Raw genomic sequence first — 72,089 nt, 5'->3', positions numbered from 1 at the left:
GCTGTACACAGCTTGGATGGTTCCCTGTTTCCCCCTCCTGAGATGGCAGACAGTTTTCCAGAAGTGCTTTGGCGCAGCTCAAAATTCCTTCTCCATGGCCTCGCCAAACTCCTCCCACACCCGCTGCTTTGCCTCTGCCACAGCTGCGGCCGCTGCGCTTCCGGCCCTTCGGTTCCCCAAAACTGCCTCAGGAGTCCCCCGGGACAACATGTCCCTAAAGGACTCCTTCTTCAGTCGGACGGCTTCCCTGAGCACCGGTGTCCACCACGGTGTCTGAGGATTAGCCCCCTTGAGGCACCTAAGAACCTACGGCCACAGGACACAGCTGCAGCTTCAACAACGGAGGCTTTGAACATCGTCCATTCAGGTTCGATATCCCCAGCCTCCACAGGGATGCTAGAGAAGCTCCTTTGGAGGTGGGAGTTGAAGGCTTCTTGACAGCGGCCTCCCCCAGATGTTCCCAGCTTACCTGCACTACTCGTTTGGGCTTACCAGGTCTGTCCACCGATCGGGGGGTTCAGATCGGGGAGGCCATTCCTTCCAATCACGCCTCTCCAGGTATATCCATCATTGCCGACTTGCACGTTGAAGTCTCCCAGTAAGACCTCCCAGCCAGGACCTCCTAGAAGGCTGCGTACTCTGAACTGCTGTTTGGTGCTTATGCACAGACAACAGTCAGAGTTTTCCCCCCAACCCTTAGGCGTAGGGAGGCGAACCTCTCCTCCACCGGGAGGGGGGAGGATGAAGTGCCACGATGCTCTGTGCCCGGCCGGGCCCCATGGCAGACCTGGCAACCAGGCACTCACTCTCGGGCCCTCTGTCCGGGCCTGGCTCCCAGGGCCCTGGGCTTCCTCCGGGCAGGGTTTGACACATTCGCAAAAAAAGTTGCATTTTTGCAAGAGTTTCGCTTTCAGTTACGTTCTTACTTTTACTAAAGATACTTAAAATAACTGCCTCATAAAAATTTTGATGGTACAATGTCATGTCATAGGGTGAACAGAGTCTGCTCTATGTAACTTAAGCCAGAGGGAAGGATCCCAGCCTTGCATACATGTTTATGTCAACATACAAGTTTTCAACATATAACATGATGTCATGATGTCATGTGTTCTGTGTGTAGTTAGCACCCACATTACATCCGACAAATTGTTAGAGACCTGGTATTTGTATTGACAACAATGGTGTTGCACTCTGTGTGGAGCCGAGATGAGAGATGAGATTTTAAAAAGTTGAGAAAGGCACTGGTGATGTAGCTGAGTAGGGGGATACTGCACTAAATGGATAAAATCAAAGACACAGCGACAGGTTCAAAAGGCTTTCCCTTTCTTTTTCTGTTTCTTGCCTTGTGAACTTCATGCGCTTTGCTTAGCTGAACAGCCAATCAGAGTGATTTCGCTCACTGATGGGCTTTGGACCCGATCGGATCAATAGGCTCAATCATCCGAAAAGCTGCCAAGAAGGGCTGATTTGTGCCAACAGTGCAGGACACACTGCAAACGCTAGAGCCACAGGCACTCATCAACAACTGATGGCTTACCAGTAGCCAGGTGTTTCAGGGCCCTATCACCTAATACTTGCCAACAAATCACATTCTGTCAACAGCTGTGCTTTGTGTTTAGTGCTTAACAGCAGTCAGTAGTATGCTAACATGATAAAATAAAATGCTATGCATAGTGAACATTACAGTATACCATACAGCTGCATGGCAAATTTGTCATTGCTTGTTAGCATGCTCATGTTTGCATTGACCTTGAAGCAGCCATACTCAGAGCAGTGAGCATGACATTAAAATGATACTCCAGCATTTTTGTATTGCATTTTGATCAAGTAAAAGGACTCAAGTGAGACAGATTATTTGAGACAATTTGGAAAACTGAAGCTGGAAAATCAAGACATGTTGACATGTGGGGACGCTTTTGAATTCCCCATAGTGCAAGCAGTATCATCTTTTTTATTAGGTCCTCTGTGCCTGGGACGCACCCATGTCTTTCAGACTCCACACCTCTAGTTCGTGAGAGGCCCCCTGTTAAAAATATATCTCATTAAATCTCAAGCACAAGAAAAAATAATCCTGGTGACATCATCTGGGTTAATTTCTCGGACTTGACTGAGCTCCTACGGAGCCACAGGAAACATTACACAGCTACATCTTAAAATGTTCTTCACATGGTCTTGATCATTTCTGTTCTCTTTGATGCAGAAGTATATCCATAGCCTTATTTGTGTGTCTGTGGAACTTACCTGCACATAATCAACACTGTCCCCCAGTGCTTTAAAGGCCGTGTACATCACCTCTCTTTTCCCTCCCCATTCCTGCATGATACAGGAGTAGCGGCAGCTCCTGACTAGCCGAGCCACTCGTGCTGCCTCCTCCATGTGAACCGTGCTCCTCCCACCACCTCCGACACCCCCTCCTCCACACCCATCGCTGTGAAAGTTTCCCTTCCAAACCATACTGCCAGCCTGGTCAGCCCCGCCCATCACCTCCTGAAAAACATCCATCATGTAGCGGTCCTCGGGCCGATTCCCATCCACCACCAGCACCACCCGCAGGCCAGGGAAGGAGATTCGACGGATGCTGCGCAGGCACTTCCTCAGGTAGTCTGGGTCCTCCTGGTAGGCTGCAATACACAGGGCCACTGAACGACGGAGGTGCTGAGGCTGGGCGGGGCTTCTCATCCGTCGATGCTCCAGGAAAGCAAAGAGGCTCTGGAGGAAGAGGTGGAGGGAGAGGAAGGCGCCATAGAGACCAAAAGAGAGGTGGTGCTGCTCGGTGTGGATGAACTGGTAGCCTTTATAATAGTGAAGCACAGTGGAAACAAAGGCACCGTCATTGCCTATCACTCTTATCATACACTTGGTTCATTTGATGTGTATATCATTGAAATTCACAAAATGAACCTGTGACATAGGCCAGCAGGATGGTGAAGAGGACCACCACAGCAAACAGGGTGGTGACCACGATGTTCAGCGCATTCCTGCAGCGAGAGGGCATCTGGAGGTGGAGAGAAACACAGGAGTGGGAGTGATGGCGCTGGCTTCATTTGAACCCAGGTTTCCACAGGGGGGTCACTAAGAATTTATTTTTTCAAGAACTGAAATGTGTCAAAAAATACAAATGACAACATGACCAAACATATCATTAGCTCATTTTAATTCACAAATGAAACATTGAATTAAAAAAAATAGTAAAATTGTTTAACTTCTACGAAGAGCACTATTTGAACCACATTAGTTCTATCAGAGGATAAAGTCACCCAGTCACTACTCACTAGTTCACAACTAGTTTCACAGAGAGAGAGAGAGAGAGAGAGAGAGAGAGAGAGAGAGAGAGATAGAGAAGAAGCTCAGCCAGGATCACAAAGACGTCACTCCCAGTTTGAAGGTCAGGAGACTTCACGTTGCGTTTCCAGGTAGCTAAGTTAGGAGGAGCTCGGTTTCATGCAACCGCTGCCATAAGGGTGAATCTTAGAGAAACGTTTTTCACTTTGTTTGAGCTAAGCTTCAGTTCCCTCCTCGCTGGATGAGACAGAGGCTGTTGTTGTTTTACTTCTGTTTTTGTTGGAATATTCATCATTATTATTTTGGATCCATAGAGGAACACTGCACAACCCAGTCGTTCCTCGCCGCCTGCAGAAGAAAGAGATTATCTTCAGAAGGAGACGGAAACCCCAAGGTCCGGTCCTTCATCAGATCGATTCGCAGTGTCATCGCTGCCTGCCTTCTCAGCTTTTAGGACACTAAAGCTGACCCTGCGCTCGGCCCAAAACAAGTGGGAGTTTTGAGTCAGACAGGACATGCTAGTCACAACGAGCGACCTAAGCAAGAGGCTTTTGTTTGGGCAGAGACAGATAGTATATAGCGTAGTTTTTTTTGTTGTGCTTACGTCGTTGTGAAAGGGCCACCGAGTCGGATTTATGGTTTACTGTTCTGTGTGCTAACTGTGTTAATACGCTCAATACGAGCTCACTCAGGCGAATCCACTCAGTCTTGCCGCAGTGTGTGTCATCACAATACATTGTATTTCAGCTCATCCAGCGGACACACACACACACACACACACACACACACACACACACACACACACAATCTCCACCTCCACCCATTTAAAAGTTTGGCTTACTTATGTTTTTTTTTTTTATGTGACTAGTTGTTGAAAGCAACTGTTGTTTATAGAAGTAGGTGGTTTATGTTCTCGAGAAATCTAAAATAAACACTGTTGATTTTAACCGAGCAGTATCTGTGATTATTTTGCACAATCCAGTATTATAATAACAGCTGGTTGATATGGTCAGTGCTCAGATTCACAGCTTCCCTCTTCCATCTAATTATTGATATTTTCATAATATTGGCAATTCGAATAATTTCAGGCTTTGAGACTAAAGGTAAATCATTTGATTATTCATCCCTGATTTCAGGCTGGTGTCCTGTGTTCATTAATGAATCATAAGCCCTTTTTTGATAGAAAAGGCGGCACATTTGCTCCGAGGTAAGGGCAGCAATGTAGTGTTGTGTTGGTCACGAACGCGTCATTCGAACAAACAAATCTTTTCAGTGAATGATTCACGAACCTACGGCACACAGAGAACTGACGCTGAGGACGTGATTCTCGTTCACGTACTGTGCTGACAGTGGCACTATGTCACTCACCCAGGGCAGAGGAGATGATTCATGTTCAGTAACCGTACTGCTAAAATTAGCGCTGTGTTGCTAACATCCGTGTAGCATCATCTTAAGTGATTTTACTGCACAGTAAAAGTCACTCATGTTCGAAAACGTGAGTCATGTTCATGCTGATTCAGTAACAGCGTGAACTGTGATTATTGATTATTAATCAAATTATTATTATTAATTAATACAATTAATTTTAAATATATATATATATATATATATATATATATATATATATATATATATATATATATATAGATATATATATATGCACTTTAATGTCCAGTGGGAAAAAACTTTTCCATTAAGATTTGTACACTTATATTCTTTTAACTTGACTATACGAGACATAATTGATTTTCCTAATGATCAGCTGATACCGAACCAAACCGAAAAACGTGACCACAAAACTGTGATGTGAAGCCACCCGTGGATTTTGTGAACTGTTCCACCCCTAACATGTACCTTACTGCACTGCACAGAATGATACCTGGCTCAGATTTAAGGAGTACTCAGTAACTTTACATGAGAAAACCTACAACTGAACACCATCTGCTGTCTGTTCTGCTCTCTCTCATCTTCCTCTACCTTGCTGTTCCCCTCTCTCAGCCCCTCTGGCACTCCCTTCCCTCTCTCTAGGTTAATAACTGTAATTAAAGGCCAGCGGGTTTGGCCAGTGCTCAGGACCAGTCAAAATGGAGGAACAATTCTGTCCTTTCATTCATGAAATTACCTCCTGCCCCCACTCACCCCACCTGGCTAGGCCCACACAGCAGACACAGAGTGATATCTATGTTATTACATTAAATTACATATTTGGCTCTGTGGTACAGTCTCTCACTGGTACAGACAGATTTGTCTTCCTCTCTGAGTGGATGTACAGATTTACATCCCAGCACTGAATCCCTCTTTCTACACAGATCTACACTCTACACGGAAGCAGGCTCTGGGAGACTGCTGACAGAAAGGGGAAATTTGTAAATAGAGGTTTTGGAACACATACAAAACACTCTAAGAGAGAACTTTTCACTGACTGTCTAATACCTCCAAAATCTCTAATCTCTCCTTTTCTATTTTGTATTTCTTATCCCAGTTCTGATTGTCTTGTCTGATTATACTTCTTACAATGCTTGCAGTTCATTCTGCTGTTGCACTTATTCTGGATAATACTGGATTCTGGATATTCTGGATAAGAGCTCCAGTAAAATGATGATGAAAAACAAATCACATGGAATAAGATACAGTGTATCATATTTTTCAAGAGGTTTGTAAAGAAACTGAAATTGATTGAACATGTCCTTTTATGATTTAATAATAATATTCTGCTGCAACAGCTCACTTCAATTTAGTGGCCCTCTGAGAGGAAGTCAGACAGAAACCAGCTGGAAGTTTCCAGGAAACATTTGAAAGAAACTGCCAATGTATGTACCAACAACTTATTGAAAATAGCAGAATATTATAATTAAATCATATTGGGGTGATTTTCAGAATATGTTTAGGTAATCATTAATGTATTTTGGGTGTAATTTCAAAGAAATTTCAAATTTGATATTAGGCAGGCTATAATTACCACCTTATTACCATGAAATGTGTGGACTCAAGGGATAGGCTGACCACAGAATTGTAATTGAATGAATTGATCCAGTTTTACATGCCCAGGTTTTAAGATATCTGACTTTGAGATCTCTGCTTCGGTCTCAGTACATTAGAGGTGAATGGAATTTTATTTGTGTTGCTCAAAACCTGAAAAAAGTGTATTTAAAAAATGTAAAACCTCTCCTCAAAAGAAAATGTCCATTTTACCCAAATAATCAAGACAATTTACTGTCAGTGGTAGGGACTAATTCTTTTTTGAAATACTGATACCACAAAGTCATATTTAAATAATTTAAATAATTTCCCAGTCTGGGATAATCAAAGTAATTCTATTCTATTCTAAAATAATTCTATTCTGTATAGAGTCGTTTGTGTAAGTCCTTTTGGGACAGTTATTTTTGCTACTGAGGGCCACAGCTTCAACTCAATATCTGATTCATGTTGGATTATAGATGCAGGCCAAGTAAGTGGGGTCTGAACGCCCCGGGGCCACACGCTAGATAACAAGGTGCACTAACATGGACTGCTTGATTGGAGGGCCACAGTCACCAGGGGGGGTTGTTGGCAGGCTGGGATTAGTAAAGGTTGTTGGGGGGGTTACTGGTTACTGGCTATCCTGACTGTGAGACAGATCGAAGGTAAAAGGAAAAAGTACAAAGTCACTTTATAATCTTCACTGTGAATACAGTCCTTCATATATAGGCAGAAATGTGGTAAAATAAAAGTCTACAGTCCTCACATAAGTAAAACCTTGTTGACTTGGTGACTGACAAATCCTGCACAGTATGCCCCTACTCTTACTCTAATGTTTCATGAACTGAATAGGCTGGGAATCCAGGTGAGGAGGTGTGGAGATGCTAGTGAATGATGATTTTGGCCTTGTGACAGGGACTTTTCCCAGCTCAGAGAAGGAAGAAGGAAGGGGTATGGGAAGTATGGTGGCAAAAAGAGTGTTGGAGCAAGAGAAAGAGGACATGGAGTAGTACTGGATGGTAACATGTATGCAATACCTCCTCATTCACCTCCTTATATGTTTCAAGCTGAGCCTGATGTGTATCGCTAGTTTCATATGTGGAGCTGTGTGTGTGTGTGTGTGTGTGTGTGTGTGTGTGTACCTGAGACATAGGGGTATGTGACGTTAGTGTGCCAAGTGTTTGGGTGATGTCAGTGTCATGCGACAGAGTTACCACAAAGTGGAGTGCGTGTAAGTTGTGGTTTGGATGAGCTGCAGCCACAGCAAGGAGAAGCTACGTACTGTGCCCTGTTATAAATCCTGCAGAGCTGAAAATAAAGAGCCGTCCTCTAACTCAGTCGCAGTCCTGGGATTTGATTGTGTTCTACTGCATCAAACCGGAGGCCCCTTACCAGGGACATGCACATGATTATGGAGGGGCAGGGGCTCAAAGTCAGAAAAGGGTGGTATTTTTTTCAGGCCTTCATAACACAATAAGTAGATTAATTAATGTAAAATTAATAAATAAAGTGCTTATAGAAAACTAACTACTAATCATAATACTGAGGTTAGGAAGACATGCAAACACTGGTTTATTATTTGGCTATTTATTGGAGGGCAAGTGCAAACTCGAAATACAGACTTAACATGTAAACATGTGACAAAACCAAGAACTAACTGACCAAGAACTAACTGTGACTGCTACTGTGAATGTTGGCAGGAACAGCAATGTTTACAACAGCAAAGTCACAGTAAACTCAATATCTGGCAGAAGTTGAAGATTTGTGGCAAGATAAACAGCGACACAGATGCTGTCCGATCATCATTAACAAGCAGTTAGCTTAACAAGCACAAATGGGTGCTTTTCTGAAAGATGACTCATATTTAAGCTCATTGAATAAGTGGAAGGCGACTTGTTAGCCCCCACAAGAAAGTTCTGTTAATGGATTTATAACTCACTAAGGTTCAAGTCGCTCCACTGTCACGTCTCATCTATGAGCGTGGTGGAGTTCTCATGAGAAAACGGCCTCTCTCTCTCAGCTGCAGACTTTAAAACCATAATTCTGCAATGAAAGACAACAGAAGCCCTGCAGAGTTAAGTGGAACTGCAGAGTTAATGGGAAGTCTCTGTGGGCCTGTCACTACAAGCAGTGCCTTTAATTACAATCAAATAACTTTACTGCTTTTTGTTGTAGTTCATTTAACCTACTTATATTGAAAACATACACTAATTTGTAAACATTTGCACAAAAGACATGATTAGAATCTTGAATGTTTGGGTTCCACTTCACATTTTTTTTAAGGAAATGTACTGTTCTCCAATAACTGGTTGCAGTCTAGGTAATGAATGGCAGGAAAGTTTTGATCCAAACATGTTAACTTATTACTACTTAGTAGTATTCTGTGCACATGTCTGTATACAGGTGTAATTTTTGAAAAGTTTATACACTCTCTATAGAAGTGTACTCAGTTTGAAGGCAGCACTGGAGACATGTCGAAGGGACTGAGAAGAAAAGGAACAGGCATGAAAATGGAGTTGGTGACACCAAAGAAGGGAACTATCATATGTGCATCCAGGTGAACAGACGAGGTCACAGCAGGCTCTGCATGTTTATTAGGACTGGAAGTAAAAACCTGAATATGTGATGAATTCCAACAAAATCCTCTTTTGCACAAATCATACATATTGATATGTTGATATTGATATTTACAGAGACATGTGTAAGGAGTGTCTATTACAGGAATACCGTTCAAAATAAACTTAGCTAAACACTCTTTTAACATGTGATTAAGAGTTGGCTACCTTCAAACCTGTCATTAATCTTAATATGCATCATACGTTCTATTTATGGCTATGCAATTATCTCTCAGTCTATTTTATCCAGACCAAAAATGTCAACAGTCACTAGCCGTGAAGCTAGATCTCATATTCATACTCAGAGGACAATTCCTTTCCATTTTTCACACTTCTTTTCATCATCTATAGCACCACCCTCGGCTTACTACTGGATAAGAGTACAGGACCAGAATTATCACCAGCATTTTGCATATTTCGTCCTAACCTTATATATTGGGTTTAACGAATAAAGCCATGGTTAGGGGCAGTTGATAAGGTTCTGGCCTTGTCAGAATAGCCCTATTCAGACAGAGGACTTGCCTTTACACCACCTTTGTTTGTTCACACTGAACCAAGCAGCACCTGATAAAAGATTCTACACGCCGTGAAACCGAAACAGCCGTGACATTACACATCATGACAGTGAGATATGAGAACATCTATCAGCCGACTGTTTATAATCTTATGGATGCTGTTATAATGTGTTGTGATTGAGATCCATCCATCCATCCATCCATCATCTGTACACATTATATGTACGCCGCTTAATCCTCTGCAGGGTCGCGGGGTGATTGAGATCCTGACCCACAAAACATCCTGGAACTTCACAAAGTTAAGTTTTTGGCAGGCTGTTTTCTGGGGGAAAGTTCACTTAAGTCTCGGTCAGTAGGGCTCACTGATCTTTTTCAATTCAAGTTGCCAGAGACAGTAACTATAACAACACAATAATGGAAGGCGACAAAGATGTGTGAGTTTAAGTTTTTTTCATAATCACAACATTCAACTGGCTCTGCTGCCGGGGACAGATGCTGGTTTTGGGCAGAAATGTGACGAAGAGTCGGTAGGACAGACAGGTTGACAGAGGCTTTTCTGCTTATAACTGCAGTATTTTTTCCCTCATATAAGTTGCCAAAGACACTGCCAGTTACTACGTTATGTTTGTTTGTTCCTGTATCGTTGCTTTGTGGGTTGAAGTGTGGGCCATTTCTCTTTTATTTGATGAGTGAAGGATCTGTTAAACTGTCAGACTGTGGACACCATCAGACCAACACACCCCTGGTCTGCGTCAGCTTTCCATTCAGACAGACACCATTTAGTCTCTGCTGCAGTCAAACTGTCCCCGCTGAAACCTTTACATAGACAGCAGGGCAGAGCATCGGCACCTGATTCCTGCACTGAAAGGGCAGTTTGGATGGGGCTTATGTTGCTTTTGCTGAACAGTGACCCCTGTGGTCACAAAGGCAATTACATGATAATAGTACCCTGAATTATCTTTCAGTATGTATCACCTTCTTCATTCCTTAGCTATAAACAACAAGCTAAAATGTCATACATTTGACACATAATGACCTTGGTAAGGCTAATCTGTTAGTATATTTTCACCTGTTTACTAGGGATGTGATGAAACCAATAACATAGAACAAGAAGACTTGAACAGTGCCCTTTAGTAAAAAAAAATCTGATGTGTACAGCATTTATAACTCATATCCAATTTTTTATTTTTACATTTTTTTTGCTTATTTTACTGGCAATGATCTATGTAAAAGTGTAAAACAGCCCAGCAGCCAGTGGCCAGTGGCAACACTTTCATCCCTCTGGTTGTACAGCGGGACCTCCAGGGCACTCAGGGGTGTGTGGCACAAAAGGCAAGCCAAGAACATGCACTTGGTCACAGGTCCCTCTGATCTCCCCCTCCCTTCTTTTGTCTAGCAGATGACCATACCTCTGCTAGTGTAACTGACATGTTATTATTTCCTAACAGTCTGTCCAGTGCCTCTCTGGACGATACGCTTTTCTCTGGGTCGGTTGAGAAAAACAAACAGCCAGCAGTGGAGCTGATGCAGTGTCCTTGGGCTCATCAGTTGAAGCAGACAGGTTGGGTGGCGAGGCAGCAGCAGGGCAGCCTGGTTTCAGCCCGCCATGTGGACATCTGGCCTGTTTGCTCCACCTAACGAGTCCAGAGACACTTTTGTAGGGAAGAGCAGCTCCAGAGGATGAGTGACCCAGACAGGAGCAGCCGAAGACCAGGAGAGAGGCCACAGAGGCCAGCATGAAGAGGTCGCAGTGTTACTGCAGCTCACACCCACAGAAAACAGTCATTACCAGTGCTACTGCGAGACCTAAACAGTATGAGTGAGGCATGAAGAATGCAACCAAGACAGCATTGGTTGGCTAACCAATCTGAGGTGAGCAGAGTAGAGGGTCTTATGAGAACTCAGGTTAGCAGTATGATTGCACCCTCTGCTGTTCTATATTTTAAGCCAAAACATGCTCTGTTCCTCACCCTTACCTTAAGTGGTTTTTGTGTCCAAACCTAACCACACCACAAGCACAGAGTTGTCACAACATAGAATTGAAAATCGAACCAAAAGAAATTAAAAGTTTTAATATGTCTGTGGTTTGCAGGGATGTAAATTTCCAGCATTTATTCTGGCGACCGGGTATGTTCTGACTGAAACTTCAAAGGCAACATCATCAGGTCACCTGACTGAGAATGAGAGCAAGTAAGTAACCATAAACATGGTGGGTATGGCATGTACTCATTTTTAAATGCACTAAAACATAGTGTAATAGCAGCACAGGTAGAACAAGGTCATAAAGTTAGACTTGACTGTATAAAGTCACACAGCTATCTAGAGTTTACAAACTTTAGCCACCATAAGAACTAGTCCTACCAGACAATGTAAGGCTGTAGCAGCAAAACCTCTGACTGTGTTTAAATGAGTAAGTGTGCTATTCATTGCTTATGAATTAAGCTTTTCATCATAAGCAGCAAATATTTATTTCTTCCTTCAGAAGTAACATATTCTTGCCTTAATCTTATGTCTGGGAGCTTATTTTCATCAACTTAATGTTATAACTTCTATACGCAATTTTGACTTGATCACAGTGAGTTGTGGATAGCAAATCTTCTTCATCTGAGGTCTCACTGTGTACAAGTAGCCTGTCAAGCAGACTTTGTATAAAAGGCCACCACAGCGGGTAGGTCCAGAATGGCAGTGATGCCATGGAAAATCAAACAGGCTAACGTTTTCTTTGGAGACGCCAGAAGCCTTCCAACGGTCGCACACAGGCGCTCCTATCAACTGTTTCCTAACTGTAACTGCGTCCACAGAGAGGGAAAGCAGCACATGTAGTACAAGCCACGATCACACAAACACAGTCCTAATGTACACACACAGGCAGACACAGATTCACACACAATTACGCAGAAATTAGAGCAGAAATGGGCAGCAGTTGTAAACTTCTTCTGTCCTGTTCAAGGTATTAGTTCACACAAACACACGCACACACACACACACACACACACACACACACACACACACACACACACACACACAGGCAAAACATTTTTTTCTCTACCTCATATTGCAGCACATTCACCACACAAGCCTGAACACACTCACCTCTTTGTCCTGCATGTTCTTACTGTGCTTTAATGTTGCTTATTCACTTAAACTCTCCATTCAGCTTCTATCCCTGCTGAACATGTTTGTTCTCACTTGTGAATATTTTTCACATTTTATATTTACATGTGCCTGACAAACCTGAAGCACTGAAATAGAAACTTTATCCTCAGTTATTATATCAGATCTTAATCCTAGACCCAAGTTTAAATATTGTTTATAGAAGGATTTCTCTTTTTTTGTCCGAGTAACACCATCAGAACACAGTTTCATTGTGTTGAACATATTAAAACCCTTACCTTACTGATCCAGTGGACCCTCCGTCTACGTCTCACCCCAGATCTCCGTCCGTCAAGCCGGGACGTCCAGCCCTCTCCTCTCCTCAGCACAGCACTCTCCTTGTTCTGTCCCCCTCCTTCCACCAGCTCACACTACATCTTTATTCCAGCTTGCTCTCTTAATTCAGGAGATCCCACATCCAAAAATACAGCAGTCAGTTTAAACCAACACCCTCAACCACCTCACTGAGCCAGCCTTCCCGCTGTCTGCTCCTCCTCCTCCACCTCCTCCCTCTATTTCCCAGGGCTGCCCAGGGCATGAAGCCCCCCAGCTGAGATATGATCAGAGGTGCTCAGCCAGCAGCTGATGCTGGTGCAGTCTTACGTCTGCAGATTGCTGGTTGGGAGCAGGAGCTAGCCTGGTCTCTGCCTCTGGTGCTCTCCATCGGACTCCAGAATTCCACCATGAGCACGGGGTGAAAGTGATAGTCAAGGTGAAAATTGAGGGCTAAAGTTGAATTTTGGTGTTGTCCTCGAGTCTGGTTGCTTCTTTTTGTCCTGCGATGAAGCATCCCAAGGTTTCATCATCCCTCTACCTCTGTCCTGTGCTGCAGTATCACCTTGTCTCTGCACCAAAGCCTCCGTTCTCCCCCTCCACTGCTCTGTCACACTGTCCTGCCTGGCTGCCTGGCAGAACGACACTGCTAAGCTTCTCCTCAACAGCTCCACTCTCTGTCTGCTCAACACCCCTCCCCTCCACGGACACCCCTAGCTAGCTCCCTATCTCTCTGCAATGCAGCCAGCAGCCTCCAAAAAGCCTGCGGACTGTTTGACTGGAACCCCCTCTCTTCTCCAGCTCTCCGCCTGACTGAAAGCATCCTTTATGAGCTTATTCAGCCCTCTCTCCCTTTCCTTGCCTGCTCTAAAGCTTAGCTGCTGACATGCTGCAGGTTCCCTGCAGCCTGAAATGAACTGCAGTACGCCTCAATACACAACTCAGACACATTTCATTGAAGTCAGGTAATAGAATGTACTTTTCCTTAAGCAGACTCTTACAAGAAAGAGTCAGCTCAAGTGGCTCCACTAACCTACATTTAGAGCCTTTTTCACACTCTACTCTTTCTACACGTTTACACATTCTGCTCTCTGGCTCCCTGACTGTGACACATGGTGAGTTATAGTAATTACTCTAATAGAAGTCTTCAGCAGTCACAGTCACAGCACCCTCTCTCTCAGAGGAAGTCAAATTACAGGCTGTAAAATGGACTACCAGAGTTAACTGAACAAAATACTCAGTTATTATCTAATCAAGGTAATATTTTTCAAATAAATGGCATCCATGAAGTTAAGGTATAGTGCTGACAAAATTACATTGGTGCTATATTTGTCCCACAGTGGGTGAATGTGATTGTTTTCTCACCATAACTTAAACTTGAATCTGCCACCGTGATGACAGAGCCTGCATTTCCACAGTGATACCTTGACTCCACGTTGAAGGAAATATTCTTGGATTGCAAACAAGGCTGTGCCTAATGTTTGCTGGCTGTATGTTCACACAGGGAGAGACAGAGACGGTCATGGCTCATACAGTGTTAGTCTATAGTTCAGTGGATGGAACAAAAGAAAGAATGTCTCATTCCTTTTTGTCAGCCTTGAGTCTGACTCTCGTCAAACCCTGCTGGACCCCATTTGGCCTTGTTTACATAGAGTGGTCCAGCTATTGTCCAGTCTCCACTTTAAGTCAGTGTTAAGATGTGCCAAAGAAGAAAAAAGATCTATGATATCAGCAAATGATTGCCAGAATTTTTAGAGATGTAAAAATGCAAGCACAACTCTTGCACTATAGGGCCTGGGAGCCTATAGTTGTTTGGTAGAATAACACCAAAATCTTCCCCTGAAGCTTACCCAGGGAGGTAAGAAGACTCTCACAGAGATGTGTTCTTGAGAGGCACTTACAAACATAAAGACATAATAATAATGAAAAACAACTAGACCTTTGTTGTATATTTTGTAAAGTGGTGCATTTATATTATTGTTTCAAACAATGTTTGAACCCACAGAAACCATAATTTTATTCAATATAATACAGTACAATACAATTCATTCGGTTGCCTGTAGCTATGACTTCCAAAAGTGCAGAAGCAAATAATACTAACATAATGAAGAACATACTACGCATTTAACAAAAATAGTTAAGAGTTTACCACTCCTTACAAACAAATTCATGGTTTTCAATATCAACGGGATTGCAAAAATTCAAATTTGCCTGTGGGGAGTGAAAGCCTTTTATTTATTTATGTTTTCATTTAATGGCCATTGAGTATTTTTCATTACAAATGATACAGTTCAGTGAAGTTGGTTGGGGGAATTCTCTGCGTAACATATTTACTGCTGCCCACTATTAAGGTTTGGGGAATCACTAGAGACAGACTGGGGAAAAAAAGTTCAAAATTAAATAAGTCAAAGGCAGAGTTTTTAAAACTTTTAGCTAATGTCAATCTCTAATACTGCCTGAATTTCCCATTATGTCCAGTAATCAAGAAAAAGTTCCTAAATGATTTATCTTACATGTTTTATTTAACTATTTTTACAGGCTGAGTAGCACTTGCACTGACAAATAAATTACACTTCACATGTGAAATCCATCAATATTGCCCTTATGATTGTTTTCCTCTAGTCAGGTTTTTTGTCTGATGTGTGTAGTAATAGTAATTCTAGATTTCTCTTCAACACGTTGGCTAAACTTGCTCAAAAAACACCATCGGTGAGCTGTGCACCTTTAATGCAAATGATTTCTTAGATTTTTCTCTTGCAAGAAAATTGATGAGCTCAGAATCAAAATGAACTCATCATCTCTGGTTTCCCTGTCAAAGTTTATTATTAAAAAATAGCCTTCTGCCGATTCTCAGTTAGTCTCAGCCCTAAACACTTTTGAAAGTATCTCCCTTGAGATATTGTCTAAAATTGTCTCATCCTCAAAACCAACTACCTGCGTCTTGGATCCCTTTCCAGCAGAACTGTTTAAAGACCTATGGCCGGCACTGGGACCTACAATGTTAGATATTGTTAACTCATCACTTATGACCGGTGTTATTCCTTCTAGTTTTAAGTCTGCTGTGGTTAAGCCTCTACTTAAGAAACCACACCTTAACCCAGGATCTCTAAATAATTATTGACCAGTATCCAACCTTCCCTTCTTCTCTGAAGTCTTAGAAAGAGTCGTGTCCCAACAACTTTCAGGCTACTTACTTAATAATTATCTCCTGGAACCTTTTCAGTCAGCTTTCAGAGCCTGTCACTCCACCGAAACCGCCCTTATTAAAGTGGTAAATGACATTTTACTTACTTTAGACTCTAACTCTACCTCAGTGCTTCTGTTACAGGATCTCAGTGCTGCATTTGAAACTATAGATCATGGCGTATTGTCAGACCGACTCCAAAGTCAGTTTGGCATCTCTGGCCTGGCTCTAGCCTGGCTGAAATCATACCTGTCTGAAAGAACACAATGTGTTTCTTACAATAGTACTTCATCAGTTTTTAAAGATGTCAAGTATGGCGTTCCCCAGGGCTCTGTTCTGGGCCCTTTGCTCTTCTCTTTATATATTTCACCTCTCAGCCAAATAATTCAGAGTTATGAAATACATTTTCACTGGTATGCGGACGACACTCAGCTGTATGTGCCCACAAAAGCTGATGATAAATCTCATATCACAAGATTAGAGACCTGCTTGTATGCGCTGATGAAATGGATGTCAGAAAACTTCCTGCTCCTAAATTCAGATAAAACTGAGCCGCTGGTCATCGCCCCCGCTAAACAGAGACACCATGTTGACAGGGTGACCGTAACTCTTGACAACTGTGTTATAAATTCAACTGTCCAGAATCTGGGTATTACTTTTGATTCTACACTCTCTTTTGATCAGCGGATCAATAAAAAATACCAAGATTGCTTTCTACCCTCTGCACAATATAGCTAAAATGAGGTCCTTCCTGTCCACTGCGGATGCAGAGATCCTGATTCATGCCTTTGTTTTGTCTAGGCTGGATCACTGCAATGCCTTATTTTCAGGTCTTCCCCGTGAGAGCACTAAAAGTCTTCAGATGGATCAGAATGCTGCAGCTAGAATATTAACATGTACAAGAACATCTGATCATATTACACCAATCCTAGCATCTCTGCACTGGCTCCCAGTACATATAAGATCAGAATATAAGGTGCTGCTGATGACATACAAAACTGTGCACAGCATTGCCCCGTCGTACATGTCAGATCTCATTACAACATGTATTCCAACTCAGCTTTTTCCCATCGGGCTCCTTTCCTCCGGAATAACCTCCCAGCTGACATCAGACACTCTGGCTCAGTTGACGCCTTTAAATCTAAACTCAAAACTCACCTCTTCGATTTAGCCTTCAATTAGCCCTTGATATCAATTGTAAACGTCTTCAGTGCGTAGGTATCAGTCTCACTGAGTTCCTGTTGTATTAGATTTTACATTGTGCTGCCGACAAGAAACAATCTGTTTATTCTGATGAATATTTTCGCATTTTTCTAACCATAGTTTTTGTTTTCTGTTCCCACAAAGCTGCAAGCTATGTCACTCACTCTCTCTCTCTTTCTATGTATGTATTCAAAACAAATGTCCTTTTCATTTAAAACAACCACAAAAATACTAACTAAAATAAAAAGTAAGTTTCTAAGTGAGCACTCTGTCGCTTTTTGTTGTGTCATAGATGTGACAAAAATCCTGCTTACAGCTTGATTTGACGATTTCAGTGCATTTATTTTTGTTGTTCTTACCTCTAATTTTGAGGAAATGTCTCTTCAAAATTCCTATGCTTCATCTCATAATGCCGTTTCAAATTGGAAATCTTCATCACAGCTATAGTCTCCTGGCATGTTAAGCACATGGGTCTTGTGCTGGTTGGAGGGAGAATGAATGCACATTTTTCAGTCCATTCTTCTTCGAATTGCTGATTTTCAGTGCAGTCGTCTCCTGGATCCACTCACTTTACTTATAATCAGACTCTCTGTTGTAATGTAATGTAACTTGTAAACTGTGATTTGTTGCTCTTTTCTGTACACGCAACATCTATTGCATGTCTGTCTGTACTGGAAGAGGAATCCTTCCTCTGTGGCTCTTCTTGAGGTTTATTCCATTGTTTTTTTTTTTTGTTCTTTTTTTTTCCCATCAACATGGCAACTTTTACCTCACTCGAGTGAGGGTCTAAGGACAGAGGATGTCGTTCACTGTACACAGATTGTAAAGCCTGATGAGGCAATGTGACTGTGATTTTGGGCTATATAACTAAAATTGATTTGAATTGATTTATTTCCTGTCATCAGACTGACCACCGTCTTCTTGGAGGCTGTGTTATGCCCCAGTTCGGCCACAATTAGCACTCCATAAGCCATTTCATGGGAACTTAAAGGAAAGTACTGAATATAACCACAACAAATAAAAAATAAGTTCCTCCAAGTCCAAACTGAAATAGTGTCATAAAGAGTCCACAGAAACATACTTGAGCTCCATGGCAGGACAACAATCTCCTTTGCTTTTGCTCAGGGAAGATGAACCTCTTCACCACATCATCAAGCTCCTCCAGAGCCAGCTGGGCATGGAGCACTGCAACTTCATCTGGGTCTGAGAACAACCCACTTGCCACAGGGAGAGAGAGAGAGAGTGGAGAAAGATGGGAGTTACACTGTTGAAACAGCACTGCTGGTCTATAGACTGGAATGGATGTTTATCAGAGTTTGTTTTACATTTAGCACAAAAAAAACTATGATTCAGCAAAGAGATACCATACTGTGAAAAACCTCCTACTTCAGTCCCCTTTTTAGATAAGGTTTTTCTAAAAGAGTTTAATGAATTCAAAGTACTATTCTGTCATTTTTCTCCCTTTAAAACTGGAGCGGGAGGAGACTGTCGTGGGCAGAGCCTGGACGTTCTGGAGGAATAAAACCCATGAGAGCGCAGAGTAAGTGTTTTTTGTTTTTGTTTTTTTACTTTTGGGATTAAATGTGGATTTATTTTCTCAACCTCTCTGCAGCAACCAGTCATGGAGGTGCCAAAATCCACAAAATGTAATGTAATTCTCTTTCATTTGTCTGCTGAATCAAGGAAAATGTAATTAGCTTCATGAATGTACAGAGAGGAGATGGAAGAAGAGAAGACACTGGATTGTGGAGTGAAAGAACCATAGTGAGTGCTGCCTTTGGTCAGAGACAAGACTGAACCTAAATTCAGACACACACACCCTTGTTGCCAGTTGTTGCTCACTGTCTTACAGCTGATGTACAGTAAATAATTCTAACTGGGGCAAACAAACCACCAAGTAGCTTGAATAGATTAAATGATTCTCAAGCTCGAGTGTTAAACCTCATTTGCAGGTACAACAGTAACCTCAAGTGCCACCATATCAAGCAGGGCTGAAAAGTAGGTATTCCTATTACCTCAATAGCAAGTGTTGCATCTAACCACAAACATACATCTTTTCAGAGCATTAATGGATCAATGAACCCCCTGACTCTTCCCTCACTGTTCTTCTGTCTATCTAACTCCTAGTCACACCTTTCACATGACCACAGCTGGCCTGTTCTTCTATACCTTAGCTGAACCTTGCTCTAGTGTGTCTGGGTCTGTCCCTCTCATCTGTTTTCATGTCACTGTGTATCATTAGCCATGCACAGCTGGTGCTGCCCTGCTCCAGCTGCTTCAGTAATGACAGGATCTGGCCTGGGACCAGGAGCTGGACAGCTGATTGTAGTCATGGCACGTGAAGCCAGCATCAAGCAGCTCACTCATAGGTGTGTTTCCACGGAGCCTCTGTCACCAGAGGAGGATAAGGAATGTATTTACTGTTTTCACTGCTACTGAAAAGTTTTAGATGAGACTGGCTCTAAAGATGATTGTATTCCTTTGGGTTTCTTCCTAGATACACTGAAGACAATCTGGAGCCAGGACATGATACAGGACATGATGCATATTTTTCAAATACAGCCGCAAGCGGCAATCTGCTGGTTCTGACCTCTTTCGCCCCAAACCGGCCACCCTGACCCTCATCCCCCGCAGTTGATGACATCGGCCACCATGTTCCACAAAGAGCTATGCAACACATGCCCGTGACAAGCCCCAGATTTCTCCAAATTGGATTTTCAGCTACATGCTAATGGCATTTGTGTTATACTTTCACATGGAGACTTTATTTGAACACTATCAAATTTTACCTATTGATGTGTATTTCAGAGTTCCAATAGGTATTATAATGTTTTAGTAATCACAGTTCCATGATCATGATAATTATGCAAATTAGCAAAAAATCTGTAAAGCGGTTTTCATGGCACAGTGGCTTTTTTGTAGAGGGCTATCAGGAGGACATGTATGAAAAATTTCAAGTCAATAGCACTTCTGGCTTGGCGGGGAGAGCCTTTCCAAGTTCACACCCTATGTTATAGCACCCCCATCTGATGGATTGGGATCAAATTTTTGGAGCAGCATTTGGATGTCAAAACAATGAAAAACAGTAAAATGAATACAACTTTTGAAAGATTGACTCTATTAACACCAAAGGTAATATACTGCTTCAGGGGATGAAAAGACAAATTTCTATTATAAATGAGCCAGATTGATCAACAAACATGGCCACCACAGACCAATGTATTGTCGCAATGGGCGGGGCTTAGAAATGATTGGCCATAACTCCCACACCCTTTGCCCTATCATCACAAATCCTGGTGGGGAGGTTCGCAACTGTACTGAGAATCTGCCTACCAAAGTATGTTGAGCTCAACCTATAGGGGGCTCTATAAATGCGACACATGCATATCTCAAAGACCATCGGACGGAATTTCACCAAATTTGGTATGCATGCTCTAGGGCCGAGTAGTAACTAATATCTTGAGTGCCGTGTTGAAAGCGGGCGTGGCCTATTCGTCATTAACAATCATTGTTTGCATTTTATTAATCCATGGCGAGCTGGAAGGACCCAGAGACACGAAACTTGGTACGTTGAGGATAAATGACGTCCAAATGCTGCTCCAAAAAATTTTATCCCAATCCATCAGATAAGGGTGCTATAACATAGGGTGTAAACTTCGAAAGGCTCTTCCTGCTAAACCATAAGTGCTATTGAGTTGAAATTCTTCATTCACATCCTCCTGATATTCAAAAAAGCCGCTGCATCATAAAGGCCGCTACTACTGAATTTTTGCTAATTTGCACGATTATCTCCACATTTCTCCCAAAATTATCATGATCATGGAACTGTGATTACTGAAAGTCCATGTAAAGCAGAAATACATTTGTATTATGAGTTTGTCACACCACAGAAACATGTGTCATTGACCACTGAGCCAAATGTGAAAGATTAAAAAAAATTGCCAAGTATGTAAAATTAGGTCTGAAAATCATGGAAAAACAAGAACTTCTCTCTGCTGTGAAACACTGGGGGCGTGTCAGTTAGAGGTGCTGGAGCCACGCCCACACGCAGGAGGGGAGCCTCAATGTACTGTACAAGGACATAACCTACAGTAACAATGTACGCTAGCAGCATCATTGGATGGACCCAGCCTGACCTGTTTGAGCCATCAGAGCAAGAAACTGACTCAGACACTGATAGTGCTCAGCCTCGTTCCTCACGGTCCATGTTTTACATTACACACAAACGTAAGGCCAAATCATGTCATGATTAAATGCAATATCATTTGCTAACATTGCATGGGCATGACAGGATGCATGGTGTAAAATCACTTTCAGGATTTGCACCTTCAGCAAAATGCATTTAATTGCCAAAATGTACAATATTTATAACATAACATACGCACACACTTACACTTAGAGCTTAGATCTGGCCCAAAAAATCAAGCCCGACCCGACCCGAGCCCATACATGTTGTGTCCGAGCCAGCCGGCCCAACACACTAACTGTAATTATGAGCCTGAGCCCGATTTAAACCTGACATTTTTTTAATACATGGGCTGTTATAACGGACGTTCTCAAGCTCCATGTTGCACTTATACAATCAGTGATGCTGGTAAAGCGTTACTCCAATCTACAACTTTTTTCAGTGAGGAGTAATCTAATGCGTAATATTTCCAAACCACTAATCAGATTATAGTTACTTATTCAAATCACTGTGCGTTACTATTATTATTATTATGTAAAATGGCTGAATTTGCTTTACAAATTTACAAACATTATAATACCTATAATACACATCAATAGGTAAAATTTGAATTTGTGTTTTAATGTTAAAATAAAGTTTCTATGGGAAAGTATAACACAAATGCCATTAGCATGTAGCTGAAAACCCAGTTTGGAGAAATCTGGGGCTTATCATGGGCATGTGTTGCATAGCTCTTTGTGGAACACGGCGGCCGATGTCATCAGCTGCGGGGGGTGAGGGTCAGGGTGGCCGGTTTGGGGCGAAAGAGGCTAGAACCTGCAGATATTTATTTATATTTATATTTAGAAATTGGGCTCAACCCACTAAAAATCGTCTAATGACCCCATTCCCACTGGCAAGGGACAGAAGACAAAAACAACAATAGACCCATTGTGAAAAAGGCTCTGACGATTAGTAGGTGTTTATGGAAGGACCAGAAAGTGGACAGCCAGACTGGAGAAAGGTTGAAAGGAATTTATCAAAGGCTGGCATGTCAAAGGAGGTCCAAATGCTCCTGAGAAACCGCAACACCGCTTTCAGGTAAGGCGGCAAGGCACTGTACAGCACTGCAAGAGCCAACCTAAAAAGAGGCATCAGGGAGGCAAAGACAGCCTACAAGAACAGGATCAAGGACCACCTGAGTCACAGTAACCCAAGCACTGCATGAAAAGTTATTTTCGTACCCGTAAACGCCTGGTAATCACTCATGATTGTTTGGGAGATCAGTCACTTTTATTGATTTATTATATCATCAAAGACATGAATGAATTTATTGAGGAAAGGAAAATTTGCCAGGAACGTGTTGTTTAGTCAAAGAAAGAGCTTTGTTAGCACAAACACACAACTATGTACAAAGTATAATCTGCCCGCAAAACAAATGGGAAGCTCATGAGAAGCCCAAAATCTTGCAGCACCATGAAGTGTCTGTCTGCCGCCTCGGAGCTGTAGGTAACTGGCAGCATTCTGTCTGAATTCGGTCAATTTTGCAGACGTCTGTGGTGCGTTGCCCTGTACTTCGGTCTGGCCTCTAATCTCGACTGCAGCGTGGCACAGAGCTCGGTGAGCTCCTGGCTGCGAAAGGACGGAGGTCTTACAATCCATCCAGACACCCCGCCATCTCCCTCTTCAGACATCAGGTCTGTGGTGGTGCACTTCCAAAGGTCCACCTCATCCTCAGCTAGCACACTCTGTCTCGCTTCCAACAGATGTAAAAACAATCAAAAAAGATGATCAGTACTGCGCGATGCACTGCCTATGGACACAACACATCTATAGTATATAAAATAGTCACATTGACCAAAAACAGATCTGCTCTAATAAGTCTTACCCTCTTTGTTCTCGGTCGACTCTGAGCTGAACTCTTCACAGCTTCTGCCTGTGATGCAAGATCTGGTTGTTTGTACCTGAAGCTCCTGCTTACTGTATCGTGATGTTTTACAGGCAGCTGGAAAACAATTAAATGAGAGTGGTATGAATAAAACGTAAGTCACAGTGAAATTAAACAAGGAAGGAGAAAACAGTGAAAGTTACATACACACAATGGCTTCATTATTGGCGTCATGTAAATCTGGACTTGCAGACATAGCTCCAAGCAAATAGGAGGTCACGGCCTTGTTATGAGGCGAGGTTAGTCTGTGGAAAGAAAGTGCTCACAGCAATAAAACTCTGTGTCCCTCTGCGGCAGCCAAGCACCCTCCGTCGGTGACACTCTCCATGGTGACCTGGCAAAGCTCCTCCCGCCAGTGCAGGCCTCCTCTTGACAATGACCGGGCAGCTACCCTAGCTCCTGCTAGCTAGCTTAGCCGAACTTGCTTCGTGTCCAATAAAACACAAAGACTTCAACTGCAATGGAGAGTCCAACTCACACACTCGCAGCACATCGTCCAACAACAGTTCATTAGTGATAAAACACAACACTGATGACACACACAGTCCACTGTTAGCTGCTTGACGCCATTGACACTCGGCTTCTTCTTCTTCTTCTTCTTCTTCTTCTTCTTCTTCTTCACCGGTCAACCCGGAAGTGTAAAATCTCTTAAAGGTCATGAACCCTCACACATAATAAGAATGACTTTAACTTAAACATTCAGAACCCAAGAAATTCACACATTTAAATTATTTATACATTTTACTATCTTGCTTATTTCAAAATGTTTCATGCAAATTTTAACTTCTTAACAACTGGCGTTTTATCTTTAATGTAGTCCCAGGAGAGAAAACATAAATGAATAAATACTTTTGTGTATCTTTTGTACATAACATTGGCCATTGCTAATGACATACACAGTAATTAATCTATCATACTTATTATTATATTAAATAAATCAATTCAAGCTAAAATTTAAGTGTCTATAATTAGGCTGTACTGAACCTGATCTATTTATACCAGAGATTTTCTTTCAATGAAGTTAACACCTTTTAAAAAAAGGTCCGCCGGGGTAAAACTCCTTCTGCTACCCTGATTTGCATTTGTATAGCTCACAGCATTTTCAATTACATCATTTAAAGCCTCCCCTAGAATTTGGGGGGGGGGGGGTCCATGGGGGGTTTGTTGTCAATTTTTGTCAATTCACGGCAGTTTTCGGTATTGCCTGCAAATTGCTGTGTGCAGTCGTAAACCTGAACTTCCACAACAATCTACAGTGCCGCTTACTGACGAAAGTCCCACTTTTCATTCAGTGAAGGGAAAGTGAGTATGGCAGGGAATTCAGCACATCACCAACTACAGATACAACAGCAACAGCAACTCTGTACATGCACATGCCTCACTGGCTGAACAGCTAAACAGTTTCTTTGCCCACTTTAAGATTAATAAGCCTGCTTCAGTGTCACCTCCCCCTTCAGCCTTTACCACCCACACACCCACACTGCAGGAACAGGAACTGAGGCATATGCTGAGGTCAGTTAACCTAAGGGAGGCTGCTGGACCTGATGGAGCACCAAGCAAAGTACTCCAGGCATGCGCTGATCAGCTCGCTGGGATCTTCATCAAGATCTTCAACATCTCCCTGTCAAAAGCCATCATGCCCTCATGCCTAAAATCCGCCACCAGCATCCCTGTCCCCAAGAAGCCAGTCTCTGAGGACCTGGGTAACTGCAAGCCAATAGCACTCACATCAGTGATCATGAAATGCTTTGAGAAATTGGTCCTGTATCACATCAGAGCAAGCCTGCCTCCATTAAATGATTCATACCAGTGTGCTTACAGGGCAAACAGGTCCACGGAGGATGCAGTCGCTGTTGCAACTCACAGCACTGACCCACCTGGAACATCAAGACAGCTACGTGCCGATGGTCTTCCCAGACTTCAGCTCAGCATCAACACAATTGTCTCGGACGTCCTGGTCCATAAACTTCTGGACTTGGGCCTCTCCTCCTCCATCTGTGCCTGGGTGCCTGGGACTTTCTCACTAACTCAACTTTCTCACGATCGATGAATACAACAGTAAATAAATGTTGTTTATAGTTGTACCCTATGTTTACTGTTCATTTTTCCACAGATATCAGCAAGTCCAAGAACTATGTAGCAAGACAGCCCAAGTTGAACATATTCCCAACCACTCTGATGAGGGACAGGAGACGGAACTTTAGACCAAACTGGTATGGGGGGGCCAGGGGTTCATGCCCACCCACTGCCATACTGTATTTAATTTCTAATTTTTGATGGCCCTACCTCATTGTTTCAATCGATGCACTCTTTTTGTACAAAATAAACTTTTGTATGATTTTAATGTAAAGCAAAATTAAAGTATTTAACGTTTAAATATCATTTGTTTCTGTTTTTTAACGTGCCCCTCTGATTAAGCCCTGGCCCCACCTTGGCCCCCCCAGTAAAACTGGTCTTGAACTGCCACTGGCAGTGTGGCACACATCAAGTCAGCCCGAGGCAGGAGAGAAAAAAAAGAAACGAGTAATCTGACACCGCACGCGTTGCCACAATGATTGACAGCACGCATCATCTGACCATTCAGCAGTCAGATGTGCCGCCAGGCAGTTGGATGCAGGTGGAGAGATGGTCTCCAAACGGCAATATGAAATGGGAGCAGGCAAAAGAAAGACAAGGAAAAATAAGAGGAGGCTCATGCTTCACTTGAAGGTGGGTATGTTGTTGAAATAAAAAAGAAACACTTTGTGGCATAAACACCCCAGCTGCTAATCATTAGACAGAAGAGTAGATCATTCTGTCTAGATGTGGACTGGAGATTACGTTTTCCAGCTGACGTGATTATCATTCAATAAATGATAATCATATCAGCTGGAGATTACATTTTCCAGCTGACGTGATTATCATTTATTGAATGTCTTTTTAACTGCATATGTAAACACCCTGAAAAGGGAGTATTTGAGTCAAGGATGAACAGACACGACTTTTCCTCAGATCGTATGTAATGACTGAATTATCAAAATAACAAAATACAATCAATACGAACAGCAGCATGACAATGTGTACAGTGAGAGACAAATACACTGGACTATGACCATAGCACATATACATAAAAACCTCCACCATGTCAACTCAGGATTCACAGCAGTACACTCTCTGACACTTAAATAATATATATTCCCTAGTGTGTTGGGTAAATGTATACATGTGCTCAGGAATATATTAGTTATACGGTATGTTCAAGTATTGTGAAGTTATGGAGTTGTTTGCCTGACGACGATTAAGCTAGCCACGTTGACCTTGTGTAATGCTAATGCTAACATTATTGTACGTCGTCTGTGAAACAGTAGTACCTCATGGCTGTGGAAAAACGATGTGACTAGTGTTGTAATGTGTCAGCTTTTCTATATTCATGTTATTATAAGGAACTCATACCTGAAAAGGGAGTATTTGAGTCAAGGATAAACAGACATGACTTTTCCTCAGATCATGTGTGTATGACATTTTGCATATTACACAAGAAAACACAAAAATACTGAACTTCAACTACTGCAACTGACAGTAGGCAACCAGTAACATAAAGTGTCACATAACCTGAAAATGCTCAAGTGCTAACATATGAGAACTTAGTTACTCTGCTACTTCAGCTGAACTGCTGGTAAACACATACACGTTCACCTCTGTTGAAAACAAAGTGGTTAATTGACCAGTTGGTGGTCATATGTTGGCACAGGTTTATAGCCTATCAATCTATGCTATCAATAGAAGTTTTGGGCTATTTTTATGGAGCCGAAAAATAGCCCACAATGGAGAAATTAAAAGTGTTGCAGCAACAAACAGCATTTCAATCTTTGTGTTTAGGCTAGTATTTACATTAATTTCATTGTGTAATTTACCATTAAGACCAAAACAAATCTTAATAATCTGCTTGATGGATTTCTTGTCATAACTGGGTCAATGCTGAACTTTGTTACTAAGTGACACGGAGCCAGCGCCCAGCACGTCACCAGAGCCATCAAGCCCCATGTCATCTGTAAAAGGCTTGTTCCATTGTTGAAAGAGACTATTCATTTGATATGTTCCTACTGATAATGGTTATAAACCTAAATGGCATTTCGTGATACAGTCATTTTGTAATGGGGGGGATGTCAAATAAAAAATTAGGGTTATTAGGGCTTAGGGTCTGGTCAATTTCCCCAATGTCCCCAATTTGGCCAGGGGCGGCCCTGCATTTATTATGTATAACATAGCATATGGCACCACAACTGAGGGAAGAACTTAGCCTAAGTGTATATGGTGCTTGTGCACTTTTCTCTCCTGAAAATACAAGAAGATAGTTTTGAATGAGTATAGGCTCTCTGTGCTGCTGTCTTGAGTTTCCTGCACTTTACAACTGGGCTTACTAGCTTGTATGACAGGATTACAACGCCAGTCACTCATATTGCAAAGCCTATACTAACACCCATTGTCTAAAACGGATATTGCCGTTACTTACAGTTACTTAAGATAAAGCAGGTGAGTTTCCCCAGTTTTTAGTAGTGACACAAGACATTTTAAATTAGATTAAAAAAAAATATTTATCTAATTCCAGTACACAAACTAATAAAATACTATTTCTGGACATAATCTGAACCAATGAAATGTCCATTGTACCACACATGGTTACCTTCAGAAACCATTCACTGGATGTCTCTTTACCTCTGGGATACCTCTCAACATGGTAACCACCCTCAAGCAAACACACATATTTACCAACTGTAAATATTCTGGAAACAAGTCAATATGATGCATGGTAAGACCGAGTATTTGGATTTTTTTTACAAACTCTCTTCATGGTGAGTACACACCATGAAGAGGTGTCAAGTCAGGTGATTGGTTGGCTGAGAGTGAGCTGTTTAAGTCTATGATAGCTTTTTCTAGTTCTGTGTGTAGAGTCAATTCGCATGAGATGTGAATGATAAAATTTTGCCTCTGATTAAAGCTTTAACACCAGTTGTTTGGTCAGTAAACGCCTGCTGGCTGAAGCATCCTGTGTTTTTTTGGAGAAATATTTAACTAAGTCAAGGAACAGCTGTAGATCTGGGAAAAACTCCTCCACTTTAACTAGTCTCATACCTTTTGTTTCCTGTAAGAACGAGCAGATTCTGGTGAAGAAGTAAACACTCTGCACTTCCAGCTGTGAGTTCCCAGTGAGATCACCTCCACTGTCCTGTGGAGAAGCCCCTGGCTGCAGTATGCAAATCAGGGAGTAGCTCGACGTGGGCAGAGTTAAACATTTCGCCCACTTGTCCCCCACACTGAGGCAAGTACCTCCGCCCACATTTGTCACCACCCATTGCAAGGGGGCCATCTGGTGGCGGAGACCAGGCAGCCCATTCTCAAACTTCAATGCAGCACCTACGGACAGAGTGGCATAAAACCCATGTATTGATTGCATTTGTAGAATAACGACACAATTCCAAATTCACCTGTTAGCTATATTGCATTAAAATACAGAGAGCTGATAATTAAGTTAAATGTATGTCTAATGCTTACGAATAGCATCTTTTTAAATCTGATTAAATCACAGTATTTACTGTTTTGTTAAACCTGCTTTTTTTTAGGCTTGCTACATAGCATGTAATAACTATCTTTTGAGTGGTGCTCTGAATTTTTGATTGTTTATTTGTTTATTTGATGGTGAGCAAAATATAATTTGTGCTTTAATTTGTGATGGTCAAGCCACCTGTCATGTGGGCATGTTTAATAAAAAGGCCCTCCTGCACACAGCTGAGTTGAGCTGCAGTGTGAATGCCGTGAGAAGCAACAGAGTGTCTCTCTTGTCTTCGTCACTTTTTTCTTCCAAGTTCGGTGCTATATCTCGGGTTCGCAACGGGTAGCTGCTGTGACCTGCCGCTCTGACAACACTATCACAAAAACGTAACAAAACACTGACAAATAAGTTTGATATAAATATTAATCTAAAAATCTAAAAGTCCAGGTTTATATTCATGAAATGCACACGAAAATAACTATCTAACATCCAGAAGACGTCATTCAAGGAGCCAGAATGAATGTTATTAATATGTCTTAATTGTTGTTGTTTGTATGTTCTTTAGTCATCAAAATATGTTTTCGAGACAATTATTGGACATCCAGAAGACGTCCCAAATAAGGTCAACATAGCCCACATTTTTTCTGGATCTTAAAACTTAAAAATCTAAACTGGGTTTACTAGTGAGAACAGCTTATAAAAGTAGTACACTTCACTATGAAATGCAATGACCAGGGTAAAGAAGCTATTATACAATGTAGGAACCTTGAACAGGTGGACAGTATATGACGATGCAACAGACTACATGGATTTCCCTTGACAGATGATTTTAGACATGAAAAGCAGTGCTCAAAACTGTGTTGTTTCATTAAAGGTACAATCGTTTCATTAAAGTACAATCCCAAATTATTGATCACCACTAGAACTATTTCACAGTGGATGACAGTTTACCTGGTACGTGATTCCTTAGTTCAGTCCACATTTATTGATGCTGTACGGCCTTTACAGCCAAAAGATTTTAGAGATAAACGAAATTAAGCAAATTTAAAAATATAAAGATAAATGAATCTCACAAGTGTTCTCTTTAAAATGAGACCAACAAGGCCTACTCCAATAGACCTCGTGGTTGCAGAAATATACTCATGTTATTATGGGAATGCAATTTTCTAGGTGAGACCTATGAAATGGGAAAAAGGGGAATATAGGCCTACATGCAAAGACAGATACACATACAAATATTTTCTCAGGCACTCATGGCTATCAGTTTGGCCACTTTAGGAAACAATTCATTATATGGCTCCAGAGCAGCTGGTTTGTAATCAGATGTGTGATAATATTTCTTTCAGTTTCACTCTGAGAAAGTGTCCTACTTCCCAGTTCGTCTGACCTTCACGTGCAAAAGCAGCCCGGAAATATTCGACTCTCTATCTGAAGTGCTCTGCTGGATCCTGACAAATAACCACAAACTCCCCCATGTCCTCCACCTCCTTGATGACTTTCTCATCGTCACACCGCCATCTTCACCCCCATTACACAGTTTCAACACTGTGACCACCACATTCCACGAACTGGGAGTTCTCCTAGCCCCAGAGAAAATGGAAGGCCCCAACACTTCCTTGGAATTCCTGGGCATCACCCTAGACTCTGTTTCACTCCAAGCATCCCTGCCTCCAGAGAAAACCCACCGGATTGCCCTACTCATTTCAAACTTCCTCCTGGCTCACACATGCACCAAACGGCAACAACTCTCGCTGCTAGGCCACCTCAACGATGCCATCCGTGTCATCCCCCAAGGTCGCTCCTTCTTGTTACACCTCCTCTCCATAGCTGCTTCCGTCCCATCTCTCCATGGCCACGTTTTGCTGGACGAAGCATGCAAGATGGAGCTAAAACTGTGGCATCAATTCCTCTTGTCCTGGAACGGCATCTCGTTCTTTTACGATGACCACATCACTAAACCAGAAGATATCCAGCTGTTCACAGACGCAGCCCCTTCCGTCGGCTTTAGCAGCTATTATGGTGGCAGGTACTTCTCAGCCACATGGCTGCCCGAATTCTCCTCTCTCACACCTTCCTCCACCATATACGAAATGTATCCAGTCCTGGTAGCAGCTATCCTTTAGGGTCATGGATGGTCAAAGAAGACCATCGCCATCTACTCAGACAACAGCGCCGTAACCGTAACCCTACCCTGACATAATCAACAAAGGGCGGTCGCATTGCCTCGACATCTTGCAGTTCATGCGGAGGCTCACCCTGGTCTCAGCCCAACACCAATTCATCATCCAAGCCTCCCACATCCCAGGCCATAAAATCTCATTCGCTGACTCTCTATCTTTCTCTTTTCAGAGATTCAGACAATTGGCACCAGCCTCCGAACCTCTTCCGACCCCAGTCCCACCGTTTTCAGCCACCGTCTTCAACTGAGCCCGCCATTGGAACATCTAGTCTGCGCTTCCCGAGATGCCATCCTCAACAGCATCGCCCCTCATACGCTCTCATCGTACCTGAATGGATGGAATTGTTACAAAACTTTCCACTCCACTTACAGCCTCCCGTTCCCTGCTTTCGACGTCCTAACACTCTCTAACATCATCACATTTGCCCATTCCGTCCTTAAGATAAAATCATCTACCAACCAGGTCTACATCAGAGGCATTAACTTTTCCGTTAAACTATCCTCAGGGCCCCATGTCCAGCCTCGTCCCACTCACACATAAGCATGCTATTGAAAGGCCTACACAAGGCCGAACCTCTTCCCACAATGAAACATTTGCCCCTCACTTCAGACCTCCTCACCCGCTGCTGGAACTGATCTAAATTTATCAAAAGAAATTTGCTTGGTGAAAAACAAATTTCTGTAACTAGCTATAAAAATGTAAACTGTTTGATATCTCAGTCAAACTACAAGCTATTAACACAAAATTTGAGTTACTTGGTTGGCATGACACTGGGAGGGGATGAGCCAAATTTGGCGAATTCTGGCCACTAGGGGGCGCTAAAAAAGATGGGAAGTTTATATCTCTTGAACAGCGACACCGATTTTTATGACATTTTGTCGGAATGATGTAGGGCCAATCCTGAGGCCATATCTTGAAGATGGTCGATACTGCTCAATGTGGGCATGGCTTTGCACAACAAATCCAAATGAATGCATTCAGCCTTTTGCACTTCCAGTGCACTTCCCATTACAGTGAATACCACGGCTCAGACGCTGGCCTGTGTCCTCACTTTTGCCCCGAGCCCGTCATCCTTCGGGGCCAACTTCCGTGGGCTCTGCGGTGCATGGGGTCCAAGTTGCTCAGAGGGGCTTGGCCCCCGTTCATAACTGCTTGCAGTTCTTATGTTTATTTTTCTCCAGCTAAAAGTAGTGCTGCAGGTTAAACCATGCAAGGGAGGGCGTTGCAATTTGGAGGGTTGGTCCAGACTCCTGCAAATATCTGAGACACAAAAAACTACATATATCCGCCTGCAGGGGGTGCTGCATGTCGCACATTCAAATAGCATGTAGTGGTATAGGCCACGCCCATTTTCGCCTAATGTTTTTTTTCACTACATCCAAAAATGTTGAAAACCTACTTTTTCGAACTCCTCCCAGGCGATTTTACCGATTTGCACGAAACTTGGCACACAGCATCTGTGGACCCTCCTGACAAAAAATCTTAAAAGAATTTTGATAGGCCAAACAATACTCAAGTTATTAAATAACAACTTCCTGCAGATTTCCTTCCAAACAGGAAATGTTGCATATCTCCACAATGGTGTGTCCAAATGAAACTTAAGATAATACTTTGACATGAGCTCCTGAGGATGTGTGCAAAAGTTTAGGTGATGACCACAAGGTGGCGCTCTTTGAATTCAAATAATTTATATATCCACAACGGTTGGGCGGATTGACACGAAACTTGGCATAATCATTGCCACTGCCCTCTTGAGGATACCTGACAAAGGACTTATCAATCCGCCACTAGGTGGTGCTCTGGTGCCAGTTTAATTGTATATTTGGCCCTGTGCCCACACCTGAATACTTTTGGAAATGGAATTTATAGGGGTGGTATAGACTAGCCCCTCCAACTTACACACCAAAAATGACCAGCAGGTGGCGCTATTTTCCACATGAAAGCGTTTTTGGCCCATAAGTCACACATAATGTGTCACACATTGTTAAACCTTATGTCTACATGTTCCCTCAATTCAGCTGAATTATTTGGTGTAGGCCAAATTGTCAGGCAAAAAGATGTATCATTTGCTGAATTATTAAACAGAATAAGGAAGCCTGGAAGCTGATATCCACATGTTGAAACAACGTATAACGTATAACGCAACAAATAAGGAAGTTGACATTTACAATGCAGAAATGCTGAGTAAAACCTGTAATGACATAATGGATATTGAAGCTCAAGATTTTGAGAGAAATGCTAAAACTGGAAGATTGGAAGAGAAAATCGGCCACCACTCAAATGTATTCAGTACATCCTCTCTTTCTCCGGGCGTAGGTGCTCGTGTCATGTTGGTTAAAATATCTGTGTGTCAGATGGTTTGACAAATGGAGCCTTTGGAACTGTTGACAGTGATGATAGATGCTTTCCAGATGCAATTTACATTGTCTTTGATAATCCAAAAACTGGACAGAACCAAAGGTCTAAGGTGTTTCGCAGGCCATGTATACCACAAAATGCAACCCATATAAAGCCAGAGGAAGATCAAGTCAATAACCGTGGAGGCAAAAGAAGACAATTTACCCTTCATTTGGCCTACAGTTGTACTATACATAAAATGTGAGGTTTAACAGTGGACAATGCAGTTGTTTCTCTAAAGAAGATATTTGCACCCAGGCAAGCTTATGTTGCTTTAAGCAGAGTCAGTTCCATCGAAGGACTCATCATTGAAGATTTTAAAGAATCTGCCATTTATTGCAATGGTAAATTCACACTGTAGTGTCTGTTGTCTGTAGTGAATAGTTTTGACTGGCTTTCTGTGTTCAAATCCAATTGTAATTTCCTGATTTCCCTCTTTCAAAACTGTAATTTTGGCACTAGTTAGCTCACAGAGGGTGGTCCTTGGTGTCAGAGGATGTGAGTTAATCCGTTAGTTTAGGCAAATACACATTCTAATGTCAAAATATGATATTCAGACATTATGTTGTGTGGATTACAGACTATTTCTCCTAATTATTTATCATGTTAAAAAGAAAACTTATTTAAATAAGTTAAATATTCGGCTTGGAACTCACACATTGCAACTTGTATTCCCTTTAAAATAAATAAATAGCCTAAATAAATATTTAAACATAAAATTAGTAAAGAGTTAACTAGACCTCATTTATTTAAAAGTACAAAAACTTTACAGGGGCTGGACCCAAATGCAGACTCAGACCAGAATAGTGGAGAGACAAAAAAGTGATTTATTGGCTCAAATGAAACAAAGGAACTCAGTGGGGGAGCACAGATGATGAGTACCACCTTGTTCAAACAAAAAAGTATTTAATGTTCTGGTGCTTTCCCTACTTAGAAAATCATGGAGGAGCACCCAAGTAAAAGGTTTAAAGGAGCTGCAGTGCAAGATGATGCTGCTGTTGTACAAGGATACGTTACGAAAGTGTCCTAAATTAAAATATCTAAGAACAAGACATACGAGACATTTTGTGGGACAGTCTTTTGTGGTGTGTTACAAGTTCACTGCTAAAAGAAAGGTGGACAGTGAAAATCGACAATTCACAGAAGAATGGACTGAAAAATGTGCATTAATTCTCCCTCCAACCAGCACAAGACCCATGTGCTTAATATGCCAGGAGACTATAGCTGTGATGAAGATTTCTAATTTGAAACAGCATTATGAGACAAAGCATAGGAATTTTGAAGAGACATTTCCTCAAAATTAAGAGGTAAGAACAACAAAAATAAATGCACTGAAATCATCATGTCAAGCTGCAAGCAGGATTCTTGTCACATCTATGACAGAACAACAAAAAGCAACAGTGCTCACTTAGAGTGGTGTGGATTTTGGGTAAGCACAAGATGCCATTCTCAGATGCAGAAATATAGAAGAATGCATGACTGAAGTGATGGACACAATGTTTGAAGGCAAACAAAAAGAGGAAATGTTCAACTATGTATTTTAATTTATGTAAAAATGGAAATGACTTTTTATTTTAGTTCCTGTTGTTGTTGTCATTTTGAATGAAAAGGACATTTTGTTTTGAATATTACAGTATTATTGCATGTGGCCCGACCACGACCAGCCCCGAGGCTGACTTCCAAGTAGGACCAAGAGTCACATACCTAAACAATGTTACTTATGAAAGCAAGTTAGCCGTAGAAACAGGATGTGATGACAAAAATCTATGGCTAGAATGGATGCGTTATACCTCAATACAAACTGATAAAACTGACTGTATAGCCTGTGCTAAGGCGAGACCTGTTTAGGCTAATACTGAATATGAACAAAGATGGCAACAATGGGAGATGCTGCGTGACCAACATATACCGGCTGGTAAGACTGTCAAAGGATGGTCCTATGGTTTATTTGTAACCCCATATGCTGAGTATATACATAAAGACTCTGACATCAGCCACCACAGTCCAAGCCCAAAAATGATAAACACTCTGGTGGGCCTGCCATGAAATGGATGCAACCCCAATGCATTGGGCTATTACAACAAATGGTATGACCCCTGGAGGAGAGACTCAGACCCCATCACCCCCTACATGAAGTGGAACACTCCAAAGGACACCATGTATAACTGGATGATGGTCCACACAGACCATAGGGGCTGCTTAGCCAGACAATTCCTGGAACCTAGGCTGCATCAGTACTGGGACGATGGCTTTGCTTTGCTGTTAGGTGCAGCTTGAATGATGGCATCATTATGCCTCTTGGCAGAGACTTGTGGATACAAACCCAAACCTATAGGCTGACAGTCAAATATGTCTTGTTTCTTTGGGCCAACCCCTTTTCTAATCAGATAAGCAATCCCTTCCGCCTGTATCCTGGGACAGCAGGAGCATCTTATATCCTGGTGTTTCAAAGCAGCCAGGAAGTGATTAACATTCTGGACAATGGACACAATATGATTTGGTCAAACATGCCTCCCAAACTACAGGCATGGCTAAGGTTAGTGTACAGTGGAAGAAGTACAAAGGAAGAGGTATCTGCATGTACCTGTCTCCCTCCCGACGGAGGGCTAGGATACAAGATATACATTACTGTGCAGCGCAGAGACGGTTTGTGGAGTTCGTCAATGCTGCACCTGCAACAGCAAGATGCACTATTGGTTTTTCACCAACCATCTGGAATACTTTGTTATAAATAACATTGTAGTGTTACAGTGAGCATATTACAAGATTGCTGTGATTAGTAAGTGCTTGAAAGAATGGCAAGCAGGCACTCGTTCCTAAAGGCAGGGGTACATGATTGGATAAGCTACAACAAGCATCAGATGCTTTCACTAAATTATACAAGGCATATGGGACATCACTAAGTCTGAAGGGACTCTGGAGGAACATTAGCCATAAAGGGGAATAGGTAAGGGTAATACGTCATTAGGACTATCAATAACCCATGGTGTCGGGAGGCATGCTGCTAAGACTGGGCAGAGTTCTTACTGTTCTCTGTCCGTCTGACCAGACGCCAAGAAAACATACCACATAAAAACAGGGACGTTTGAGTGACACAAGAGGATGATTGATAGTAACTGATTGATCTAGTGTGCACTGTAAAACTGACCTAAGGAGGTTTACCTCCTTAAGTAAAGCCTGGACCTCAACCAGATCCATGATGTGTTCCTCCTGTTTCTGTATTAAGAATACTGTTATTAAAAATAAACACATCATGTGATGTGTCCATGAGCATCTTGATAAGGGTAAGCAATACGACTCATGCAGAAAGCTACGTAGAAATGTTTTAAGTACTGTTGCCAGCATAAGAGTGAGAACTGTACCACAGTGTGGGAATACAGGAAGGCAGGAAGTTTCCAGGAACTCTGGTGGACTGTCTGGTTGCAAGACCACCGCACATTTTAAGTCCGATTGCTGGGGCTGGTAGAGGCTCTTACCTAACTCTGCCTGCTTCAGTCAGCTGGGTGAGAAAAAATACCATTAACAAAATTTTTCACAAAAACAAAACGTTACCTAAGAAGGAGTACCTTCGTAAGCTGGCCTGGGCAAGGACACAATTGCTGGGATTGATATTTTTGCTTATGAACCCCTATCCTTTACACACTCTGTGGTACATATATAGAACCATGTATGATTTATTTGCGCACTGAAACACATCTGACATAGCAGGAAATTAGACATCCTGCACTTCACTCACGGACATAGTTCCTCTCGCTTATGTCTAACACACTGTCTGATGTGGTGGCAACTACTGGTAGACTACACTGTTATCCTTTGAGCAACTACTGTAATTGAGTGTCTCCTTTGTGGGATATACCGCATTGCACCACATTATAGCACAAGTACTTATGCATGTTTTTACATAACGGTGAAGGGATTATTACTTACAGGGCAACTATAGCCATACTCATTACACTTACTGAAATATTGTTTAGTCTCATGACAATGTCTGTCTGTATTTGTACTCAGTCAGGTAAGACTGGAGGCCTTATGCCAGGGCAATTTTACCTCTCATGACGTTAAATAGGGAGAACGTTTTCCCCCCTCATGTGGCCTGGGTAAGTTAGGCATCTGTTTAATGATTATTGTGGGGCCGGGTGGTCCGGCAGATGGCTTTACCTATCCATTTAATAGATAGAGTGCTCCCATATTGGCTGATACTCATTATCAGATAAGGAAGGATGTAAGTGTCATGACCTTTACACCATGATTGGTGTTATTGTGAATGATATAATGCATGAATTATTACATCTTTGTCATATTCATGTCATTGTGTCATGTTTTTGACGAGCCCTCTCGAAGGAAGATTGTTATGTTGGTCCTTATAAAGACCAAAGGGGACTTTAGTGTCTAAAACCTGATCTGTAATACCATCACCCTATTTAGAAGTGTTCACCTGTTCTGTGTGTGTAGAAGAAAAGTACTTGAAAGGCCTGCAATGTATAAACAATGGAGAAATACATTGCACATTGGAGTCACAGTTACTGTATATGGGGATAATGGCTGTTAAGTATGAAAGAAAACAAAAGATGACTATTGCCAGATGATACCCAAGTCACCGGGAAGGGAGAGGGATGAAAAGGGGGTGTCTGGCTTTATTTTTAAAACATTATTGTATGATCCAAGAATGGAAGCTAATCGTGGGTAATCGATCAGGCCAAAAAGAAGGAGGATCCAAGGTCGTGGAAACCCCCGGACCACAATAGTATATAAAGGGAAGCATCAGAGAGAGAAATCAGTTCATCCCAGGAGAGCTCACTGCATGTATCCTGCTGTGTGAAATAAATGCCTTTGACCTGAAGATCAGCTGTTTCATCCTTGATTTAAGACTCCACCTGTGAGTGTTTGCTTAGTAAAAGTCAGTTATTTGCCAATATAGACAAGTAGTTTTGCCACTACATTTTCTGTACGTAGATGGAGACAAATATGACATGACAATATGACGTACATGTCTGATTTCTTTTGGAAGAGATGGGAAAGGAATGAGAGGGAATACCTACCACAGCTTCAGGAGCACCAAAAATGGAACAAAATCAAGCACAATTTCATTCCTGGAGACATTGTGGTCATGGTGGATGATTCTGCGCCCCACAACTTGTATATATATACAAGTATATATATATATATATATATATATATATATATATATATATATATATATATATATATATATATATATATATATATATACAGTATATATATATATACAAGTATATATGTATATATATATATATATATATATATATATATATATATATATATATATATATAGTATATATATAGTATAGTATATATAAGTATATATATATATGCATACATATATATATATACATACATATATATATATATATATATATATATAGTCCAGTAATTATTATGTTATAATAATTAGGGGCCAGAATGTATCGACATGGATGTGTTTTTTGCTTGTCACTAGGAGGTGTGTGTGTGTGTGTGTGTGTGTGTGTGTGTGTGTGTGTGTGTGTGTGTGTGTCTGGAGGTATGTCTGTGTGTGGGCGGAGTTGTGTGTGTGTATGTGTGTGTGTGTGTGTGTGTGTGTCACTGGGGCTGAATGATTGCCTGATGAATGCCACCTGCTTCTGACTGGGAATTTGTTTGCTTGATGCATAGAGAGGCGAGGCAGCGTGCTGATATTTCTGTCGACCACTAAAGCCTTTTTACCATCACATAGCCCATTTCTGCAAATCCATCCACGAAAATATATGCACAAGAGTACGTTTCATTGAAAAGGGTAAAATAGACACCCCTGAACTGCAGTAACAGCTTCACGTTTCCTCCTTGGATTAAGCGTGTCGGACAGATTCCTGTATTCCCCTCTCAGTGGCGAATCTAGTTTGGATAGTCACGATACAGCATCAAAATCGCTATTTTTAAAACACTAAGAAGGCTCGACAACATGAAACTTTCCTGCATCAGATGTGGTCTTGGAGTTGCTAACACAAGTGTGTGTGTTTGTGCAAACTGCCAGATTGCACATGCCTGTCAAATGGACTGTCCTTCACAGACATGTGTAGGTTGCAGACCTGCAGCAACCAAAAACAAGCCCATGATCCGCAACCCGACTTTAAACATGAGGAGTCAGATGAAGAAAATGATAACCAGTTTGAATGATGAGTCATGTTGATGTGCTGAAGGATTATTATTATTATTATTATTATTATTATTATTATTATTATTATCGTTGTTATTATTGTTGTTGTTGTTGTTATGATTTGTTATCTTATTTCAGTTTGTATTATTGCCATTGTATGTTGTTATTAGCACAGTACCTTTGAGGGCCTAGCAAAATGTTAAGTGAGCAATAAATAAACCTTCTGGCTTCTTGATTCTTGACAGTGTTATGTTATTCATGGTTGCTGACAGTTGTTTCCTCACTGTGATATAAATGATTGTGCTATATTGTCACTGACCTGAACACATGCATAAAATAAGTTTGTGATCTTACTGACTGCTTATAGCTGTCCGCCTAATATAAGGCTGAAAATCACCCCCTCAGAATGAAATAATATGGACAAATCATACATTTCTTGAATCCTTAGAGTCATGACAGTATTACATATTTTGTATTTTGTGTCTCTAATGTTTCTTGATGCCACTGGACTAAAAGAAAACATGATTTAGCCGGAAATTGAAAAAAGAAAATTAGAAGTTTGAAGAGCTCCAGTGTCCAGTGTACTTGTCACACATATAGGCAAAAGTGCTTGAATGAAAGCTCTGAGTGTCCCCTTAAAAATGATTGGAAAATGTCCTGAAAATGAGCCAATAAGAGATATGCACCACTGTCTAAAATGCATATTTTCAATGGGGAAGGGTAACTTCAACAGCTGATAACACTAATTTAGCTGTGACTCAGGAAGAGTTATCACACCAAAATGTTATCTACAGACATGTATCTTTTCAAAAATGATGAGTAACCTTTGCCACCTTGGGTGGTCCCGACATCTCGTCTGGCACATGGACTAAACCAAACTCAAAGAAACGCACTGATCTGCGGTGACCTTAACACCAGAACAGTCACAGAACCAGATCTGATCAGTGCACAGGGAGACAAACATATACCTGACCAGATCAACATCCCGTCTCCTGGACATCGGCACAGGAACAACTTTGACAAAACCGTCAACAGAAATGGGCATCAACTGCTGCAGTTATGTCGCTCGCTGGGTCTGTACATAGTAAACGCTCGGCTTCGAGGGGAATCTTTTGTTCTCTACACACACAGCTCTCCTCTTGGCAACAGCACAGTGGACTATATCATTACAGACCTGGAGGCCCTCTGTCTAAGAGCATTCACTGACAGGCCCCTAACACCACTATCTGATCACAGCCAAATCACCCTATACATTAGGAAGACCCCCATGTAGCAGAGCCCCGTAAACTCAACCGCTCCAAACAACCTTATAGATGGACAAGTAATAGAAAGGATGATCAGAAAGTAATCGGTCATCCAACAATCCAATCTCAGTTAGACCATTTCATCACCACCTCCTATCCCCACAGTAAGGATGGCCTGAACCAGCCTGTTCAGGATATTAACTCCATATTTGACAACACAGCATTTCTGTCCAATCTGAAAAAATCTCAGCATCACAGTTCAAACTCAGCTAATGAAAAGTGGTTTGACTCTGACTGCAGGTGTCTGAGAAAAAATTATCCAATGAAAAACACTGACAACCTGACAATCATGAGCTCTGTCTCCAGTACTGGGAAACACGGGAATTATATAGAGAAACAAAAAGGAGCAGCATGAACAGCACCAACTTGAAGAAACTGAGGAGTCCAAAATATTTTTTGGAAAAAATGGAAATGGAAAAATCTACGATATTATTAAGACAATGTACATAAATAATAAATGCAATGTAAAAATTGGAACCATAGAAACAGACTTCTTCCCCCAAAGTAGAGGGGTGAAGCAGGGCTGCAGTCTGAGCTCCACCCTGTTGGATATTTACATCGATGAAGTGGTCAAATCCCTGGAAGAGTCAGAGATCCCTGGTCTCACTCTCTCTGACATAGAAGTCGAATGCTTACTGTTTGCAGATGACCTAATACTGCTCGCTCCATCAAAGGAGGCTTTACAAAAGCAACTACTTCACCTGCAAAAGTTCTGTCAGACCTGGGCCCTGACCGTTAACCTGGTAAAGACAAGAGTCATGATGTTCCAGAAACGACCCAAGAGTCAGAATAATCCCCACAGGTTCCACCTGGACTCTACGGATATAGAACACACACACAGCTACACATATTTAGGAATAATATCACATGTACAGGACATTTCAATCTGTCCATTAATGATCTTCGAGACAAGGGCAGAAAGAGCTTTCTATGAACTATTGGACATGTACAACCCTAACCCAAAGCACACTCCAATGCTATTTGTCCCTAAACAGACAATACTGCATGGCAGATTATCTGAGCTCTGTAACTGACCCGAGACTGAGGAGAATGTTGACTATGTACAGACTCAGCGACCACAGCCGGGCCTGAGAGAGCAGCAGACACAGACAGACCCGGCTGCCCAGAGAGGACCGGCTGTGTCGGTTCTGTCCACACAGACAGGTGGAGACAGAGCAGCACTTCCTGCTGCACTGTGACACATACACAGACCTCAGAACACACACTCTACACCAAAATCACATGCACAACCCCAAACTTCCACAAGCTCTCAGCTGCACAACAGCCCCATATGAGCCAGCTGGTCCTGACTGGGTTCTCACCTGCACACTGATATAATGTTATTTAGCTGACTATTGTTCTAGTAAAGTATTACCTTTATATGATGACACACACGGAAATTATTATTAATTATTATATTGCTTTGGGAATATTGGAAAGCAGTCATGCCAGTACAGCTTGTTGAATTGAACTGAATTTGCTGAATTTATTTTATTGAATTAAATTGTGTGTATGTGTGTGTGTGTGTGTGTGTGTGTGTGTGTGTGTGTGTGTGTGTGAGAGAGAGAGAGAGAGAGAGAGAGAGAGAGAGAGAGAGAGAGAGAGAGAGAGAGAGCAGTAAACACACGGTGTCACGCAGCAGTCCAGCCACCTGGATGCGGACGCCACTCGTCACGGCTCCTGACTCTTTGGATCGGGTTGTATTTGTTCCGTTATCCCTGCGCGGATCACACTCAGACTCAGATCGGTGTTCATCTCTGCGATGGAGCCACACAGCAACATCACCGTGTCTCCTCCACGGCCAGCCCGCCGCCTCCCGCTGCTGACGGCTGCGACACAGGCGAGAGGTAACCAGACGCAGCCGGGTCCCGGGGAGGTGTCGGTGTCGGTGTGTGCTGAGATCAGGGATGCAGCGACCTGCGGATGTGTACGACGACAACAGTCTCCCGTCCGGTCCCTGTTAGCTCCAGATGAGCAGCACTGAGAGTACATAAGGCTTCAGCTAGCACGACTCTGACAGACCGGTGGTAGGCTGGGTTAGTGCCTGCGGTGTGCTAGTGTTGTCACTGCATTCTTCTGGAGTGATAGATAAGCTTGATGACAGACAGACAGACAGACAGACAGACAGAGCTTTTTAATTGCAGTGATTTGATTGATATCTTAGGCCCAGTGTCGTAGTTGAAGCCGTGCTACACTCACGTTACACCTGAAATGTTCTAAAAATCCACTAGCCTCCAAGTAAACCATGACACGCCTCTGTAGGTGGTAGGAAATGACTGATTATGTGACCGATGTATCACAGAACCAGAAATCCAAAAATGCACATCTTAAAAAAATGTCAGTTTCATTTCATTTTTGGAAAAGGCTCAGCGAAACAAGGGAAACAGTGCATCTGTGGGGCTGATTGCAGTGGTAGAGTGACGGTTGACTGAACAGGATGTGGATGCACAGTGTTATGATGGTTGATGGAGGACTGCACATGAGATCTGTTGTCCCCTCTGTCCACACAGGACTGCACCTGTTGTCTCTGTCAGTGGCCAGATGCCTTGTTGTGTGTGTGTGATGTATTTATGGTAATTGCCAGCACAGCTGGCTGAAGACTGCCTCCTTTCAGAGACTCAACATTTTCAGGTAACAAACCTGGTCTCCAGTTGAGACTTATTTGTTATTATACAGTTCTGGGAGGGCGTTGTGCTTGACTTCCATTGTATGCTATTTAATAACCTTCTTAACTTATTAGCACTGGCTATGAATCAGGATTTTCAGTCGACTGAGATAGAAAATATGAGTGAAACCTTCTAACACACCACCTACAGCATGCAGTCATGAAGGAGGTGTTTTTTGTGATGCACACTTAATTTGTTTTCAAAGAACAAAATAAAAATGGAAATAAAACGGCATGAAAAACGGAATGCTGAGTGAAACAAATAAGACAGAGTCAAAAACTTTTCTTCAACACATCACATTGTCACGATGTCAGGAGTTTTGTTTGTAAGTAGTAGGGATCGACAGACTCAACAACTGCTGATTTTCTTGAGCCGATATTTGGAGCCAATGCTACTTTTGCTCCCTCAATTTACATAATAAACATTACGCAATGGATGATAACAAATGTTAAGAGTCTCAATTTTAAGAAAAGGAACATTTATTGAGATTAAAAAAGGTGAGGCAGAACAAGAACAAGTCATCAATATTTAACAAATATTAAAAACAGGTGAGGTAGAACAAGAACAAAAACAATGTCCTTTGCAGGAGTAGGCTCTGTGAAATGTTGCCACACTGGATCGGTTTTCTGCTCTGCCATTTCTTTAAAAAGAATAAACAAAAACACAGATCAGTGTCAATCCTGTGCAATCATCTTACATTCATATCACCCACATTCTGTGTACATCATATGGATGGGTGCATATGGTTAACTGTGCAAGGGTAAAAGGCTTCCACAGCTGCAACACAGACTTGATGATGCATTGCTTGCTGATGTATTATAAGACAGATATAATTAGGTCACCACAAAATGTCTTTTGTCAACACATTTAAATAATTTAAGAAAACAATAAACAATAAATAAATAAGTAGCCATTGAAATAAAGTGCTTGATTTGTAATTTAAGACTGCCATGGTTTCAATTTTTCTACATAAAATAAAATGAGCATGTCTTAGGCTAATATGCCACCTAATATGCAAAGACAACACACTAGTAGGTCTAAACGAAAATGTAAAAGAAGCTGCCAGAATGGCAACCCCAGAACATGAATTAGCAGAAGAAAATAATGTGATGTGAGATGTGCATTAAGCAGCAAACTGTTCAGGTTTCTGTTCTAAATTGCATCAACGTTTACAGGAATAAATATTCAGCCAAGTATAAAACTGTTTTAAAAGCTCTCCTTCAGTCAGTGCAGCACTCTCATATATCGCTGTGATGCGTGTGTGTCCCACTGAGTGAGACACACACACACACACACACACACACACACACACACACACACACACACACACACACACACACACACACACACACACACACACACACACATCCAAACCTCCGGCCAGGTGGTCACTAAATAAAACTGCTACAACACCACGGAACCATGGAACAACATCGGCATTACTTAATCCTATGACCAGTGTTCATAACAGCTACCGTATGAATACATATAGCCACAATGGCAAGCAGTTTTATAAACGAGGCATTCGGCATTCCCGTTTACCATTTGGACCCACAAACTTGCTTAGCTATAGTTTCAAGCAAAACACATACAGAGCATACATGTGGCATTCATGTTTCCACTTTCGAAGTGTATGGCAATATTTCAGCTGAGTTAAACAGTTAAAAGATGCTTTGAAAGTTTAAAACTTACCATTGTGTTGAAGAGCAGGCTTCCAGCACTCTCCTAGTGGGGGAGGGGCTGTGTGTGGCCTGCACGTGCACTGCAGCGTCTCCAGCAACATGGAGCTGCCTGTGGACGCCTGTCTGTGAATAGTGCTGGATCAGCGAACGCAGCAGCCGCATCGGCCGATGCCGATACACGTAAAAAAAACCGCAAAAAACGGCCGATAATATCATGTACAGACATGTGTCTGTACATGGGACGCATGTCTACCAACTGAGCTAAATGGCGCGCCATGGACAGTTCTAGTAGTTTCAGCAATCTCCTTGGTTTTCTTTGCTTAATGCAGGCCAATAATCTGACCCCTCTGAATCAGACAGTGCGTTTACATGACACTTAAGAAAATCGAATTACTGGGTTAGTCCGACTATGATCGGATCTATAAGATGCATGTATACACCTTAGTCTGACTAACATCAGACCAGATCGGATTTCTCATAGTCGAATTAAAGCACCTAGATTATTCGATTGATAGTCGCATTACTTCTTCATGTATTTGTTCCAGCGGATCGGATCAGATTTTGCGCTCTGCACAGGTGCGAGATTTTTCCACGGGGGCCGTGAGCCGGAAGTAGACGGACGGCGACGGCGTCTTTCCTCTGAAATCACTGCAAGAAAGAGCACCATTGTGCACCTAGTTTGTGTAATTATCATGTACACCATATACGAAGTGTACAAAGATGTAGCTTCGTCTCGCTCTTCGTACACCATCTTTCTTGAATGACGAGGCAGCTGATGATGTAAAGAGGTCAGCTGGAGGTGTTTCTGTTACCACTAGTTGAAATGGGTACAGCGCCACCTAGCGTACCAGGGTATGACATGCTTCGGCCCAATAATCCAACTTTCTCAGCGGCGTGTATACTTGGATAATTGCAGTTGTCTGATTGAGTGGCATAGTCAAACTATGGCTGTAATCCGACTAAACTGTGCATGTAAACGTACTGAGAGTAACATCTGTTCCATGACCACAGGATTTATCTTTCAGCATGGTTGTTTAAGAATTGTGGGGCCACTGTCTGCATCAGTTGGGGTTAAATAACTTACTGTCAGCTGAAGCATATTAATCACTGCAGTAATAATCCAATGGGAGGCTTTTACAGATGTTGCTTACTTAAAACCAGGGGGTGGCTTTTTTGGCCAAACCATGTACATTGTTAGCTATATTCTAATCAGAAAGGACAAAGGACTTAATGCCGCATCATTTATGAAACATTTTTGCCTCATGGAAAACAACATTCAAATGTATTATTTCATTAGTGTTGTTTTTGTGTCCACTTTGAATGTAAATCCAATAGTCCCTCTCCTTTAAGTTTTGTTTTGGTCTTTAATACGGGGGCCACGGTATACATTGGACATAATCGTGATAGTTAAAAAATGACGTGTTAATCATGACATTGTGTTCATACACCTAAATGGTGCCTCTAAAGTCATTTCTGTTTTTTAAGCTTTATCGTGGGGGAGTTGCAAATGGACCTTAAGTCACTAGCTGGCTGCTGCTGAAGCTAAAAGATTGATTGGCAAGATTTTACCAAAATTTAAATAAAAACTAAAGACAACTGTGTTAACATTGTCCTCCCTATCTTCTGTCCTCCTTGTGTCCTCCTGTATTTGACCCAGTGTCAGCAGATGGTGCTGTCGCTTCCTGATGCATCTGTCCAGCCACCATGCAGTGTTCTTGGAAGTCCATGGTGCTGCTAGCATTAGCATCGATAGCTATCCAGTACACAGCCATCCGCACCTTCTCCACCAAACCTTTCAGCCTGCTGTGCTCTGTCGGCCTGACACCCACGGGCCATGCTGTCAACTGCAGCCTCAGAGATCTGACGCGACTGGGCCAGGAGACACTCGAGGCCTCGGACCAGGGCTGCGATGAGCTCCTCCCTCAATCCCCCTCCTCCCCCTCCGTCTCCTTCCCCTCCTATAATGCCAACAAAAGGACCCACATCCTCATTCTGGCCACCACACGGAGTGGATCCTCATTTGTGGGTCAGCTGTTCAACCAGCATCCAGAGGTTAGTATGTAGTATGGGTGTGCAAGACCTACTTCATATCAAACTATCATCCACAATCAGACAATATGATCTTATTTGCTGGCCTCTATTAAGACAACATGCGAGAATGCACCAAGAACCACGTCTTTGACATGATGATGATGGTTCCCAGTCGTCCAGGTCATGGTAAATCTAGGTGCTCCATCATAGGCAGCTGGACTTGTTTCAGTTTCTTGAAGAGGTTTAACCTCTCATCCAAGAGACTTCTTCAGTTCTAACTAACTGGAGAGACACAACTGAGTAATACATCCCATTTCTTTTTACTATTTCAGAGATGTCAGTGTGTCCTCCAGTATTTTCTGATACTGTGGCGCTGGGGGGTTACAATGCTCCCACACAGCCATTGTGAACTCCCCTGCATGGGGTTGGAGTGAAGATTCATCTACTATTGAAAAGAAATACTATTTTTATTTTTACTATACTATTTTTGTTTCAAGAGAGGAGTTATTTAAGTCAGAGTCCTGCACGGGCGAAAAATAATGTATTATGACGGACACAGATTCAGATCGGGTCGGACGCCTGGAGAGACGGGGCGGGTTTGACGAGTGACATTTTCAAGGTGTCACTTATCAACAGTTATTATTAGTGACACAAATCATAAGCATTTATATTTCATATGAGCTCATTCATGCATTGCTTGCGCCCCCTCCCAAAATTCCCCGCACTGGCTTACTTTCATTTTTAAAAATTGCATCCGTCCAATTTTCCCTCGGGTGTTGGTATGAATTTATAGCGGGTCGGCTCGGGTACGGAATGTAATTTGTGCTGTTGTCGGAAAACAGGTCAGATGCGGTTTAAAGTATGGCAGGCTCAGGCGGGTGCTGGTTTGCAAAATAAGACCCGTGCAGGACTCTGATCTAAGTGACCAGTTTAATCCTCTAGTTAATTATCAAGCCAAACATCCAACATGCTTAGTTAACGTCAAGGACTGCGGTGGAAGACGACGGTAAAATATTTCCTTTCTCTAACACATGGGTTTATTTATGCCACCGGTTTTATATGAAATTGGACTTTTTTGTGAACAAACCAGATGTTTCTGATACTCTTCAACTCACCGTAACAGTCAGTCATAGACGACATTTTTGTTATTTTGTAACTAATTCATGGCTGCTTCAGAGCGACACACAGACCCACCACCTGTCACCGCGTGTGTGTGTTTGTGTGTGTGTGAGAGGAGGAGCCTCCGAGCACGTGAAGCGCACTGCTCCAGGTTTGAAAACAGCTTCATGTTATTATCATTTTCACTAACACAGCCCTGAATTAACATTGCTGAAGTCATTAAAAGTAATGAAAACAATACAGATTGATTGTAACGTCGGTATGCGCTGGAAAGGCAGAAATATTAATCAATGTATGGGAAACACTGAATTTTTAAGGCGTGGTGGCCTTTATTTTGCTGTGGCGGTGCTCCACAGTCAATTACATGTAGGGGAAACCCTGGATGTCAAAAACATGGATTTCACACGTGGCAAATACAGTTGGGGACAAGATCTAGAAAGGCCAGTTTAGGTGTGCCACGGACAGACATGATGGAATTGATCTTCTGTAGGTGGTCATTTGGTTAAACTAAACTTTATTTTGGATCAAATTTAGAAGAAATCGGTTGAGCAAACAGCTCTGAATAACACCTTTAGTCCTCACTTGTGTGCAACGAGTTCGAACAGCTGTACAGGCTGTTAAATGTTATTTATCTAAATTCAACATGTAGGCACAATACCATGTTTAATGTCTGGGAAAATGCAACAATGCACAAGTGATGTTGTAACGTTGCCCATCACAGCCCACAGTTAGCCTCCTGTACCGCAGCTAGCACCAGGCTGAGTGAGTCAGTTCACTGACTGTCTCAATAATCTCCAAATTGTTTGCCATAAGCAAGCTGCTTTCATGAGGATTTGGGGCTTGACTGCACTGTGTAAGTGAAAAAAACAAAACAAAAAAACAAGCAGTATTGCAGGTTGTTGGATTCTTGTAACAACTCTGCTCTCTGGACTACAGGTTGTTACTAACAAATATCATTGCAGCTCTGTATCACTTTTGATGTTTTTCAAGTTCAGACCTTCCTCCAGCTTTCAGTTTCTGCATTAGTATTCAGTTGGGTTTTGCATAATCTAAACTGTAGCGTGTATAGTTGGTATTTCAGGGATTTTGCAGGTTGGAGCTTTTCTAGCAAATACAGAGCCAAGGTGACACCGATTGTTCAGCCAGCTCAGCAACCTTTCTTAATTAGAAATACATGTGATATCACCAGTGTTGAAAACATATTACATTTGTCTGTTACACTGTAATATAACACGTTACTGTTCCTAAATCCAGCAATCACATTACAGTTACTAATTTACCTATTCAACAGTTGATTTTACAGTTCAACATAAGTTGAGTACGACGGTGCAATAATCATTTCCATGACATTCAATACAGCAACGCCATCTAGTGCATCTGTGGAGATAATATGCTGGACTATTCTACAACGAAGCCATGTTTCGGTGACTGACTTTACTAAATTAGTTTGAGGATGGTTGAGTGCACTTCATGGCCAGTCTAATATTATTGATTGATATCTTTTTTTGAGGTAATTCATATTTGTACCAGGCAGTGTTAAGGGCCAGCCTCCTTAATGTTATCGTTACAGCTTAAAGCTCACATTTTTCTTTGAAGTGCGGTTTGGGCTGGCTTCCACCACCTTTACTATCAGCTTAGTGGTATTGAAGAGCTTAAAAGAGCAATCTTGTGTATGTCTTCCTTGTTAGGATAGGGTTGAAAATTCAGGTAGATGTTGGGTTTAATGTCATATTCTTACTTGGTAATTACATGACAATGTATCTCAAGCTATGTTATATTATGTAGTGTAATTATTACTTTTTACAAGGAGTACACAAGTGAAGTAATGCAGTGCTTTTTTTAAAATTAATGAATAATACATTCCTTTTTTTGGAGACAGAACCCCAACACTGGATAACACCCACTATGACAGTTATTTTGTCCAAAGAGGTGCTCAACTTTTATCGGTTGTTCCTTGCAATGTTTTCATATTCCAGGTCTTCTACCTTTTTGAGCCTCTATACCATGTCCAGCTGGCTCTGCTTCCGCGGCTGGCACAGAGTCGGAACCTTGCTGAGAGGAGGGTGATTCTAGGAGCTGCCAGAGACCTGCTGAGGTCCCTGTACCACTGTCACCTCAGCAGTCTGGAGAGTTACATCCGACCACGTCCTGCCAACCACTCCACTGACAAGCTGTTCAGACGAGGAGCTAGTAAGGGTCCACTTGTCCTGCTTTCATTCACATAATGAGATTGATACCACACTAATGTTTTATGGATGTAGCTGTAATTGCAGTGCATTGTTGTTATGTACATTTTTCTTATATTGTATGTGTCCTTTCTTTAGGCCGGTCTCTGTGCTCCCCCCCTGTATGTGAGGCCCAGCTGGGCCGAGAGGGGCAGAGTCTGGTGCTGTCGGATGAGGGGGAGTGTATGAGGAGGTGTGGACCAATCAATGTATCGCTGGCTGCTGATGCCTGTAGAGCAAAGCGCCACGCAGCCATCAAAACGGTCAGGATTCCCCAAATCAGTGACCTAAGAGCGCTGATTGAGGACCCAAGACTCAACCTGAAGGTAGAGAAATAATCCGAACTGTAAATATTATTCTTAAAAGCACAGTGTGTAATTTCTGCTGCTACGTATAGGGGCTCTCTAAGGAGGAAAAAAGACCTTTGCCAAATGTGGGGTGGGGAAGGCTGGGCAGAGCAGCTGTTCAGCTGCTCAGAGTCGGCCAGCTCTGGAGGAGAGAATCGGGTGCAGAGTCGGACCTTCTGGAGGAATAAACACTCCTGTACTTTACTTCATGAATGTAACATTACAGAGAGGAGAGAGAGCAGCAGAACCAGAGTCTCTGCTGAGTGCTGAGTTCACATAGAGGTTCAGCTGGATTTAAAGGCAGATTTTGCATTTCTTCCCTCGTTTATGGCTAATTCAGTTATCTGGCTTTTGGCTGTTGTGTTAAAGGCAAATTGTCCCGTCACACTTGTCTCACTCGTATCATTGCTAATGACAGTCAATCTAATGTTTCTCAGGGTCTAATGCTCACAGACGAGTTAATATTTTGGTTTAATCCACATGACTTTTAGTCTCATTGGCTGGCGTCCTTCCTCACTCTGTGACTCAAATTAGTTATTATAGTTAAAATATAGCGACAGGTGAACAAATGAAACAAACTGCTACCTTGGGTAAACTTGTGGATTTCTTTGGTTTAAACATTGGTGGAATTATTTGGGATAATGCAAGAACACAACTCGACAAAATATCTAACAAAGACAAAGTCGTGTTTTGGACATTTTAATGCAGAATTCTTACATATTACAGTATATCTTACACTGTGAAACAATCCACTGTCTGTGTGTCCACCCAGCGGCTGCAATTTGGTTTACGAGAATCCACCTCTCCCAAATCAACACAACCAATCAGAGCTAGAGATTTAGTCAGTAGCTGATTATTTTAATGTGGCTTCAATTTTGACTACGTAGTATGACACTACTTAATCTGGAGGCTGCGTTAAACATCTCTTCTAACTCTGTTTGAGTTCATGGTGGACTGGATGACGGAAGTTAGATGACAAATCAATGCAATTCTAAATTGGTATTGATTGAACACGAAGTGACAATGACTGCAGTGCCTCAGATATACTCTGAACACATGTACAGACATGTGGACACATAAACCCAACACGGGATCACAGAACAGTGGTAGTATCAGGCCTGAGCTAAACTCATTCTGATGTAATGAGCGTTGGCTGATCTTCTTGTAGACGTGCTGTAAAGCACAGACAGCACATCCTCCTTTTATAAAACAAATTAAGACAGATATACAGACAGAGGGAAACAGAGGAAACCATAGGAAGAAAGATGAAACCTTGGGAGGAGAGAGGAAACAAGGAAACATGCTTTAAGATAAATGAGACATCTTTTCCTCTGAAGTGTCATGTGAGAGATGTCTGTTAGTGATGATGGCTGCAGTTGATCACAGCTGGATCAGCTGTCTGTCAGCTTCAACAGCTGTAGAGACTTTAGACTAATTTGTGTCTGCACACAGCCCCTTGCCAAAAAATGCTATTATCTATGTTCTTAAATGATAACACAGAACTAATAACTGCTGAGAGATTCAAGTAATCAATAAAGTCAAACTGGTGTGCCATGTGCATAATTGTGTGTTAATGGAGAGACACACTTCTTTAGTTTCTTATAGTGCAGGTAATGTAATGTTTCCTCATTAATTACTTGTATTATTATTTTACCCACCAGCAGCCCAGCTGATATTAATCACAGGCTGTGTCCAAAATCACTCACTACTCCCTGTATAGTGCACTATGTAGTGAGTATGTCATTTTGTAGCGCTGTCTGAATGTCTAGTGGGAATTATTATACCCTATATTGTGGACACACAATGCATCGTGAAAAGTAGTGTACAACCGATGGTAACTGTTTACATTACAATATTTACCATCATTGTATTGGGCTGAGAGAGCAATGGCACACTACAATGATGGTAAATATTGTGTAAAAATAGTTACCATCATTGTATTGCACTAAGAGAAAAATGGCGCATGAGTAGTGTCCAAAAGTCCTTTTTTCTTTCTGCTGATGAGCTCCCTGTATAGTCCACTATATTTGACTCCCTACGTAGCGACTAGGGAGTAGGCAATGAGTGAGAGATTAGATAGATAGATAGATAGATAGATAGATAGATAGATAGATAGATAGATAGATAGATAGATAGATAGATAGATAGATTCAGTTTGGCTGAATGATCACTTTATATTTTCAAAGGCTGATCTGTGAAGGAACTCTAACAGCTGGATCTGTATCTGCTTTGCTGCATGTCTTTGTGGTTTGTGTGAGTTCAGTTCCTGTTTCATTCTTGCAATTTTAATCCCTCATTGAACATGTCACCTGATGTGACACTCCAGCTGATATACTGATTATTAATTTTCGCGCAAATGAAGCTTCTGCTATACACACTAAAATTCTGAAATGCTTTTCTGAATCTCTCTCCCAGGACTGACAGGCATGCAATAGATGTACAGAACAGACCAACAAAATCAAATTTCAATATTATAAGTATTATAGTATTATTATTCTAATATTATAAGTAAGAGACTAATTGAGCCTGAGACTGGCCCACTGAAGAAGGTAGTGACAGCAGTCAAGGACTAATTGAAGGACAAGTCAAAAAAGTTTTGAGTTCAGATTTAAAGGTGTCAATAGAGCCAGTCTGATGTCCGCTTGGAGGTTATTCTACAGGAAGGGAGCGCGACTTCTTTCTTCTTTCTAGTTCTTTCTAAACCTAGGAATCAGGAGCCCTGAATTCTGAGAGTGTAATGCATGAGGTGGTTTAATGAGATCTGACATGTACAATGGGGCAAGGAGGTGTACAGTTTTGTTTGTCATCAGCAGCATCTTAAAGTCTCATCGGTATCAACGGTCTGACAGTATGCCATGATCCATCGAATGCAGTGCTGAGGTCCAGTAACAGAAGCACTGAGGCAGAGTTTGAGTCCATAGTTAGTAGAATGTAATATACCACAATGAGTGTGGTTCGGGTGGAATGAAAGGCTCTGAAAGCTGACCGAAAAGGTGCCAGAAGATTATTATGAAGTAGGTGTACCTGATAGTTGCTGGGACACAACTCTATCCAAGACTATAGAGAAGAAAGGCAAGGTTGGATACTGGTCCACAATTATTTAGAGACACTGGGTCAAGATGTGGTTAAGTAGAGGCTTAAAGTTCTGCTGGTAGGGGGTCTAGGAGGCAGGTGGTTGGTTTTGATGTTGAGACCAGTTTAGACAGTGTCTCAGTAGAGATACTTTTAAAGTGTTAAGAGCTAGGACTAATCAGTTAGTCAGCTTTGCTGAGGAAGCCAGTGATAAAGAGATGATTTGTATTCTAATCTCATCAATTTTATTGCAAATAAAACTAAGAAATAATTTGTAGTAAAGGGTGCACAGTAAGTTTAGCTGCAGTGTCAAAGATAAATCCAGGGTTGTGTCTTTTATTGCTTATTTGGCCAGAGAAATATGCTGTTCTAGCAGCAACACGAGCATGTTTATAATTAAAGACACGATCATGCCATGCAAGATAAAAAAAAAACTTTCAATTTAGATTTTCGCCATGCACGTTCAGTTTTCCTGCAGGCTTGCTTGAGCTCTTGGGATTCACTTGCAGACCAGGGTGTAGATTTCTGTTGTCATCTTGTCTTGGTAGAGACTGGTGCGATAGAATCGAGGAGAGAAATAAGTTCTGAGTCAACATCATCAGTGAACTTTAACACTGGTTCTGTCACTTGCAAAAGGAGCTAGGACCCCACACAATTTTTCAGTGTCGCTATTATTACAGTCGCTGATATGACGAGAAGGACATGCTCATGATGCTTCAAATGTAATAAGAAAGTGGACGACACAGCAAAAGAGACCAAAGCGACATCCAGGGTTGATACATCTGATCCATGGTAGAGGAACAAGTCCAGAGTGTTGCCACTGGAATACGTGGGTTCATGAAGAAGCTGAATAAAGCCAGAAATATCTAGAAGTCCCAGAAAAGCTTTACTTAGAAGGTCAGAAGGCTTATTCAAGTGGATATTGAAATCCCCAATAATAAGGATCTTATATGACAAGGCTATTACTACTTTTAGTAATTTAGTTATCCAGATGGTTTTAAAACCAGAGCCTCAAATTAAGTACACGTAATATCCTGGTTAGAGGTTAAACTGAAAGTAGATTTATAGATTAGAACAGTGGTCTTCAATAGGCGGCATCCAGCCCGCCGGCCGCCTATTTGTGGCCCCCAAACTACTATTCCTTCACTATGTGTTTTGGTTGGGTCGGTGTATACTGGGACTTGTCTCCATGCCAACGATACACAGACAGCTGGGTCACTCACTGCTGAGTGCAATTTTTAACTTTCACTTTTGTTTTTGGAGCAGTTTGCATATTGACATTTTGCCGGCTCGAGGAGCCTAGATTGCAAGGAAATTGCATGTTCCAGGTTCACTGCTAAAAGAAAAGTGAACAGAAAATTGTCTATTCAAAGTAGAATGGACTGAAAAATGTGCATATATATATATATATATATATATATATATACACACACACACACACACACACACACACACATATATATATATATATAATATTATACAATATTATTAAATATATTTGGTTTCAGCATTGTTTCACATAGGCCAAACATGTCCAGCTTATGCTCAGTAATCAAATGATTAATCAGTAAGGCTTTGGTGGACAGTGATCTACTATTACTGAAGCCAAATCTGAGGGTTTATCTGTCTTACTTAGGAACCTGTATGTCTGCTCCCTACAGTGTAAGGTCAAGGAACAGAGGTGAGAAAATCTTTCTAACAGCCTGAAAAATACTGCCTAGGCTATCTTTTGTGATCTCTGACTGCTTCAGATGTATATTGTTGATGCCAGCATGATGCCGGTGCCAGGGCTCCTTTTTTCTCACTGCATGATGTCAGCACCCTAAAATTAGCCTCTATGTCAGAAGCTCTGGCCCAGGTAAACAGCAAGGACTAACAACTGGGCTAGCAAGGACTGAAAACTGGTTAGCAGTTGGGAGCAGTGATGTAAAAGTGTTCAAAGCCTAAAGTTAAGGTAAAGTACCAGTGGGATTATAAAAGACTCAGAAATCAAAGAATAAACAGTTAAGATAGATATCTGTACCATTGCTGACGTTGTCATATTTTATTCCTTGTGTTTCATCATCATCAGGTAGTCCAACTTGTTCGAGATCCACGTGGCATCCTGGCGTCTCGTATTGAGACATTTCGAGACACTTACCGGCTGTGGCGTCTGTGGAGAGCAACTGGACGGAGACCCCACAACCTAGACCTAGGACAGATTAACACAGTGTGTGAGGACTTCCTCAGGTCTGTGTCCACAGGCTTGGCCAGACCTGCCTGGCTAAGAGGGCGGTACATTCTGCTCAGGTGAGAAGGACAGAGGTTGTATTTGTGGACAGTCAGTGCAGCTGTTTGTCAGTAGGCAGGATGATTCCAACAACAAAGTTTGGTTGAAGGTGGGGCTGATAAATAAGTGGTGCAGACTGTCACCATGTGGTGGTTTATAATGCACTGCACAGTACATTTTGTCTTGTAATCTCTGAAGCACAGACACTAAATGCCTTTTGTTTCTTAAATATGATTAGATATTTGGATCATTACCAAAAAACATGGTGAAAAATATGGATGGTTTGTTTTTTAATGTCCCAAACTGTTAATTTGCTTGTTTTCCTGCCATACTTGTAGCAAATAACCATAACCAAAAGTCCTTAAGGCATTGGTAATGATTAGTTTTTTCCAGGCAAGCTATAAGTGTTCTTAAAAATCATGGTCGCCATCTCCCAGTTAGCATTGCACTCAATAGGTGCTGACATGCACAAATTCTACAGCGCTTGGAACTAACTAGCTAGCCTAACTAGCCTCCACTTAGACAATCTGTGGTTGACTTGCATTGTGATTAAGGATGTCACGATTTCAATTTTAAATCGAAATCGACTGAAATGAAGTCACAATCTCAAACTTAAAATTAAAAATTGGAATCATCGATGCCGCCACACCCCCATGTCACGTCCGGTTGGCTTGCCAAGTGGAAAAAAACACACATGTTGAAGTGCTAAGTCAACCTCCTCTTACCTAGCTATTAGCTACAGCCAGCCAAACACTAGCGTGGTGTTACACATTCCGGTTCGACTCCCGGATTTCCTCCAGGGCCGAAGTTTGTGTTTACCTTCGGGGTGAACCCCCTTCCACGTGTTAAGCTGGTCAGGAAGTAATACCAGGGAGCTTTGCTGTATCTAGAGGAGCCGTCGCCTTTATTCGCAGCCAAACTGCAGACTATATTGTACATTTTATTGCTGTCGTTACTACTGCTACTCCTTTCGCTTCTCCTTCCTCTCCCATTCATTCACTGTCTGCACGTATGCACACTCCCCCACGTTCGCTTGCCCACTCACACCTTATGCATCTTACAGGAACACACACCTCACAAAAAAGGGGCTATGCCACTCTTAAAATAATGGCAAAGATAGAGGAGACCCATCGACAGTTTCGAGTGAGTTATGTTGACAACGTTCGAGTTGTCGATAAAAAAGCCACAGTTTGCAAGCTCTGCAGAAATTAGATGGCAGGTTATTTTGTTTAAGTTTCCAACTGACTGAAGATGTAAGTTATTGTTACATTATGTTGTTAATAAATGTTTTAAATTTGACAATGTTGTGTGGTACATTGCGAACAAAGGTCCGATATTATATTGCAAGTCTAGTCTAAAAATGCCATAGCAACCTGTGCTTTGAAAAAATAAATGTAAAAATCAAGAATCAAATCGAACCATGCCCTTAGAATCGAAAATGTAATCGTGTTCCAGGATTTGGAGACTCATGACGGCCCTAATTGTGATGATATGTGATATCAGCAGATTGTCTTTAGTCTGTTGTCATATTCAGCTGTTACTGTAACCTTTAATATATATGATATATGGTTAAACACGGTGGTATCTGACATTCTTGCCATGGTCAATTCATGTGTTGCTAGCATCTTTGATATCTACCCAACAGAAACAAGATACACTAGAAGCTGATTTTGGTTAAGCTCTACCTGCCATTTACATTAGTGTGTGGCCAAATGGGTTAATTAGGTGTCCCAACCTATTGTTAGAGAAAGATTTGTAATTAATTAAATATGGAAGCATCTAACATGCATTTTATATGGATTTGATGTACCCAGAAGTCATCATAACACTGTGATTGGTTCTGTAGTGTTTGACATTGACTCTATAATGTTCTCAGTGACAGCCAGTCTCTTAGCAACCCTAGCTCTCAAATTCCCTGAGCACCCATGGGAAACACCTACACAAAGACATGATTTCCACAAATATGTAAAAAATAAAATAAAATAAAATGAAAAAAATACTGCAGTATAATTATTAATTAATATTTGCAAAAAGTGGTGTTTTGACTTCACACCAATCAGCCCCAACATTAAAACCACCGGCTTTATATTCTGCAAGCCTCTCTTGTGCCACCAGAACAGCTCTGACCCATCAAGTAATGGACTTTTTATGGCTCCATTGCTGACGATCCATCCCTTGCCAACAGGACTCCATAACAGTGGTTTGGGGAAGTGACTGTGGCACCATATTGCTGTCTGGTACATCGCTCTTTGTACATGTTGTTCAAATGCGTCCATTTTCTTTTTTTCTTTTTTCCATAAAGCAGGAGTGCATATTCTCTTGCTGCTGGTAAAGAGGCTTCCAAGCATGGAGAGAGCCCAAAATGGGCTAGATCTTTGAGCTCACTGAGATGTGTCTTGAGCTTGGTAAACGCTGTATTCTTTCCTATCCTGTATAAACTGCTTGTGGTGGCGCGGCCAGTGAGTGCGTGACATGCTGGAAGACAGCTTGACATGTCTTTTCCAAGTTTTTGAGATATGATGTTGATGGGGACATACACTATATTACCAAAAGTATTCGCTCACCCATTCAAATGATCAGAATCAGGTGTTCTAATCACTTGGCCTGGCCCCAGGTGTATAAATTCAAGCACTCAGGCATGCAGACTGTGAAACAAGACATTTGTGAAAGAATGGGCCGCTCTCAGGAGCTCAGTGAATTCCAGCGTGGAACTGTCATAGGATGCCACTTGTGCAACAAATCCAGTCATGAAATTTCCTCGCTCCTAAATATTCCACAGTCAACTGTCAGCTCTATTATAACAAAATGGAAGCGTTTGGGAACAACAGCAACTCAGCCACGAAGTGGTAGGCCACGTAAAGTGACGGAGAGGGGTCAGCGGATGCTGAAGCGCATAGTGCAAAGAGGTCGCCGACTTTCTGCACAGTCAATTGCTAGAGAGCTACAAACTTCATGTGACCTTCAGATTAGCCCAAGTACAGTACGCAGAGAGCTTCATGGAATGGGTTTCCATGGCCGAGCAGCTGCAGCCAAGCCACACATCACCAAGTGCAATGCAAGGCGTCGGATGCAATGGTGTAAAGCACGCCGTCACTGGCCTCTAGAGCAGTGGAGACGCGTTCTCTGGAGTGATGAATCACGCTTTTCCATCTGGCAATCTGATGGACGAGTCTGGGTTTGGAGGTTGCCAGGAGAACGGTACATTTCAGATTGCATTGTGCCAACTGTGAAATTTGGTGGAGGAGGAATTATGGTATGGGGTTGTTTTTCAGGAGCTGGGCTTGGCCCCTTAGTTCCAGTGAAAGGAACATTGAATGCTTCAGGATACCAAAACATTTTGGACAATTCCATGCTCCCAACCTTGTGGGAACAGTTTGGAGCGGGCCCCTTCCTCTTCCAACATGACTGTGCACCAGTGCACAAAGCAAGGTCCATAAAGACGTGGATGACAGAGTCTGGTGTGGATGAACTTGACTGGCCTGCACAGAGTCCTGACCTGAACCCGATAGAACACCTTTGGGATGAATTAGAGCGGAGACTGAGAGCCAGGCCTTCTCGACCAACATCAGTGTGTGACCTCACCAATGCGCTTTTGGAAGAATGGTCAAAAATTCCTATAAACACTCTCCTCAACCTTGTGGACAGTCTTCCCAGAAGAGTTGAAGCTGTAATAGCTGCAAAAGGTGGACCGACATCATATTGAATTCTATGAGTTAGGAATGGGATGGCACTTCAGTTCATAGAATGAGTAAAGGCAGGTGAGCGAATACTTTTGGTAATATAGTGTATCTCTCTCTCATTCCATGGCCTGCATGCATGTACACTATGGACGAGCCAAACGTTACTTTGCTTGCATAATAATGATGAGAGGATATGATTCTGAAAGATGCATGGCATGCAACACCATTCTTGTGTCAGCCTCCTTGATCACTGTACAGAGATGTCAAAATGCTGACACCTGCTTTGCAAACACTCTTCACCTCCTCACCTTTCTCAAATCCACCTGCCAAGATGATGGAGTCATCAGAGTGCATTCTCCGTGAGGCTGCAGTGATGATGTAGTTGATCACAAATATGCACAGCACAGTCTTGTTTCCACTCTATCTGAAGTAATTCCTGTAGTTTGGAACCTTAGTATTCCCAGTTATAACATGTGCAGGTCTGCCATCAGTTGCACCTCTTCATTGCCTCTCCATGTCTTTGATTGACTGTGGGTTGTCATACCTGTCACATACCATGAACATAGATTTTATTTCTTGTTTCCTATTTAGAAGTGACAATATCTTCTTCAGAACGCATTCTGCTAGGTCACTGAAAGTCTCAAAGGCTGAATCGTGGAGACTTTGTAGCATAGCCATGCCATCAATGATGTAAGAAGATTTCTCTGTAATTTCAGGCAGCTCCTGCATCACTTCTACAATGGACTCCAGCTTCTTTGCAAGGTCTGCTTTTGTGGATTTTCTCATTGCCCCATCATCATAGAAGAGAGATGGTGGGACAGCAGCCAATTCATGAGACATCACACTTTCCAATGGCACATCTCTTTGTTTTGAAACAGCCAGGAGCCTCCTGAAGAGTACATCTGAATCCATGTGAAGCTGTTCAGCTTTACTGCTTGCAATGCTTGCTTTCATATCTGCAAAGGTTGCCATTTGTGGTCTTTTCTCGGGGTCCCAGAAACTTTTTGGTGTTTCACTCTTTAGGCATTCATCAGTGAAAGCTGCACTTCTCTTTTCCGCATCTTCCAGAAAGCTTGAGAGATACTTTGTCACCTGTTGTGATGCCACTTGTCCACTTGCAATATTGATTAGCTCAGCAGGAACTTTCTCCAAATCAAAGGGGTTCTGTCTGTCTTGCATAAACTCCATTATCTGCACAATGTCCCTTTCATCCCTGTCCATTCGGGCTGCTCCATGCTCTTTGAGGGATTTTGGTGGATGTGCTGCTCCATCACAGAGCTCTGTCATAGCATCACAGTACTCACTGGTGACATGCCTTGTCATGAGCCACCTTTTCAAAGCTCCCTTTCATAGAGTGAAGCCAACAATGCCCCCTTGACTTTTTCCTTCTCTGTTTATGGTTTATTCAAGAGCTTGATCTGTGGCTACACAGTTAAATTTTCTCTCGGCTGAACGTCACACCACAAACCCTCCATCTTTCATGAATTTGTAGGAATCTGGTTGGCTTTTCTCAAGAGTTTTCATTTCAGCTGTGTACACTGGCCTGTATTTTGCATAGCTCATCCTACCAGCAGCCCCAAACCATGGTATTGCTTCAGACATGCAGCTGAGATGAAGTTCTAAGTTAGCCTCGTGCTCTGAACATGGCATTCTTAGTAAGAGATCAGCCTCTCTGATGAAATTCAGCCAGTACTTTAAGGTCCCATATCATAAAAAACACGTTTTCTCTGGTCTCTACATATATAAGCTGGTCCTCCCTGAGCCTGCCAACTCCCAGAATGAGGAAAACAAGTGATTCCTGCATGGTCTCTGCAGCCCACCCACTGGTAACATGGTGCTCCTACAGGCTGTTCAGAATCTGCTCCTATCGTTACGTAACGAAAGGAGTCATTATAATAGGCCGACCTCCTCTGCACGGTGATAGGAGATATCTGAGAGGAGGGCGTTCATCCCTGAGGTGAAGTTCGGTGTGTCCAGCAGTGTGACAGCAGTGTATCGCAATGTCGTCGCTCAAAGCTAGACACGCAAAGTGCTCTGTTGTTGGTTGTAAAAATCAACATCAGTGCCTATATTCTGTCCCAGCTGCAGAACAACAGAAGAGACAGTGGTTGCGTTTCATATTTTAAGACAACATGCCGGCTGCGGCTCCTGTTAGCTTGTGTGTGTGTAATCGCTTCACATCAGACTGCTTCAGTAACGAGGGTCAGTACAAAGCTGGCTTTGCCTCGACACTGACCCTCGTAAAAGGATCAGACACAACCATACCGGAACCAGGAACTGCACCCGAGCCACTGAAAAGTGTTGCCGCGGTTTAATAGTATTTACAGTTGCCTTCCAGTAGTATACTGAAGTCAGCTTGAAATCGGCTAACTAGTTAGCTCCACTTCGGTCCGGAAGCAATGGCATTTGAAGCGTGTTTAATGTTAATAATATTACGATGGAGCTTGGTTGTCACAGTAAAAAGTCTGGAAACGTGCAGACTGGAGACAGAGACGATGTGAACAATGTCCAAGAGTTTGGAGACTGAGTTGGAAACAAACACAGCTTTCGCTAGCTGTTAGCTTCATGGTAGTAAATGTAATAACATATACAAACAAACTAACATTATACAGACACACTAACCATTCTGAAATGTCCTGCTGCAGCCACAGAGTCTGTACTTTTTCAGGAACCTGTCAGGCTTGAGACAAAGGAGAGGACTCAGATGCAGGTTGCAGAAGTAAAATCGAGCTTTAAATTTTTCTGATTAGCGACTCTTCAGAGGAGATGATAAATCAAAAGCTATGAAACTCTTCGAGGACAGACATGACAAACAACACAGAACACTTAGTAACAAAAGACGCTCCAGAAGGAGGAAAACCTACACTATTCTGAATTTCTGAACTATGAAACATACAAAAGAAAAGTCACTCCGCAGAGGATGGCTCAAGGCTACAAAAGTTAAATCTATTCTAGCAAAAATAACAAAGAACAACAAAAGGCGCTCCCGAAGGAGGAAAGAAACAACTACGAAAAGGTCAAAACTAAAACACAAACTCTAACCAGAAAACTACAAATCAAAATCACTCTCTCAAGAGTTCAATAAACAGAAAAACAAAACAAGACAATACTTAACAAGATGCAAATTTTCAAGGGCTGTGAATCAAGGCTTGGGTACACGACGAGACGACGAAATACTTAGGCGACTTAGACAGCTGAAATTCAGGACCACGGATGGGTTTGGGGCAATGCATATCGAATACAGAGCTGATGGACCTCTGACAGCTGTGTGGAATTGATGAAAAACAGTGTAATATGGGACCTTTAAAAGTTACTGATTGTTGAACTCCACTCTCTGAAAACTGCTGAACTTTGCTTTTCAGTGCAGGAAGGTCTGTCTCCACTTCATTTAAGAACTGTCTAGCAGAGACCTGGTCGTTGCCGTAAAAGGCATGCTGTACATCTTGCAGCAGGTGCTTTTGTGCACCAGTCAATGGACTTGAGCCTTGTTTGTCAAGCCAGGACAGTACAGCAATACAGAGGAGCCTGAGCAGAGCCTCAGATACAAGCTTGATGCACCTTACACCTCTTGCAAGTTGTTTTCCTTGAAGCATCTGGCTAGCTGTTGCTCCAGCATACACCCCAGACTCAGTTATAATGTTAAATACTTGCCAGAAAGGCCACTGTGATGTGCATGCCTCCCATTCTCATTGTAACCTTCCCTACCAAGGCCTCAGGTCTACTCCATAGACTCTCTTGTGCTTTGCTATAGGTGGCAAGATCAGCAGTTACGAGAATCAAAGTCAAGTCAAAGTCAAAGTCAACTTTATTGTCAATTCTGCAGCATGTACAGGACAAGCAGAGAATCGAAATTTCGTTACTCTCAACCTCTAGTGACTTAACATAACATATAGAAAAGAATAAACATGTATAAATATATAGAAAAATAGAAAAGTAAATGGACAACTGTACAATTTGACATTATAAATGACATACATTATAAATGACATAAATAGACAAGGCAAGTAACAGTAGTGCAATGTAAACGTGAATGTAAACAGTAGTGCAAAAAGAGAGAATAGGTTTTTTTTTTTTTTAAATATATATATATATATATATAAGGAGAGCTTATTTATCTGGTAGTGATAAAGTGTCTGAAGGTCTGATTGTTGTTTTCCAGGGGCGGGGTGTATGTGTGTGTGTGCACAGCAGGGGGGGGGGGCATTTCAGAGTCTGTGTGTGTGTGTGTGTGTGTGTGTGTGTGTGTGGATTGGGGGGAGGGGGGCAGCAGGTGGAGAGTCAGAGTCTAGGGAGGGTGTGTGTGTGGAAGGGGGGCAGAGCAGGGAGAGAGTTCAGCATCCTGACAGCCTGGTGGATAAAGCTGTCCCTCAGTCTGCTGGTCCTGGCCTGCAGGCTCTGCAGCCTCCTCCCTGATGGCAGCAGGGTGAAGAGACTGTGTGACGGGTGGGTGGGGTCTCTCGCAATGCAGAGAGCTTTGCGGGTGAGGCGAGAGGTGTAGAGGTCTTGGATGGAGGGGAGAGAGGCACCGATGATCCTCTCTGCTGCTTTCACGGTGCGCTGGAGGGTCCTTCTACAGGAGGCGGAGCAGGCGCCGTACCACACGGTGATGCCGCTGGTCAGCACACTCTCGATCGTTCCCCTGTAGAAGGTGCGCAGGATGGGGGCCGGGGCTCTCGCTTTCCTCAGTTTCCGGAGGAAGTAGAGGCGCTGGTTTGCCTTCTTGGCCAGTGATGTGGTGTTGGTGGTCCAGGAGAGGTCCTCAGTGATGTGCACACCCAGGAACTTGGTGCTACTCACCCTCTCCACCGTAGCACCGTTGATGGTCAGGGGTGCATGCTGGGGGCGTGTCCTCCTGAAGTCCACAACAATCTCCTTTGTCTTCTCCACGTTCAGGGAGAGATTGTTGTGGTCACACCACAGGGCCAGGCGGCTCACCTCGCTCCTATAGGCCGTCTCGTCGTTGTTGCTGATGAGACCCGCCACAGTCGTGTCGTCAGCAAACTTGACGAGGAGGTTGGAGCTGTGCAACGGCATGCAGTCGTGGGTCAGCAGGGTGAAAAGGAGGGGGCTCAGCACACATCCTTGGGGGGCCCCCGTGTTCAGTGTGGTGGTGCTGGATGTGTTCCTGCCGACCCGAACTGCCTGAGGTCTCCCAGTCAGGAAGTCCAGCAGAATATGCAGAATATGCCTCTGTCCAAGTTCTTCAGCTAGCTGTGTGAGCTTCAGAAGAGCTGTGTAGATAGTAGATAGGTCTGATGGTGAAGCTCTCATGAAGGGCATATATTATACTATGGTTAATGGAGTGCTTGATGTGGATATGAAGGCACTGAATGCAGACCATCCTGGGATTCTCTGTTTTCCTTCTTTCATAACTCAACTCACCTTCCAAAGTAAGTCTTGGCCCTCTGCTGTTTGTGACTTTGTGCTGTGTGATTTTATGACTTGCTGTGGAACTGCTGGTGGTTCAGGTCGCCTATGTGGCTTAATGTACCTAAAATTCAAGAGGAAGAAAGTCATTGGCTATTTATGAAGTGTTCTAGTAAAGGCAATAAAAAATAAGAATTCAATAATTTACAAATTACAGTAAGATTGACCTATTTCATGTCTCAGTAAGTAGAACATGTAAAAATGCGTTTTTATTAAAGGTCTCAAATTTTCAGAAATGAATTTCATTTTATTTTAGGATTCTAACATAGGTCTAGGTGCTGTATGAATTTAATTTTAGGATTATATCCTAGAATTAGGTGTTGAATACTATGTATGTATATATGAATAATATTTCAAATCTCCCAGTCAACAGAGAAAAGCACACCACCTGGATCTAGAAACTTGCTATTTAATTATTATCATTATTTTTTTTTAATGTAATAAATGGACAATGTCATTCAGAAAAACAACAGCCAATTGATGAAAATGTTCAAGGGGGCTGTTGTTGGTGGAGCTCTTAGAAGCTGAGGAGAGCAGATCTTAAACAGTTTTGGGTTCTTAAGACTAAATAAATATCTTTCTGCAATACTTCAAATAAAATAACAAAGTGTAAATATATAAATAAATAAATATGGGACCTTTAACATACATTTTGTCATAGTAGAAACCATCTTTAATCATGTACTGCATGTGTGCATATGGATAACAATATTCACCTCTGAACTTCTTCATTATCCAAATCGCTACAGTTCAGAGCAGTGAGAGATCTCTCTGGAACTCGTTTGATGGGTTGTGTACTGTAGCATCATCACCTCTTCTGTGGACAACTGTTGCCATGCAATGTGTTGCATTCTTGCCATCCAGTGTCTCTTCGTTGTGGTCAAAATTATCAATGGCAGCATCAATTATCCCGTATTCTGTACTTGTTAGTCCATTAGGAATGTAAACACGTTTGCTTCTTTGTAACTGATCTGCTGCTGCAGATGTGAGAAACTGACACACTTCATCATAAGACACACAGTGACCCATCATGTGTAGCTTGTTGATACGGGACTTGCTACCAAACTCATGGTGGATCATAATGCCAAGTCCTAGGGTGGTAGGTGTTAGTCGGCTGCAGCCCTGTGCAATTAGACCATGGCAAAAAGTTATCACATGTATCCTCCATACTTCTCCTTAGGATACCTGCAGCCTTGTGTAGGATTTGATTGTCAGTGAGAGTCTCTGTTCTCAGTTGAGGCATTGGCTCCTCGTCCTCTGTTTTTCCCTTAGTATGGAAGCGTCTCTCATTGCATGACCAACAGTGACGGCACTAGAACATATAAGATCTGATTTTCCAGGACACTCAATGAAAATCAGTTCATCTCCATAATGCTGGTTTCTCAGGTTTCTCTTTGAGTTTCCATGATTTATACATGCTTGGTCCTGCAGCTGCACTCAGTTTTGAAACATAGCTCTCGGTGACAGCATTCAGTGTTGTGACAGTCATATTCTCTGAGAAAGCTGTGCTAGTTATTTCTTCAGTTGGTTTATTGAAAGCTTCTTCATATTCACTTAACTTTTTTTCTGACAGATATTTATTTCTGGCTGCTGAAATGTTTCTCTCTGAAATATAATGACCAAGGCAGCTTCTGTGGTACTTGGCATCATAAACAAAAAGATATTGATGGGTCAGCATACGATGATGTACTCTTTCATCATGCCTCTCTGAAGCTGCACTGAGTACCTTTGACCTTGTACTTTGTCTCTGCTCAGTCGTTCACTTCTACACTGGTCCTTGGCTGGTTCTTGGTCGCTGGTCATAGGCTTATAGTTGTTAGAACTGGGATAATTGGCCCTGAACGATCTGTGATATGAAACCTTAACCTTGAAGGACAGTATGTCATCAGAGTAGGAGGAGGATATTCTCTTATGAACTTCATCACCTCCTTCCTCAGCAACCTTGATTATTGTTTTCAGTCCTTGCAAGGTGGGGTTCTTGATGTGTGGATTATTTTTATCTGCCTGGAGAGCACTTCCACACATTAAGCACACCTTTTCATCCAGTTTCTGTGACTGTGGCTGGATTGCTGACTGCGCTGGATCTGTTGTCTCCATTATTACGGTAAACTCTGGTAAATATGGAAAAATACAGTAAATTTGTGTTACCAATTTTTGACCCAAGTCTGTCTCTCTCTCCATCAAAAACACATAAGCACTCTCGCAGCTATGCACACATACACACATTAGATTGCCTTTGCTATCTTATGCTTCTAGCTTGTGCTAGTCTCTGTTTGCCTTGATCAGAACACCTGTCGCCAGTGATTTAGGAAGCATGTATTCCTATAGAAAAGTGGGAGGTTAAGTAGCTTTTTCATGGATGGCCAAATGAGGCTGTGTTTGAAGGTGGGACGTCAGGGGTATTTAGATTTGTTGTGTAATCTGATATTCCAGGGTATGATTGGCCATTTTTTACTGTTTTTGATTTTGCCATTATATTTCACCTTCAAAACTATTTACTTGGTGTCATAATTTTCAGCACAACGCAATGGATCTTAAATCACAAAAAAACAAAACATGAAAAGAAGAGTAGAAAAAGTTACATGTTTTTACTGTGAAAACCACAAATATGTTTAACAAACCATCTTTTATTACTTATAATGCAAATATAAATTGTTGTTTGTTAAATATGTGCATACATTTTAAAAATGTACAACGTTATATGTAACTATTTACATTTAAATGCAGGCAATGCTCAGGTCTGCCTGAGGTCCTTCCAGCTGAATGAAGAGCTGCACTGCCTGCTCCACATTCAGCATCTCCTCATTTTGACTCATTAAACAAAAAAACGACTCCACTACACACTAAACACACCACACCAAACACTACATAACACACTAAATATACACTCCAAACATGCTAAATGTCGTTGACTCGGGACTTGGGCCGTGTGGGCTACCGGCTAGCAGCTAGCAACACACGAACATCCACAGATTGCGATTCCACTTTGTTGTCCGCGCGTCTACGGATCTCCTCAGACCCAAACAGACTCGGTCCAGACTCGTTTCGTCTCATTAATCCACAACATTCAGTTTAGATGCACAGAACGGAACGGGACCGCCGGAAAAATCCTGGTTCATTTCGCGCTGCTGTAGGTATAAATCTGCTTGTTTCTTAAGGTATGTCGTGGGTTCGAGCTCTGCAGTGATTGGCTCTGGTGCACGTGGCTACGGTGTGCAGTGATTGGCTCTGCTGGACAATGCTCGCAGAATTTGTGAAGCATTTATGAAATAATTTATCAACAGTATTATTGTAGTCCAAACAAATCCAACGTCGCACACCCTTGAACCAAACAGCAGCCATGTTGAAAATCTCAGGTCAGTCTGATCCTGATCCGCAGAAATATTTGAGGAATACACACACACACACACACACACACACACACACAGATTCCTTGCTTTTAAAGTGAGTGAGTAAGTTACACATTTGTATTACCTGGTATTTGTCATTAGGTTGGTGGTTTATTTTGTTTGCAGCACAATCCATGTTTCTGCTCAGGAGAGCTGTATGTTGTGATTTAAAATAACTGTCAAGTTCAACCCACAGCCCCTCCCCTCTGAGGGAGGGAGAGGGGGCGCCCCTCCCCCACCCCCCACACTTAATGTAGCAACTTCACATAGGAATCCATTTTGTGCAGCGCTTCTCTGGATTCAGAGGCTTGTAATTCCCAACTAAATCAATGTATTAATACATTTTCTGTTGAATGTGTAGAAGAGATTGTTCTGACTATTGAATTTGTGAATCTTATCAAAATAGATTTCCATTAATAAATGACACAGTTTTATTTTCCCCCTGTTCGGAAGAAAGAATCTCTTCTCCCTGGATAAAACTTACCATAACTTGCCACTCACAATAGATGATGAAAGATGTTGAAAGTACTGCAATATACACATCTCAACCTTCTGGAAGAGATGTGCTTGGCATTTGTGAGCATCAAAATTGTTGAGGGAGACACATGGAAAAACAACCAAACATTTCTTAGTGCAATTGAGTAACTATAAACATAACTTCTATAGATACATATGCGATAGATACCCAACTACTCACATAGGAAATTTGAGCAGGATCTGAGCTTCCCTTGAAAAGTAAGACAGCATTACATGGCCCTTGCACCCTCCAGGGAGATCTCAATCTGCTCTTTCTGAGATTATGAAATGCATCATTTTATTCATTGATTTAATCCTTTTTGCCCCAAAATGAAAGTTCACAACAATCCATTTTGTGAATGAACCCTGAAGATTTAAAAAAAAACATTGTGGTGTTTTGTTCTACCTCGGGTAGGAGTACCTCAAAATCTGAGGGCCCTTCCTGCTTGTCTATTAGTCAGCTTGTTTCCAACACATTACCACATATTTTACATTCATTTTTGTAATGTATGGTATAATATGCCTCATTTCCATGAAATTATACCTATTCTTTTTTAATAAAAAAGCAAGAATTATAAATTATTTTGGCTATAGTCTAAAATGATCACACCATACTGTTACATATTTTTAACCGACTTCATTCTGACTCATTACTACATATTTTAAACTTTTTTACACCTCTTATTCTTTTTATTCTGCTTAATTTATTAACAATAAATCCTCATTTACATAAAATTATACCATGTTTTTGAATAAAATAACCAGAATTAGCTATTTTGTTTTATAGTTATTTTGGATAACCACTAAATTTTGATAAAATACGCAAAATTAAAAAAAAAAAAAAAAAGTCATAATTAATTTTACTTGCAAAGAGGATAGTAGGGAATCATCCATGTCATTTTCAGGCAATTATATGGAAGAAAACCAAAGTTGTGACAAATTTTTCCCCCTTAGCTTCCATCATGCAATTGAGCTAAGATTAGCTTTCAACCACTTGCTGTTTAATAGTGTTACGTAATACAATATTAAAGGCATAAATTAATTCCAAAAAAAACAACACACTATGGTAAACAGTAATGTGAGCTAGGACAATATTGAATGGTTTAATAAAATGTACTATGTTTACATGACTTGCAACCCGCAACACAGCAGCACAACATTCGAGCTTCCCAGCCTAAATGTGACTGAGTCTGAGGAAAATGGCAGCTATGTGAATATGGTCTATGATTGAAAAGCTGTTCGAGTCCAGTGTCCAAGCGTTTTGTTAGCTGCCCTCAACATGTAGTTTGAATTGCGCAAACAAAACTTTAACCATAAGTCACTTATGTAATGGTCAGAGGGAAAAACAAATGACTAATTTTGTCTTTTGTGGCCTTTTTTACTGAATGAACTTCATCCTTCCTTCCCTGTCCTTGGTCAGGTATGAAGACTTGGCCAGGTTTCCTCTCCAGAAGACCAGGGAGCTCTATAGATTCCTTGGTCTGGTTCTGGACCACAGTGTGGAGGACTGGATCATCAACAACACCCGAGGCAGCAGTGATCTGTCATCTCGGCAGAAATTCACCACAGTTCGGGACTCTGCTGCTAATGCGGAGAACTGGAGGGTGAAACTGTCCTTTGACATGGTGGTTTACACTCAGACTGTCTGTCAGCCGCTTCTGGAGCTTCTTGGATACAAGACAGTCTACCATCCCCGAGAATTGAGAAACCTCTCACACTCTCTGGTGGAGGACAGGACGTTCCTCCCATTTTTTTAAACAACTGATGACATACATACAAATGTGGGTTTAAGAAACCAGCAAAACAAGACAGTGCTGAGATTATATTGTCAAAGACGTCTGACCGACTGATCTGGATATCGTCATTAGGTCTGTTGTGGATAAAGAGCTGTGTTCAAACTATCTATCTATCTATCTATCTATCTCAGTCTTTTTTCTCTGAAGTACCATTCCACATATTTAAGCCACATTATGTTAATAAATGCAGTGCATCTTGGTCATTTAAGAGGCTACTGTGTTTAAATCTAACTGAACACTTTTCTTTTTTTTAAATTTGAATCTCAAGTGTATAGATTATGATGAAGGTTTTCAGTCATCCAGGTCATGGTAAATGTGGATGCTGTATCATAGACAACCAGACGTGTTTCAATTTGTTGACTTCTCATCCAAAAGGCTTCCTCAGCACTAACGAACTGGAGGGGAGTTTGCAGGCTTTTACACTCGGTATTGGTGTGTCCTTACAGAATGACACCTCTGTAAGGACATTCCCACACAGTTTGCCTACCATACCACTACACTTAGAATTATAGGATAGATTTACATTCTTGCTTGATCAGCCATTGTAGTACCATGTTTCACCAAATGGACACACAGTATAAGATAGTGTAATACTGCTACCACTACTAAACTATATTTTCACAATGTGTCATTATGATTTTGGAACAAGATCATTGTCATGTTATGTTTTCAATTAATAATGAGCAGACACACACACACACACACACACACACACACACACACACACACACCTATCTATCTATCTATCTATCTATCTATTATCTATTTCTATATCTATATATATCTATATCTATATATATATATATATATATATATACACACACACACACACACACACACACACACACACACACACACACACACACACACACACACACACACACACACACACTACATGACAAAAGGCAACTCTACAACAACATATCAACATATGTTGTTATAGCAAGAAACTTTGTGGTTATGACAGAAAATGTAATTCAATAAAACCAGATTTATTTTTTGGTTTTAATTG

The 72,089-nt window shown here is 41.9% G+C and overlaps 2 protein-coding genes and 1 pseudogene across 3 annotated transcripts in view; 2 read left to right on the top strand and 1 right to left on the bottom strand.

Annotated features, from left to right (window-relative positions):
• Window positions 1–12,774, bottom strand: part of has3 (hyaluronan synthase 3) — an 18,223-nt gene extending 5,449 nt beyond the window's left edge. Inside the window, exons 1-3 of the mRNA XM_037107548.1 lie at window positions 12,763–12,774; window positions 2,902–2,995; window positions 2,242–2,792 (exon numbers count right to left, since the gene is read on the bottom strand). Coding sequence (XP_036963443.1) covers window positions 2,242–2,792; window positions 2,902–2,995 — 645 coding nt within the window. The 5' untranslated portion in view covers window positions 12,763–12,774. The remainder of the gene's footprint in view (window positions 1–2,241; window positions 2,793–2,901; window positions 2,996–12,762) is intronic.
• A 16,779-nt stretch (window positions 12,775–29,553) lies between these two features.
• LOC119024202 lies at window positions 29,554–31,253 on the top strand (annotated as a pseudogene).
• Window positions 31,254–42,482: 11,229 nt separating this feature from the next.
• LOC119024890 (carbohydrate sulfotransferase 1-like) lies at window positions 42,483–71,780 on the top strand. Of its 2 annotated transcripts, XM_037108089.1 has the most exons (7): window positions 42,483–42,705; window positions 43,369–43,489; window positions 46,864–47,258; window positions 50,333–50,546; window positions 50,681–50,907; window positions 56,072–56,289; window positions 70,702–71,780. In XM_037108089.1, the coding sequence occupies exons 3-7, from the start codon at window positions 46,911–46,913 to the stop codon at window positions 71,036–71,038; spliced, it is 1,344 nt and encodes a 447-aa protein (XP_036963984.1). In that variant the 5' UTR covers window positions 42,483–42,705; window positions 43,369–43,489; window positions 46,864–46,910; the 3' UTR covers window positions 71,039–71,780. The 2 variants fall into 2 exon arrangements, with proteins under 2 accessions (XP_036963984.1, XP_036963983.1); XM_037108088.1 differs by lacking the exon at window positions 43,369–43,489.
• Window positions 71,781–72,089: the final 309 nt, after the last annotated feature.

This window comes from Acanthopagrus latus, chromosome 8 (genome assembly GCF_904848185.1).
Source record: "Acanthopagrus latus isolate v.2019 chromosome 8, fAcaLat1.1, whole genome shotgun sequence".
Classification (NCBI taxonomy): domain Eukaryota; kingdom Metazoa; phylum Chordata; class Actinopteri; order Spariformes; family Sparidae; genus Acanthopagrus; species Acanthopagrus latus.
This window is presented reverse-complemented; position numbering and strand designations above follow the sequence as displayed.

Coding starts and splice junctions, on each gene's coding strand:
- LOC119024890 (XM_037108088.1), top strand. CDS start 46,911: ATGCAGTGTTCTTGGAAGTCCATGGTGCTGCTAGCATTAGCATCGATA. Junction 50,547..50,680: donor GCTGTTCAGACGAGGAGCTA/GTAAGGGTCCAC, acceptor TCCTTTCTTTAG/GCCGGTCTCTGTGCTCCCCC. Junction 50,908..56,071: donor ACCCAAGACTCAACCTGAAG/GTAGAGAAATAA, acceptor CATCATCATCAG/GTAGTCCAACTTGTTCGAGA.